The following is a 72,089-nucleotide window of genomic DNA, read 5'->3' on the forward strand; positions in this document are numbered from 1 at the left end:
CACATTCATGACCCATTTTTTTATATTCTTCTACAATCCAAGTGTTTCAACTTTTCAATACCTTAAACAACATGGAAACACCATAAAACTTACCTTAGATAGTGTAGAAGAAAGTGTTGGATGATAATCTTTCACTTGAAGAAAAACCCTAGCTTCAATCCAATGGGGTTTCTTGCCTTGGATGAACCCCAATGAGTTTCTTACACTTGATTTCCTTGGTTTGATGAGGTTGATCATGAATCTTTCTTCAGTTCTTGTGGATGAAAAGTAGAGAGGGTTTTCTAGAGTGTTCTTGAGGTGAGAGGTGAAAATGAAATGAGATAAATGAACTTGGGTCCTCCTTATATAAATCTTAAAATTTGTCCCGCCACGAACATACGGACCAACATACGGTCCGTATCTTTTATACGGGCCGTATGTCTGGCCGTATGTTTGGTCCAGTGAAGGTTTCCCATCCGGGATAAATATACGGCCTAACATACGGCCAGTATAATTTATACGGCCAGTATGTTGGGCCGTACAATGCCCAGCTATTCCGATTTCATTCTCGTCGGCTCGTTTGATCTCCAATCCTTATGGAACCTTCTTAACACTTGTTTATCACCTCATTAACAATCTAAGGGACATTATAACTCTTCTCCCAAGCATCATTAAATCTTCATTAACTCGTTACTCGTAAATCCTTTCCGATACATAATGTATGCCTTGCCTTCCTTAACAACTTCCGTCTCCTACTTCACATGTCTTTGAAATCTCATTTAGAATCATCAAATGTTATTTCTTACTTATCAAAACGTCATATACATCGTGCCCTTCGTCAGTCTATTCACTGTGCATGAACGAAAAATTTTCTGAGGTGTAACACATATACGGGTATGTTGGGGCCTTATCCTGACCTTTTTATGACATATGATCCAGTAGAGGCTTGTAGACAGTCATGGTATGGTCCGACATGGACTATATACTATTGTACAGTTTTGTTCCGTTTGGTTGTATAGTATATTTTTATAGGCTCATTCCTTATCAGCATATCTCCTATACGACTTAGCAGATTTCTATTTCATTTCTGATCATAGTAGGAAAGTATGTTAGCGGTGCTAGGCCGATAGGGCTCAGGTTCCCGTCATGACCCTCCAGTTTGGGTCGTGACAAATTTGGTATCAGAGGAGTTGCGTCCGAGGGTTGTCTACAAGTCGTGTCTAGCAGAGTCTTGTTTATGATGTGTAGTGCACCACACTTATAAAAAGGAGCCTGCAGGACATTTAGGAAAATCTCCTTTCTTTCTCATCCTAGATCGTATGATAGAGCCATGTTATGAGGATTTCCTTTTTCCTGACCATAAGTTATGATTTCAGTAATACCTGTGACGAGGAAAGCTTCCGAAGCCCAGAAGGGCAAGTTAGTGGTCAGCAGGAGAACTGGTCAGGTACCACCTATAGATGTTGAGGAGGGCTAGTCCCAGAATGAGGTTCCATCCCAGACATCTCCTCCGCCCACTTCAGAGGAGCGCAGAGGAGCCCCAACTCCAGCTCTAGCACCTCCAGTTCCTCCACCTAAAGCTTCAAGAAAAGAGATGCGAGAGGCCACTTAATTATTGACTCAGTTGCAGCTGCTCAGGCCTAGCGTCAGGGTACGGGTCATTGTGACAGGGCTGTTATTGCCAGAGCTCGAGATTTTATTAATTTAGACCCTCCGAAATTCTTTAGGTCGAAACCAAATGAGGACCCGCAAAACTTTATAGATGAGATATTAATGTTACATCTCAGAGATTTCAGATTTTGTTGCATTGTGAGTAGACCAACGCAAGTTATGTTGAGAAGGTTTCGTAACAATTGAGCTAATATTTTTTTGTAATGACTTGAGAAGGAGCTATAGGGCTCCTTAGATAGTTAATAAAGTGATATGCAAGTGTCAATAAGGTTCCATAAGGATTGGGAGTTGAACGAATCGACGTGAGAAAGTTTCGGAAAATGTTGGGTTGTACGACTAATTATACAGACCGTATAAGTTATACGGCCCATATAATAGTCCATATAACCATTCCAGAGACGGTAATTCCATGGTGGGATTATACGGTCCCTTTATACGGACCGTGTAAATTATACGGACCGTATAAATGGCTGTCTAATTGGTCAGGCTAGCTTTTTCTTTTTTGTATAAATAGACAACCCTTGTTCTATTTTCTCATTTCCCATATCTCCCCAGCTCCTAAAAGCTCTAGAACCTCCTCTCAAGCATATTCCATACAAATCCAAGAGGGATCATAGATTAAATAGCAAGAATCAAAGGATCCAAGTGTTGGAAGGCTCACTAGGGTTTGTAGAACTCAAGATTTTGTTTGGTATTGATGTTGGGGTTTCAATCAAATGAATGATTTGATTCAAAGCTTGCTCTTGTGTTATTAAGGTGATTTTTTATACTTGTTTCCATGTTATTAAGAATGTCTAGTTGTTGAATAACTTGATTGAGGGAAAGAAAGCAAAAGAGGAAGTTCAAAGGTGGGTTGATGATGTTATTGTCACGACCCGGCTAGGGGGCCGCGACGAGCACCCGGTGCTACCCCACCCGGGCACCCCCTTATCGTACATAACATAACATCTAGGTGAACCATAAGTCAATTCGTGCTCTTCTTATCGTTAATCATATTGATCCCATTAGACGACCATCATCATTTAACATATCATAGGCATTTATGCCACATCATAAGTACAAGGCCGACGAGGCCAACAAAAGATATACAAAACATGGGCCGACATGGCCGAACATCTCTACCCATATACACATGACTACGAGCCTCTAAGAGTATGACATATCACATTAGCGGGACAGGACCCCGCTATGCCCATATTTATATACACAAAACAATGAGTACCCAAAAGATATGGCTCCGAAGGAAATGGAGCACTCTATGTAATCTCCGAATAGGCAGCTATGGATCAAGTCTGTCTCCCTGTGCACCTACGGGCATGACGCAGCGTCCACAAACAAAAGGACGTCAGTACGAAGAATGTACTGAGTATGTAAAGCATGAGCAACATCGATAAATAAGCATCATGGACAACATATGAAATAGCATAGGAGGGGAGGCAATAATACCATCGTCATAGCGCTTACCTGCCTTTCGTAGGACTTTCCATTTTTCATACGTATTTGTACACCTACGTCATCATCCGTATTCCATAGTAGTACTCATACCATACTTGTGCTCATATTCGTATACATGTCCTTATTCGCATTCGTATACATAGTCTTTTCACATTCATATTCATATTATATACATAGCCATAAACTTATATACATACATAGCGTGCCCGACCATAAGGGTCGGTGTTTCATACGTACTTAGCCAACCAAGGCTCAATGTTATTTCTACCTGGCCCTACCAAGGCTTCAGGGTTATCCGTACCATCTGCAGACGTGCGCGCGCGTTTCGTAATCATATACATAATTCATACATATTCATATACATATATTCTACCCGGCGTTATAAGCTCGGGGTTCATTATAGCCCTTCATAGGCACATATAAGTATAATAGCCCGTAGGCACCTTTAGCATCATTATTGATATCATTATCATTACTATCATCATCATTATCGTTACTTCTATATCATAGACTTACTCGTCATATGAGGGGCGTAGTACAACCGTAGTACATGCTAAGGATCGTGAGCTTATGAGCTCGGAGTGTCAATCATTTGAATACAACATACTCATATATAGAGGAATTAGAAATTTGGCCAAGAACTATTCCTTATGAAAGAAGGGTTAGCCTTACATACCTTTTCGTCGGACTATTCTACATTTGCCATTTCCTTCCAATGCTAGCGTCTATACCTTCATTAATATCATAACAATGGCGATTAGTCATTCACATTACCTAGATTTCTCAATTTGCTCCTAATTCTCCCATATTTATGGTTATGACCTCCAACTTCGTCCATTCGTCTAAAGTGTCTAGTTCATGATCTTAGTACCATTTATAATACATTCATATCGTAACACAACAACATTCATAATTCAATTCAAACTATTCCTTAAAAGTCACTATTCACCATCCATGACCTAGTTGACCACATTTTCTACAATCCATGTATTTTAATTCTCCAATACCTTAAACATCTTGAAAAAATCATGAATCTTACCTTAGAAGTTGTAGGAACAAGCTTTGGTTGATAATACTCCTCTTTGAGCAAAACCCTAGTTTTTCTCCATTTGGATTTCTTGACTTGGATGATCCTTGATGATTCCCTTATCCTTGATTCACTTGTCTTAATGTTATTGATGGCTTATAATCTTTGAAAACTCATATAATAAATGTAGAGAGAAGTTTTAGAGAGAAGTGGTGTAATGTGGAAATGAAATAAGACAAGTCTTGATCCTCATATTTCATGAATTGAAAAATCTGTGCTGGGTGAACAGTGGTTGTCCATGGAGGTTTACGGTCCGTATTTTAGTTTACGGACCGTCCCTCGTGGTCGTTTTTTTGCTTAAGCAGGACCAGAAACTCAAGTCTGCATGCATGGTGATTTACGACCATAGTTTACGGGCCGTAAATCACTTTACGGTCCGTCCACCAGGTCGTATTTAACCATTTCCTCGGCTGGCAGAAAGTTGAAGCTTTTGCATGGCAGTTTACGACTGCCAGTTTACGGACCGTATAGCAATTTACGGTCCGTATTTTGCAATACGACCACTGGGCAGTTGCAATTCTGCAACTTCCCATATTTCTTAGACTTCTCATTTTAATCACCCCCGTCCATGCACATGCATTGCTCACCTGGTATCTCATCTTAACTTAGCCAACTTCCTCGTCTCACATCGGATACTTTCGAAATCTTGCCTAAGGTCATCAAACGTCGTTTCTCACTCATAGACATCATGCACTCATAGTCATCACTAGTTCATCCACTTGCGTACCAACGGAAAATTTTCCGAGGTGTAACATTCTCCCCCCCCCCCCCCTTAAGAACATTCGTCCTCGAATGCTAAAGTCTTCGGGGTATTCTAAAAAAAAATCGCCAGAGTTTCTCCTACATTATGGCACTGCCACCCTGCCACAACAGCCCATAATATCGATGCCACATAGGGCCACTACATAATAACTTGAAAATTGGCCATACACGACCCAAAAGCATAAAAGGAAAACATGCATACCTTATGATCTCGACGTCTCATTTGTACTTCTTCCAAGGGCTGAAATAGATGTGGGTATTTGGATCGCATACTCTCTTCTGCTTCCCACGTTATTTCCTCTTGATTGTTGTTCCTCCATAAGACCTTAACTGAGGCCACTTCTTTGTTTCTAAGTCTCCGTACTTGCCTGTCTAGTATGGCAATGGGTACCTCTTTATAAGTCAATTTCCCTGTCACTTGCACATCATTCTCTGGGACGATCCTAGTAGGATCTCCAACACATTTCCGAAGCATCGAAACATGAAATACTGGATGAACTGACTCCAAGTCTGGAGGTAGATTTAACTCGTAGGCCACTTTGCCTATCTTGCGTACAATTTCGTATGGCCCACTATACCGGGGACTGAGCTTCCCCTTTTTGCCAAATCTCATTACGCCCTTCATCGGCGGCACTTTCAAGAATACCCAATCTTTCACTTCGAACTCTAAGTCTCTTCGACGATTATCCACATAGGACTTCTGACGACTTTGAGCCGCTAGCAACCGATCTCGTATGAGCTTAACTTTCTCTATTGCTTGTTGGACCAAGTCTGGCCCTATCAACTTAGCTTCTCCGGTTTCAAACCACCCAATTGGGGATCTGCACTTTCGCCCATATAGAGCTCCATATGGTGCCATTTGAATGCTGGAATGGTAACTATTATTGTAAGCAAATTCAATGAGTGGCAAATGATCATCCCAATTTCCCCCAAAATCTAACATACATGCTCGTAACATATCCTCGAGAGTCTGAATAGTGCGTTCAGCTTGCCCATCGGTCTGTGGGTGAAATGCTGTGCTTAGGCGTACTTGGGTCCCTAGACCCTCTTGGAACGATCTCCAAAACTTAGCTGTAAACTGAGTCCCTCTGTCAGTGATAATAGATACCGGGACGCCATGGAGTTTTACTATCTCTTTAAGGTAAAGCCTTGCATAATCTTCTGCCACATAGGTCGTTCTGACCGATAAGAAATAAGCTGACTTTGTGAGTCTATCCACAATCACCCATATATATAATCATACTTACGTCGAGAACGAGGCAAACCTGAAATGAAGTCCATGTTAATCACTTCCCACTTCCAAGTTGGGATTTCTATATCTTGCATCAATCCAGCTGGCTTGTGGTGCTTGATTTTCACTTGTTGACAATTAGGACATTGAGCAACAAATTCCGCCATATCTTTCTTCATCCCATTCCACCAATATATAGACTAGATGTCGTGATACATCTTCGTCGCTCCGGGGTGGAAGGTGTGATGAGAGCAATGAGCTTCTCTCAAAATCTGGTGGCGTAGACTTGCCACATCAGGGACACATAATCTGCCTCGGCATCGGAGGACTCCGTCTCCTAAAATTTCAAATGCTGACTCCTCCTTCTGAGGGGGTGTACCTCTGAGCTGCATTAGTATGGGATCCTCATGCTGTCGCCCTTTCACTTCTGCTACCAGCGACGAGACTGCTGAATCATGAATACTAACTTCGCTGCTACCTGAGTCCATTACTTGGACCCCTAGGCTAGCTAACTGTTGAAGCTCATGGGCCATCTCTTTCTTTTCTGGTAGTACATCACTTAGACTTCCCATGGATCTGCGGCTAAGAGCGTCAGCCACAACGTTAGCCTTTTCGGGGTGATACAAGATATCAACATCGTAATCCTTTAGCAACTCCAACCATCGTCGTTATCGCAAATTCAACTCTTTCTGCTTGAAGATATACTGAAGGCTCTTATGATCTGTATAAACATCCACATGGACACCATATAAATAATGTCTCCATATCTTTAATGCATGGACCACTGCGGCTAATTCTAAATTGTGGGTTGGATAGTTCTGTTCATGTTTTCATAATTGTCTAGAAGCATACGCAATCACCTGGTTTCATTGGCGACGCATCAATACTTGCAAGTGGCATAATCATTCTTGTGTGATTCGTGTACATACGTTTCTATACATATACAGGTATCGACATCCGTATTCGTATTCGTAATCGTACTCATTTACCCGTCGTATCAATAGTCATATTCATATGCATGTCATGTACATATTCTTATTCGTAATCATATCATACACATATCCTTTACATACCCCTTGAGTTATTTACTCGTCAATGTCACATCGTTCAAGGTCTTCGTAAATGATTCCCCTTACAGTGTCAGATGCTTGCTCGATTCAAGTTCGTTTATTTACTCGTTGTTAGACTCATTTTTACATAACTCTCATTCTTTATTTTAGAGTCTATATTTGTCACACCTTGGAGTCCATCATTTCAATCCCTACACTTATATTCTCTTCACTCGCTTCCCCCTGGGTTTTACCTGTAACGTCGCCTTTGCTGTTCAGGACCCAAGCCTCATGCGCAACTAATATTCCTTATGCCTCATACTCTTTTACTCTTGTTTTGCACTCCACGTTGGTTTCAAAACCAATCGTAATCATATGGCGTTTGTCCTTGGCGATAGCTTTATTCTATCATTTTACTGCCGTACGGTAAGCATTCATAACTCATGATCATCTTTTCTTTTCAACTGTTACTGCATATACTCTACTCGTTCTAACTTGGTATAAGATATTCGGAGGAGATGCACCTTCCTTTAGCCATAACACAATTTCTTCTTAAGCATACGTATTTCACATATTTCCTTTTCTCTCTATTGTCATTCTTATTCCTCTACATACCTTCCTCCTCAATTAATCTTGTTTTCTCCCGTTTTATAATCAATCCTTGATTCTTCGCACGAGGGACCTTATTCTCAACTTAGCACCGCTTTGTCCTTTAGAGTATGCTGCCTTTGTACAATTCATTCTTCGACAGTCTTGGTCTTTTACATCCAGCTAAAGATATCACTTGTACTCTTGATTATACCAATCACCCACAACTACGACTTTGCCATATCACCTTTCTCTAATTTTAGCAAGGTCTTATAAGCTTTCTCATCTACTTCTCTAGGGCTCACTTGTTGGTTTCATACTTGCATTCACTCCTTATTCATATAGAACATGTCACATCTTTAGTCGTTTCCTTGCTATACTTTACTTACTCCGTATCCCAGTTCTCGCTATGTCTTCATTATATCCTGATAATAATCAACTCTACAAGTGACACTTCTGGTCTCATTCGCAAGCCGGTTCGCAGAATAATATAAACCTTACGAAGTAAGTATACTCAACTAGTTACTCCTTCTAATCGACCCTCTCACACTTTACCATGTAAGTCATTTCACCACTGTATTCACATTCACTATAACCCTTCATATTCGTATCTCTGTCTCCGGGCGCTGTTACTTTATTTTGCTAATAAACTTATCGTAATTTACTCGTGCTTATACATCCAATCGCTACTCCAGTATCGCACTTTATTAGAGTTACACTTTCTCCTCCATGTCATGTTTTAGTGCTTCCAACCCCCCTTTGTTTTACTCTAGCATTTCTCTTTACCGTATCAATATCGCTCTCATCACTGCCATTACTATCAATTCAATACTATCTAACTCGACTCCTGTAGTCATTAACGATACTCCTAACTTAGTCGCATTCTGCCATTACTCTTTTGCACATCATATTTTCCCGTTAGGGCATATTGCAAGCTTATATCCTATCTCCTTTAGATTCTGGGAAAATTTTGGCAGAGTTTCCTCTGTATTTCTTACTATCTCAAAACCAGCACGCAGCAAATACCAACAATGCCTCACCGGGCCAATATATATACATATATATATATATATATATATATATATATAAATATACGACATATCTCAGCCACACAGGGCTCCCACTTTCAAGTAAAAGCACAAGTACGTTAAAACTTACCTCATATATTGCACTTTGAGGTGTACCTGATCCTGGAGCGATCTGCCCTATTACCTCTCCTATTTCTCTTTCATCCTTCAGCTTTACCTTTCAATCATATCTCAACATTTTTACTTTATTCGACGCATATCTCTGTTCTGATTCATCCAATTTGCTTAGTTCTCAACTTATAGCTGAACTTATCATCAAAAGACACATTTAATCAATTCCTCTATCATATGAACACCGACTTACTTTCACAGCAATAAATTCATCATCATAGTATTACATATTACGGTAACGTAGCCTCAACAAAAGGGCTTACCCCTGTAGCTTTCATTGTCATCAATCACTTTCTTCTATCATTACCAACCTTCCGCTGCAATCAGGGGTTAGTATAGGGAATCTCATCTCCTATGGCTTAGCTCTATCGCACGATCTTAGAGATGAAAGAAGGTCATTCATTCCTAAAATGTCCGCAGCTTCCTGTTTATAAGTGTGGCGTGCAACACACCCATAACCAAGACTCTACCAGACACAGCTCGTAGACACATCCTAGGACTGAACTGCTCTGATACCACATTTATCACGCCCCGGCTAGGGGGCCGCGACGAGCACCCGGTGCTACCCCACCCGGGTACCCCCTTATCGTACATAACATAACATCTAGGTGAACCATAAGTCAATTCGTGCTCTTCTTATCGTTAATCATATTGATCCCATTAGACGATCATCATCATTTAACATATCATAGGCATCTATGCCACATCATAAGTACAAGGCCGACGAGGCCAACAAAAGATATACAAAACATGGGCCGACATGGCCGAACATCTCTACCCATATACACATGACTTCGAGCCTCTAAGAGTATGACATATCACATTAGTGGGACAGGACCCCGCTATGCCCATATTTATATACACAAAACAATGAGTACCCAAAAGATATGGCTCCGAAGGAAATGGAGCTCTCTATGTAATCTCCGAATAGGTAGCTATGGATCAAGTCTGTCTCCCTGTGCACCTGCAGGCATGACGCAGCGTCCACAAACAAAAGGACGTCAGTACGAAGAATGTACTGAGTATGTAAAGCATGAGCAACATCGATAAATAAGCATCATGGACAACATATGAAATAGCATAGGAGGGGAGGCAATAATACCATCGTCATAGCGCTTACCTGCCTTTCGTAGGACTTTCCATTTTTCATACGTATTTGTACACCTACGTCATCATCCGTATTCCATAATAGTACTCGTACCATACGTGTGCTCATATTCGTATACATGTCCTTATTCGCATTCGTATACATAGTCTTTTCACATTCATATTCATATTATATACATAGCCATACACTTATATACATTCATAGCATGCCCGACCATAAGGGTCGGTGTTTCATACGTACTTAGCCAACCAAGGCTCAATGTTATTTCTACCTGGCCCTACCAAGGCTTCAGGGTTATCCGTACCATCTGCAGACGTGCGCGCGCGTTTCGTAATCGTATACATAATTCATACATATTCATATACATATATTCTGCCCGGCGTTATAAGCTCGGGGTTCATTATAGCCCTTCATAGGCACATATAAGTATAATAGCCCGTAGGCACCTTTAGCATCATTATTGATATCATTATCATTACTATCATCATCATTATCGTTACTTCTATATCATATACTTACTCGTCATATGAGGGGCGTAGTACAACCGTAGTACATGTTAAGGATCGTGAGCTTATGAGCTCGGAGTGTCAATCATTCGAATACAACATACTCATATATAGAGGAATTAGAAATTTGGCCAAGAACCATTCCTTATGAAAGAAGGGTTAGCCTTACATACCTTTTCGTCGGACTATTCTACACTTGCACGTTTCCTTCCAATGCTAGCGTCTATACTTTCATTAATATCATAACAATGGCGATTAGTCATTCACATTACCTAGATTTCTCAATTTGCTCCTAATTCTCCCATATTTATGGTCATGACCTCCAACTTCGTCCATTCGTCTAAAGTGTCTAGTTCATGATCTTAGTACCATTTATAATACATTCATATCGTAACACAACAACATTCATAATTCAATTCAAACTATTCCTCAAAAGTCACTATTCACCATCCATGACCTAGTTGACCACATTTTCTACAATCCATGTATTTTAATTCTCCAATACCTTAAACATCTTGAAAAAATCATGAATCTTACCTTAGAAGTTGTAGGAACAAGCTTTGGTTGATAATAACCCTCTTTGAGCAAAACCCTAGTTTTTCTCCATTTGGATTTCTTGACTTGGATGATCCTTGATGATTCCCTTATCCTTGATTCACTTGTCTTAATGTTATTGATGGCTTATAATCCTTGAAAACTCATATAATAAATGTAGAGAGAAGTTTTAGAGAGAAGTGGTGTAATGTGGAAATGAAATAAGACAAGTCTTGATCCTCATATTTAATGAATTAAAAAATCTGTGTTGGGTGAACAGTGGTCGTCCATGGAGGTTTACGGTCCGTATTTCAGTTTACGGACCGTCCCTCGTGGTCATTTTTAAGCTTAAGCAGGACCAGAAACTCAAGTCTGCATGCATGGTGATTTACGACCATGGTTTACGGGCCGTAAATCACTTTACGGTCCGTCCACCAGGTCGTATTTAACCATTTCCGCGGCTGGCAGAAAGTTGAAGATTTTGCATGGCAGTTTACGACTGCCAGTTTACGGACCGTATAGCAATTTACGGTCCGTATTTTGCAATACGACCACTAGGCAGTTACAATTCTGCAACTTCCCATATTTCTTAGACTTCTCATTCGTTTTGTAATTCCCGAAACTAATTTTCGAAATTCCAAATTTACCCTCGGCCTTCCCCGATGTCTTAACATTAATGATTTCATAACCAACATAGTCATGTCAACTAGAATCAAAATATTTCCTCTTAACACACGAGTCTTAATTATTCCTTGATTTCCAATTATACGAAAACACGGGACATAACAGGCGACATGGCCCTGAATGTAATTTACCGTACTGACTACATCGCAACACTGGTGGTCTCCTCTGACTATGATCACCCCCAAACTGAGAACCTGAAGCTCTCGAACTCTGACCCTGTCCTGAAGAAATGGAGCGATCAAATCTCCTACCTGCAAATCTTGGAGGCACACTAGTCGCCGACTGGCCTGAATGTCTAGAATATACTTGCCTTGATTCCCCTCTATAATCACTTCCTGCCCCCATAGATCTGGCCCTCTTGCTTTGCCCTCTGTCAATATCACGATCACCCCATTTTGGATGTTGTTGTCCTTCTAAATTTTCAGCATGGGCTTGAATGCAGGAAATATCCATCCCATCTTGCAACGAAGCCGTCAAGCAGTCCTTGAACAAATGTGGCCCTAATCCACTCACGAATATATACACTCTATCCCCCATGTCGGCCACCATAGTCGGGGCATATCTAGCCAATGAATTAAACTGAAGGCTATACTCCCGGGCACTCATATTTCCTAGCTTTAGATTTAAGAACCTATCCGCTATAGCTCGGCGGACCTCGGGTAGCAAATAGTGGTGGATGAAGGCATCTACAAATTCTTGCCAAAAGGGAGGAGGCGTATTCTCTTTCCTTGATGATATCCAATTATTGTACCATAATACCACCACATCTCGGAGTCTATAAGATGCCAACTCCACAGATTCAGTTTCGGAGGCGTGAATAATCTTCAATGTCCTCAACATTTCATCAATAAAGCCTTGCCGATATTCATCCGGCTTTGACCCGAAAAACTCCGGAGGATTCAAACTCATGAAATCACGGGCTTTGGTACTAGCTGCCTGATCACTTGGACCCGCATTCTGCCGCTGTGCCTGGGCGGCAACTAACTGCGTCAATAGATGAATAGCCTCGGTCACTTGTTGACCCGAAGTAGCCAGTGGAGGAACTGGAGGCCTAGGAGCTGGAGCTGAAGCCCCTTTGTCACGACCCAGCTAGAGGCCGCGACGGGTACCCGGGGCTAGACACCGAGCACCACTCACTCTACCACTCATCTTACTCACTTAAGGCCCTTTTATCAACTTCATACACGAATTATAGGAAAAACATATTTTAGATAGAAGTATAAATGCTTTATATACATTTGCCTCTCGGCCATCAAAATAATATATACATATAATAACATCTTGTGAGACCATCTAACCCACACTGCGTATCTACGAGCCTCTACTGACAGACTGTATATATATATAGACGAAACAAGACTCCGTCGTGCCCAAAATATGCATATACTAAAAGGAGAATCACAAGCACCTCCGAACAATGGAGTGCTCTCAATCAACTGACAGCTACTATGGATCTGGATCAAGCTCACCTCCCTGTCTACCTGTGGATCTGAATGACAATCATAAGAGAAGTAATGCATGCTGTCTTACTCATACTCATCATCATATCATATATGCATAATATGTAAGCTGCCCGTCCATAATGTAACGGTGTGATAATGAATAACAATAGCCCGCATCCAGGCCTCCCGCGTCCGGGTTACCATCTCATGCCGCCCACTAGTGGTGTCTGCCCATGCCAAATGGTCATCGTGTATCCGTATAGCTGCCCGCCTTAGCGGTGACTGCCCGGCCAACTAGGTGCGGTGTAATATTATCATGACATGCTCATATTATTATAGTACATGCGTAAAGCTCAAGATCAACTATACTTTATCGGGGTGACGTAAGGTCGTGATCCCCCGATTTCATTATGGAGCAATTATTGACATTCTGCCTCACCTTGAAGGAATTAGCACATAAGGTGAGTGTGAGTAATCAATAACATCTTCATCATTATGGCATCTTAGTATTATATCTCTTATCTTATATAGACATTTATAGATATAGTCTTTTTAGCTTTCTTCGGAATACATGAACTCATGAAGAGGAAAGGAATTTATGCTATAGGATTCATGCCATTAGAAGGAAAGGACTAGCCTCACATACCTATGTCGTTTAGCTAGGCTATCGTCCACTTGATCTCCTTCGATATCACGTCGCTACCTTCACGAGAGAATTCGAATTAGTATTAGTTAATCGACTATAAAAACGAGTCGTTATTTCTAAGGACAATTGGGCAGAGTTTCCTTTGTTTCTACTACTTTTCTCATGTCTCGTTTCAACTCCCAAACACTTACAACAGCACTTACAATATCGTATCAACAATCGTCATATATATACCTTAAGCAAAATCCACCATTTTCTCCAATTTCTCCACCTTTAGTGGTTTTATCTCATCATCGTAATTTCGCATACTTCACACCTACTCCATGGTCTATACGTCATTTATAACGTATTCATAATCATAGCACACCAACATTCATGATCCAGCCTAGCTATTACCCAATTATGGCACTATTCACTCAGTAATGGTCCATTTTCTATGTCTTGCTACAATTCAAGTGTCTTAGCTTTCCAATACTTTAAAAAACATGATAAAGTCATGAAACTTACCTTAGATGATGGTGGAATAAGTCTAGAGTGGAATTCCTTCCTCTTTCACCAAACCCCATTTCACCTCCTTTGAGATTTCTTGGTTTGGATGAACTTCACTTGAGTTTCATACACTTGGCTTCATGGATTTAATGTTGTTGATCTTGATGTTCCTTTGATTCTCTTGGATGAAGTGTTTGGAGAATATTCTATAGTGTTCTTGAATTGTGGAGATGAGAAATGAAATAAAATGAGCTTAGGGTCCCTTTTTAATAACTCAAAATTTGATTTTTAATGAACAACAGACGGGGTGTACAGTGGTCGTAAACCACAATTTATGGACCGTATACTAGTTTACGGGCCGTATAACGTGGTCGTATTTAAGCATATCAAAAACAGAAAGGTTTGCTGAAGGTCATGATGGTTTACGGCCACAGTTTACGGGTCGTATTTCAGTTTACGGTTCGTAAACTGGGTCGTATTTTACCATTTAAGCTTTGGACAGAAAGTTGAAATTTTTGGAACGTTGGAGGAAGATGGCAGTATACGGTCCGTAAATCACTTTACGGGTCGTATTCTGTTTTACGACCACTGGCTGAATTGAAATTCTACAACTTTCTTATTTCAAAAAAACTTCATGAATCGTCATTCCCTACTTAGTAAAACGTCGCACACTCATGCCCTTCGTTGGTCTATTCATTGTACATGTACGGAGACTTTTTCGAGGTGTAACATTCTCCCTCCCTTTTTGGAACATTCGTCCTCGAATGTTAAGTCAGCGGGGATTCTAGGAAAATTTCGCCAGAGTTTCCTCTGTAATCTGGCACTACCAACCTGTCACAGCAGCCCACAATATCATCGCCTCACAGGGCTACATCACAATATCAACACATCTATGGCCACACACGACCAAGAACATAAAAAGTAAGCATACATACCTTATAATCTCGGCGTATCATCATGAACCTCTTCTGGAGATTGGAATAAATGCGGATATTTGGCTTTCATATTCTCCTCCGCTTCCCAAGTCATTTCTTCCCTGTTGTTGTTTCGCCATAGAACCTTGACTGAAACGACTTCTTTATTTCGAAGTATTCGCACCTGCCAATCTAAAATGGTAACAGGCATCAACCGGAACTATTCTTGTAGGGTCTCCAATACACTTGCGGAGCATCGATGCATGAAAAACTGGGTGCACTGACTCAAGCTCCGAAGGAAAGTCCAATTTGTAGGCTACATGACCCACCTTACGGATAATTTTATAAGGTCCAATATATCGTGGGCTCAACTTCCCCTTTTTGCCGAATCTCATTACCCCTTTCATTGGCGATACTTTCAAGAATACCCAATCCTTGACCTGAAATTCCAAGTCTCGTCGGCGTTTGTCCACATAGGACTTTTGACTACTCTGGGCTATTAACAGTCGGTCTCGAATGATTTTGACTTTTTCGACCGCTTGTTGAATCAAGTCGGGGCCTATTAATTGTGCCTCTCCCGTTTCAAACCATCCAATCGGGGATCTGCATTTCCTTCCATACAAAGCTTCATATGGAGCCATTTGAATACTGGAATGGTAGCTATTGTTGTAGGCAAATTCAATAAGAGGTAAATGCTCATCCCAACTACCGCCAAAATCCAACACACATGCTCGTAGCATATCCTCCAAAGTCTGAATAGTGCGTTCGGCTTGTCCATCGGTCTGTGGATGAAATGTCGTGCTAAGCTTAACTTGAGTACCTTGACCTTCTTGAAAAGACTTCCAAAACTTGGCTGTAAACTGTGCCCCTCTGTCTGTAATAATGGCTAGTGGAATTCCATGGAGTCGCACGATTTCTTTTAAATACAACCTGGCATAATCTTCTGCTGAATACGTGGTTCTAACTGGGAGGAAATGAGCTGCTTTTATGAGTCTGTCCACGATCACCCATGTAGAATCATATTTTCCCCCGTGAACGGGGTAATCCCACAATAAAATCCATATTAATGATTTCCCACTTCCACGTAGGAATTTTCATTGCTTGTAATAAGCCCCCTGGCTTCTGATGTTCTGTTTTCACTTGCTGGCAATTTAAGCATTGGGCTACAAATTCTGCTATGTCTCGTTTCATGCCATCCCACCAATATAGCAATTTGAGATCATGATACATCTTGGTTGCACCTGGATGAATAGAGTACCGAGAATAGTGTGCTTCCTCTAGAATCCGTAGGCGTAATTCTGCTACATCCGGCACACATAGCCTGCCTCGATATCTAAGGACTCCATCTACGGAGGCTTCGAATGGAGACTTCTCTTTTTCACGAGAGACATTGCTGTAATGACACATTTATGGATCTTTATATTGCCGTTCTTTCACCTCTATATTCAAAGATGAAACTGTGGGATCATTGATGCTAATTCCTGCATCACCCGAATCCATTACACGTACTCCAAGATTAGCTAGTTAGTGGAGCTCATGAACCATCTCTTTCTTTCCCGGAGGGATTTCACATAGACTGCCCATTGATCGGCGGCTGAGCGCGTCGGCTACTACATTTTCTTTTCCGGGATGGTACAAAATATTCACGTCATAGTCTTTCAACAATTCTAACCACCGCCTCTGCCGCAGGTTCAACTCCTTCTGTTTAAAAATATGTTGGAGGCTTTTGTGGTCCGCATAGATATCAACATTCACACCATACAAATAATGTCTCCATATCTTCAACGCATGAATAACCGCGGCCAATTCGAGATCATGAGTTGGATAATTCTGTTCATGTCTCCGCAACTGTCTCGAAGCATATGCAATAACCTTCCCGTGTTGCATTAATACACATCCTAGTCCCACACCGGAGGCATCACAATACACGACATAGCCATTCGGCCCTTCGGGAAGTGTTAACACTGGAGCTGAAGTCAATCTGTCTTTCAACTCTTGAAAACTACGCTCGCAAGCGTCATTCCACTGAAATTTCGCCGACTTCTGGGTTAGCTTCGTCAATGGAGCTGAAATAGATGAAAAGCCCTCTACGAATCTTCTATAATAGCCTGCTAAACCCAGAAAACTACGAACTTCCGTGGGCGTCGTAGGCCTTGGCCAAGTCTTCACAGCTTCAATTTTCTGAGTGTCGACTCGGATGCCATCACTTGAAATAACATGGCCTAGAAATGTCACAGAATTCAGCCAAAACTCGCACTTTGAAAATTTCACATATAATTCCCGAGCTCGAAGAATGCCAAGAACAATTCTCAAATGATCTACATGCTCCGATTCTGTGCAAGAATATACCAGAATATCATCAATAAACACTATCACAAACAAGTCTAAGAGTGGCCTGAACACATTGTTCATTAGATTCATGAACACTGCCGGAGCGTTAGTCAACCCAAACGACATCACTCGGAATTCATAGTGGTCATATCTCGTCCTGAAAGCTGTTTTGGGAATGTCCGCTTCTCTAACTCTCACCTGATGATAACCCGATCGCAAATCTATTTTAGAAAACCATTTGGAACCTTGCAATTGATCGAATAAGTCATCAATCTTTGGAAGAGGATATTTGTTCTTCACCGTCACCTTGTTCAACTGCCTGTAATCGATATACATTCGTAGAGAACCGTCTTTCTTCCTTACGAACAATACCGGTGCTCCCCACGGTGATGAACTAGGCCTAATGAAACCCTTCTCGAGTAAGTCTTTCAACTGCGTCTTTAGCTCTTTCAATTATGCCGGAGCCATTCAATAAGGAGGAACAGAAATAGGCTGGGTGTCCGGCAACACATCGATGGCAAAATCAATCTCTCTTTCTGGAGGAAGACCTGAAGTTCGTCTGGAAACACATCTGGGAATTCATTCACTACCGGAACTGATTGAAAAGTTGGTGGCTCTGCCTCGGTATCATGACCTCGAACTAGATGGTAAATGTATCCCTTGGCTATCATTGTCACGACCCAGCCCCGTGGGCCATGACTAGTGCCCGAGCTGGACACCCATACGTACCTGTCAATATTATCGAGCCGATACTATAGGCCCTCAACTAATTACATCACATCGTATTTACATACGCAAGCCTGCGAGGCTGCCACTGTACATGTTATTATTCTACGCAAGTCGACAAGGCTGCCACTACACATCAAAACATTACGCAAGCCGACAAGGCTGCGACAACGACAGAACATCCATAATAACCATACAGACACAACTGACCATATTTTAATACAACCCACATACACGTCCACAGACCTCTAAGAGTTTCAACAGTGAAATATGACGGGACAGGGCCCCGTCGTACCCCTAGACAACATATACATATATACATCAAAACAGGTCTACACCAGAATCTAGGCTCCGGAACAACGGAGCTCTCCAAGACAGCAGAAAGGGAATCCTAAGCTGGCGGATCACCAAAGCGAGTATCTGCACCTGCGGGCATGAAACGCAGCCCCCCCCCCCCCCCCCCCCGAGGAAAGAGGGTCAGTACGGAGTATGTACTGAGCATGTAAAGCATGAAATACAGTAAACAGGATCATATCTGAAATAAGGAGTACAGAAAACAAGTACAATGTCCAGAATACCCAAAACACTTGCCTTTTGAAACACAATCGCGCATGTCAGTAACATAAGTCATACTCAACCCGTTATGGGACTCAGTGACATAATTAGATAATCATCCTGTACATATGTATATATAACGTGTCCCGGCCCTCTAGTGAGGGACTCGGTGAATAAAATCATATCATCATCAAGTATATATAACGTATCCCGGCCCTCTAGTGAGGGACTCAGTGAATAAAGTCATCATATGCCATCCTGGCCACCATCATCGTTGTTATATCCTGCATTTTCGAACGTCGAATTAATTGTAAGCTGAGGTGGGGCCCACACGTCAAGATTTTTTTTGGGACATGTGACAAGTTATATGAGTCGCATATGTAAAGTTAAACACAACTCGTGAAGGGCCCTGGGGCCAAATCAAAAATGGAAGCCCTCCAAACGAATATTTTTAAGAAAACGTTTTCGGATGACCTGACTTGGAGGGGCAAAAACGGCATTATACGTTTGGAATTTGGGAAACTTCCCAGAAATAAAAGTTGTAGATAATTGAAATAGCTTTCCAACCATAGGTCGTGGGCTCCCAGGCTGCGTCGGTACAAGGAGATATGGACGTTTTAAGGTCGAAAGGTCAGTGGGCTAGGCCCAACTCGTGACCAACCGGGTTGGCCCAAAAAAAAAAAATTACAAATCAGAGGCCCAATTGGGGTGGCCGGCCAACTAAAGGCCCAAGCCCATAAATTGGTCATGTGATTTATCATGTGATCAAGAATTATAATAAGGGGCTAAGGTTCAAGAAAGTTCAAGAAACAAACAAAAAAAAAAAAAAAAAGAATTGAGAGCAAAAGGGCCAAGGGTTTCGGCCAAGAGAGAAAAAATTGTGTTCATCAATCTTTGGTCCAAAAATCTTGTTCTTCTTGTATTTATAGTAAGCTCAAGACGCTCTCCGACGTGATATAATTGGTTTAGCGAGAAAGCGGCATTTGCGGAAGATTGAAGTTGGAAGAAAGGTAAGAATTTTTCTCTTGTTATATTGGAAGAATTCTACATATATGTTGTAGCATGTGAAAATGAACAAAAGTATGAAATTTTGTGTGTTGGGGATATGTGTGTGTTGGCCGTATGCCTCTAGTTGGAGGGAGGAATATGAATTAAATTCTTTAGTATGTTAATCGAGTTGTTGAAGTCTTGTGATGAAAATGGAAGGTTAATGGTTCTTGTTGTTATGGAAAATATGTTGTAAGGTTGATGTAGGAAAATATGTAACCTTGTAGTAGGTTATGTAATTATAAGAATTGAAGTTGTAGGGTGCAAATAGTGATGGTTGTAAGTGAAATGATAACATAAAAATGTGTTGTGAACATTTATGTTGAAAGTTGGAGGTTTTGAGTGAATTATGATTTTGAAGGAAAACTTGTATATTTTGTGTATCTTGTGTATATTGTGTAAAATGATATGAAATGCCTCCAAATGGTATTGTAATGGTCGTGATTAGTAAGGGATGTGAAATTAATAAGATTAGTTTGGAGGTATGAAGTTTGGGTAGAAATTGTCGCTTTATGTAGAAAAGAATACTATTTATACTATGTTGTATTTTGTGGTGATTGTCATTTGTTGTTGGTATTGTTGTTGGGTTGGTTGTTGATGTTTGGAACCGAGTTAAATCTCGGGGATGTCGTATATATAGGGGAGATGCTGCCCAAATTTTTGTAGAAAAGTATGAGTTAAAGTTCAAGTTCTAAAGGCTTGAAGTTTCTAATTGGTAAACATGACCATTTGTAGATTTTGGGCGAAACGGGAATCGAGTTTGAGCGAGCGTAGGACGCAACCAAGGTATGTAAAGTCTTTCCCTTTTTTCTTAGGCATGTTCTAAATATAATAGGCTCAGATGCGAGCCTTAGAAACGACCCTGTTCCTCGGAATTCGAGATTGAAATTGGCTCCAAATCATTCAGTAAGATTGAACCAGTTTCTTCTAAATTAACCTATAAGTAGGCAACTTTTACAAATGGAGCCGGAATGCCTCAAGACTCTCATGAATGACTCCATATTACCTATGATCCATAATTTCATGTACGTCTACTCGGCTCGGCCCAAGGTGGGCCCACGTAATTCTGATATTTTCTGTAAGGCTCTAATTAACCCATTTCTGTCCAAACTCACAGGTAACTTTTGGTTATTATTCTGTCTGCTATATGACAAGTGTTATGACCATAGTTATGAGTCTCATAATATATTCTAACGTCTGGAGCGGTTCTAGACATTTTATTCTGACATAATCTGTCGTGCCATCCCAAATGACGTTTATGCGTATCTACTATGAATTTTGTCCGATTATTCGATTTGATCTATCATCTAGACTATTTCAGTTTCATTGAGTCTGTATGCATATGGTTTCTCATTAATCTGTTCGTGGATGCCTCAATGCTTCCTTCACTGCGCCCGGGCCAGGTTCTGTTACTCGTGCACATTCCACTGCATTGTTCACCGCGTCCCTCGGTGTCACACCCCGACCTTACTAGGGTGTGATGGGCACCCAACCCTTACTTAGGGCCGAGCGAACCCTCAGACTCTTGCTGCACATAAAGTTACGTCAAACTTTTAAATCAAATCAGATAAAATACATAGTAAATTTTTTTTTTTCTTACATTCTTTCTTTCAAAAATGTTCTTTCTCGAAGCTTCCAACCGAACAAATCTATAGTCATACAAAATTCAATACATAACACAGACCGACATATCGGCTGACGGAGCCGCTTACAGACTAACATACTATACCCACGACGCTGTCTGCAAAGTCTCTAACACCATACAGAAACCATAACACATATACCATACCCTGACTTGGCAGTCCTCCAGGAGCAATTGGAGTTCGGCACCACTGCTGGAATATCTTTTATAGTGTCCTTATCTCGTCTGGGAGTACCTGCGCGGCATGAAACGCAGCCCCCAAGGAACAGGGGTCAGTACGGAATATGTACTGAGTATGTAAGGCATAGAATACAGAAAGCAGAACCATAATCGAAATAAACACTACCAAGAGTAAGCATTTTATCCAGATTACCAAGTTACTTGCTTCTCAGACACAGATCATACAGACCAATACAGACCATACAGACCGACAAATCATACAGAGCGTAACAAAATCATACAGAATGCCGATATACTTACTTTCCAGACACAGATCGCTCATACCGATACCGGATGTCAGAAGGAGTGTGGCACGTACAGAACGCACAGATAAGGTCATACGTCAGACGGAGTACAGAACGTACTGAATACTCAGATGATGTCATATATCGGACGGTATACAGAACATACAGATGATGTCATATATCGGACAGAATGTCGAACATACAGAATACTCAGAATCGTATGTCACATATGCGTATAACAGAACCCGACCCTGTGATAAGGGATGCGGCAAACAGAATCATCGTATATCAAACTCATGTATCATATATGCATATATCAGAACCCGACCCTCCAGTGAGGGGTGCGGTAACAGAGCCCGGCCCTCTATAAGGGTCGGGTGCCCATCACACCCTAGTAAGGTCGGGGTGTGACAAAGGTCTTGATACAGAAACCTCTTCGAACATTTCAGAGCAATCCGAGATCATATACGGAAGTTAGGGACATTAAATCTTACAGAAGTTCTCGAACCAGCTTAAGCATATCAGAATGCTCTTATCAGGATACTGATTTCGGAATTCTCATATCAGGATACTTATATCGGAATACTTATATCAGCATACTTACATCAGAATACTTATATCAAAATACTCATATCGACACACTTATATCAGAAGACTGATATCAAAATGCTTATATCAAGACACTTATATAAAAATACTTATATCAGAATACTTATATCAAAATATGTATATCAGAATACTTGTACCAAAATACTTATATCAAAATACTTATATGAAATACTTATATCAGCATACTTACATCAGAATACTTATATCAAAGGATGAACTAGGATCACAAACTCAGGTCAAGAAGTGAATTAGAATCATAATCAGACTCAGCATCACAGAACAGAGTTACCCCAAGGCAGCATATCACATTATACCTTACTTGGCTCTAGGACATGCCAAAGAAAGAAAGGGTAAGCCTTACATACCTGCGCCGCGACCAACTAGTTACTCTTGTGCCTCCAACTTGTTAATCTACATTCAAGAGGATTCATCCATTCATTAGATTCGTTGGCACATACTTGCCCTAATCTTTCAAACACATTCACTTATATTCTGCCAGAATTTCGGCAGCATCTCCCCTGTAAATGTACCAACCCCGAGAATATGGCTCGGCCCAATTCAACAACAACAACAATCCGGGAATTTAACCCGGCCACAATATCAATAGCAACGACAACAAACATTCTAACATTAAGCTCTCCTACACAATTCAACAATATAACTCATATTCAATTCAACTACTTACATTCAAACCAACATTAATGTTCATACATTCAATCATCAATCCGAAACCATTCAAAACAATATTCAAAACCCTTTAAACAATCCACACAATATTTCAAACAACCCAACCAACACTCCAACTTACCCGAATTCATCCCCAAACCCGAGAACACCAAACACATCCTTTCCTTCCAAATTCATAAACTTCCTCAACAACACACACATTAGCAACATTATGACCATAATAAAGAAACGACACCAAGATCATATTAGCTTCCAAATCAGCCCGTAACCATTCTAACATCAATTTAAACCATCAAATTCTCATTTTCGTCGTAGAATACATATCGACAATAATCAAATTATCACATAGAAATTTATTCATTCCTCCTACACAACACACATGCCACACGGCCAAACTCCAACTTTTACATCTTCAACTAAAATCATCACACTTCCATTTCCAATATAAATTCCATAACAACAACAACTAGAATGCTACATAAAAATTAGTTAACCTTGCCTACACACCACATACATACACACGGCTACACCATGCAATCTTCCATAACTCCATGAATTCTATCCATTTCCACATACTACAACATAAACAAGCTTTCATAATATCATAAAAAGGGATTAAATCTTACCTCTTTTCTTCCACCTCTTCACTTAACCACAATGCGGCAATGATGAAACGAATGACCTATCTTCCGAAACAACTGTACCACGTTGTAGAGGACCCTTGAATTAGTGGGAATACATGAAGAAAATAATTTTTGGGAACAAAATTTCAAGGGACAAAAATTGGAGAGCATGGCCGAATGGCCATGCTTGTTGTTCTCCTTCTTTCTTTGTTTCCTTTCTCCAAATTTTTCTTGACTAAAATAAGGACTTCTCATTATATATATATATATATCTTATATCTTCCAAGTCATGTGAGGGGCACATGCCCCTTTTCTAGAGTTTTCTTGAACTTTTATGGAAAAGATGACTTATTTTTTGTCATCTTATTATTATTTAATTTTCCCTTCTTCTTCTTTTTGTCACATGGCCAATATGGCCTCTTTGGAATTTTCATGAAACTTGGGTGAAATTCCCATTTTGCCCCTCGACTTTTCTCAATATTATGATTTTGCCCCTAACCTTCCACATTATTTCCATTGGCCATTTTGCAAATTTCTCTTCTTACCCTTAGCCTCTTACCATATTTCCGTACTAATAATAGTCACAAATAATATTCATGACAACTTATGCATTAATATAACTCTTGAAAATGGTTTCGCCCTTAACTTTACACGACGACTTTAGAATTTCCAAACGTACAATATACGGGCTATAACATCCTCCCCCCTTTAGAACATTCGTCCTCGAATGTTCAACTGACCTCTTGGGGAATCGTAGCACTGCGGGGGGGGGGGTTTCTTTTATAGTTGCCCGTTTCTCCATGCCCATTTCATATGATCGAGTCTCTCCCTCCTTATATAGGTCCTTATTCCGTGCCATAAGTTTTCTAATACGCTGGGCCGACATATCTTCCTTGTCCTTCTTAGGTCATCTCTTTTCTGTTACTGTTTCGTTACCGTATCTTAACAAAGGTCACACTTTTAGATTCTTACTACAACTCTTCTTTACTCCCTTTTTGTATTTCTCGATACAGGCATACTTGTCTTTGACTTCATATGGGGGTGCCCATTTCGTTCATCGCTATTCCTTGTAAGCCTAATATGGCCTCCCCCCCTTTAAGGGGCTCCTCATATGCCAACGGTTCTCCTTTTCGACTACGTGCACAACATAGCAAAATTCCGTATCATGAGTTTTCCTTTCATCTTTCGTCGATACCCTCACATATAAGATATCATACATGTTCATATACATATACACATATAATTAGTATCAACTAACCCGCAAAATACTTTCAGACGCTATTCAAGCCTATCCAAATTCTAAAACTGCACTGCACTTTCTATTTTTTTTTTCTAGTCTAGCCTGTCGCGTGCCACATGGCTTTTTACATTCTCCAACCATTCCGTATACTCCAATTTCACTCAGGTTGTTCTAGTTTTCCATTTGTCTCTGATAGCTAAATCTTTGGAATTTCCTGCATACTTCCGAGGGGGTACATATTCTGTTACCGCACCCCTCACTGGAGGGTCGGGTTCTGATATATGCATATATGATACATGAGTTTGATATACGATGATTCTGTTTACCGCGTCCCTTATCACAGGGCCGGGTTCTGTTATACGCATATGTGACATACGATTCTGAGTATTCTGTATGTTTGGCATTCTGTCCGATATATGACATCATCTGTATGTTCTGTATACCGTCTGATATATGACATCATCTGAGTATTCAGTACGTTCTGTACTCCGTCTGACGTATGACCTTATCTGTACGTTCTGTACGTGCCACACTCCTTCTGACATCCGGTATCGGTATGAGCGATCTATGTCTGGAAAGTAAGTATGTCGGCATTCTGTATGATTTTGTTACACTCTGTATGATTTGTCGGTCTGTATGGTCTGTATTGGTCTGTATGATCTGTGTCTGAGAAGCAAGTAACTTGGTAATCTGGATAAAATGCTTACTCTTGGTAGTGTTTGTTTCGATTATGGTTCTGCTTTCTGTATTCTATGCCTTACATACTCAGTACATATTCCGTACTGGCCCCTGTTCCTTAGGGGCTGCGTTTCATGCCGCGCAGGTACTCCCAGACGAGATAAGGACACTATAAAAGATATTCCAGCAGTGGTGGCGAACTCCAATTGCTTCTGGAGGACTGCCAAGTCAGGGTATGGTATATGTGTTATGGTTTCTGTATGGTGTTAGAGACTTTGCAGACAGCGTCGTGGGTATAGTATGTCAGTCTGTAAGCGGCTCCGTCAGCCGATATGTCGGTCTGTGTTATGTATTGAATTTTGTATGACTATAGATTTGTTCGCTTGGAAGCTTCGAGAAAGAACATTTTTGATAGAAAGAATGTAAAAAAAAAAAAATTACTATGTATTTTATCTGATTTGATTTAAAAGTTTGACGTAACTTTATGTGCAGCAAGAGTCTGAGGGTTCGCTCGGCCCTAAGTAAGGGTCGGGTGCCCATCACACCCTAGTAAGGTCGGGGTGTGACAAAGGTCTTGATACAGAAACCTCTTCGAACATTTCAGAGCAATCCGAGATCATATACGGAAGTTAGGGACATTAAATCTTACAGAAGTTCTCGAACCAGCTTAAGCATATCAGAATGCTCTTATCAGGATACTGATTTCGGAATTCTCATATCAGGATACTTATATCGGAATACTTATATCAGCATACTTACATCAGAATACTTATATCAAAATACTCATATCGACACACTTATATCAGAAGACTGATATCAAAATTCTTATATCAAGACACTTATATCAAAATACTTATATCAGAATACTTATATCAAAATACGTATATCAGAATACTTGTACCAAAATACTTATATCAAAATACTTATATGAAATACTTATATCAGCATACTTACATCAGAATACTTATATCAAAGGATGAACTAGGATCACAAACTCAGGTCAAGAAGTGAATTAGAATCATAATCAGACTCAGCATCACAGAACAGAGTTACCCAAGGCAGCATATCACATTATACCTTACTTGGCTCTAGGACATGCCAAAGAAAGAAAGGGTAAGCCTTACATACCTGCGCCGCGACCAACTAGTTACGCTTGTGCCTCCAACTTGTTAATCTACATTCAAGAGGATTCATCCATTCATTCGATTCGTTGGCACATACTTGCCCTAATCTTTCAAACACATTCACTTATATTCTGCCAGAATTTCGGCAGCATCTCCCCTGTAAATGTACCAACCCCGAGAATATGGCTCGGCCCAATTCAACAACAACAACAATCCGGGAATTTAACTCGGCCACAATATCAATAGCAACGACAACAAACATTCTAACATTAAGCGCTCCTACACAATTCAACAATATAACTCATATTCAATTCAACTACTTACATTCAAACCAACATTAATGTTCATACATTCAATCATCAATCCAAAACCATTCAAAACAATATTCAAAACCCTTTAAACAATCCACACAATATTTCAAACAACCCAACCAACACTCCAACTTACCCGAATTCATCCCCAAACCCGAGAACAACACCAAACACATCTTTTCCTTCCAAATTCATAAACTTCCTCAACAACACACACATTAGCAACATTATGACCATAAATAAAGAAACGACACCAAGATCATATTAGCTTCCAAATCAGCCCGTAACCATTCTAACATCAATTTAAACCATCAAATTCTCATTTTCGTCGTAGAATACATATCGACAATAATCAAATTATCACATAGAAATTTATTCATTCCTCCTACACAACACACATGCCACACGGCCAAACTCCAAATTTTACATCTTCAACTAAAATCATCACACTTCCATTTCCAATATAAATTCCATAACAACAACAACTAGAATGCTACATAAAAATTAGTTAACCTTGCCTACACACCACATACATACACACGGCCACACCATGCAATCTTCCATAACTCCATGAATTCTATCCATTTCCACATACTACAACATAAACAAGCTTTCATAATATCATAAAAAGGGATTAAATCTTACCTCTTTTCTTCCACCTCTTCACTTAACCACAATGCGGCAATGATGAAACGAACGACCTATCTTCCGAAATAACTATACCACGTTGTAGAGGACCCTTGAATTAGTGGGAATACATGAAGAAAATAATTTTTGGGAACAATATTTCAAGGGACAAAAATTGGAGAGCATGGCCGAATGGCCATGCTTGTTGTTCTCCTTCTTTCTTTGTTTCCTTTCTCCAAATTTTTCTTGACTAAAATAAGTACTTCTCATATATATATATATATATATATATATATATATATATATATATATATATATATATCTTATATCTTCCAAGTCATGTGAGGGGCACATGCCCCTTTTCTAGAGTTTTCTTGAACTTTTATGGAAAAGATGACTTATTTTTTGTCATCTTATTATTATTTAATTTTCCCTTCTTCTTCTTTTTGTCACATGGCCAATATGGCCTCTTTGGAATTTTCATGAAACTTGGGTGAAATTCCCATTTTGCCCCTCGACTTTTCTCAATATTATGATTTTGCCCCTAACCTTCCACATTATTTCCATTGGCCATTTTGCAAATTTCTCTTCTTACCCTTAGCCTCTTACCATATTTCCGTACTAATAATAGTCACAAATAATATTCATGACAACTTATGCATTAATATAACTCTTGAAAATGGTTTCGCCCTTAACTTTCCACGATGACTTTAGAATTTCCAAACGTACAATATACGGGTTATAACACTCGGTGTGCGGGCCGGGTTCTGTTTACATCTGTATATATGATTTGATGATGTGTTTGTATGGGGATGGCGGCCAGGATGGCATATGATATGATCTGTCTGTCCACCGCGTCCCGTACTAAGAGGGCCGGGATCTGTTACCGCGTCCCTTACTAAAGGGTCGGGATCTGATATGTATGTATATGCTATCTGTATCTGTATATGCTTATGACTCTGCATGCATGATTTTGTCTATTACAGCTCTGTATGTCTGATCTGGAATATGATTCTGTCTGTCACACTTCTGGAAATCTGATCTGGATCATGACTCTGTCTGTTGCACTTCTGTACGTCTGATTTGAATTATGGGTCGGTCTGACATATTTTTGTACCTCTGACTCAGATTACGATTTTGTCAGCCACACTTTGTACCCCTGATCTAGATTATGATTATTGTTGTTACATTTCCGCTTTACATACTCGGTACATTTTCCGTACTGACCCCCTGTTCTTCGGGGGCTGCGCTACATGCCCGCAGGTACAGACGCACAGCGTGATACGCCACCAGTATAGGATCTCTGTTCTGCGATTTGGAGTGCTCCCTCTTGATCCGGAGCTTATACTTTTGGTATACACTTTTTGCTGTTGTATATTCTGTACATGTGCTTGTTTGGGGTACGACGGGGCCCTGTCCCGTCTTCTGATTCTGTTATGTCTGTTAGAGGCCTGTAGACATGTTTGTGGGTTGTGGGTTGTCACTGTTCTGACGGGTATGTGTGAGATTGCGACATAAGGGACCCTGCTTGCTGTGATAGCCTTAACGGCTTATGTCTAAGTCTATGTATATATATATTTTGTGCGATGTATTCTATATCCGTATGAATCTGTGTATGTCTAATTTGATTAGTTGGTTAGTACGCTAACTCCGTCCGGTAGGTACGTATGGGTGTCCAGTTAGGACACCAGTCGCGGCCCACGGGGTTGGGTCGTGACAATCGTATCATCATATCATCATGTCATCATATCATCATATACATATACATATACATATACATATAATGTGTTCTGGCCCTCTAGTGAGGGACTCGGTGAACAATGCAGTGAAGCTGTGCACGAAAATGTGTCCTGGCCCGGGACTCAGTGAAAGACATATTGAGACTTGCACGAGTGGAGTAGTGAGCAACCATATGCAAATTAAAACATTTTCAAAGACTCAATGGAATAATCAACACGAGCTATCATTTAAAAATCAAGACAATAGTCATATCAAATACCTTTCGAATGTCACTCGGAACATATCAAACAACCCTCGAATGTCATCATAAAGTATATCAAAAGAGTCTTAGGAATCATAGTCATGTGTCAATAAAGTATGAAACATCTTATAGAAGTCCGAGCATTAGTTATCATAGAGTTCCTGAGAATAGGAACGGATATATACCGGCTACTATCCAACGTACAGAACACTGCATAGGGAGGCTCAATCACATGAGAATTCTAACATCAAGAAGTGAATAAGAATCCTAAATCACACTTAAGCTTATGAATAGAATTACCCCAAAGTTCATATCATTCATCTCTTAGACCTAAGACATGCCAAGAGAAAGAAGGGACAGCTTTACATACCTGCTAGCAACTATTCGTAAATCTGTTCGCCTCGTCGTTCTTTTAGCCTATTTAATATAAGAGTAACGTTATCGTTAGTAGCTATATTTTCTAGTTCACAAATATATAGCCCATTGTTTATAGGACTTATCCTTTAGCTTACACAACCTCGTTTAGGGTTTCCTATTAGTTAAAGACTTAACGAAAATCGGGCAGCATTTCCTCTATATATTCGCTTAACCCAAATTTCCAATTACCCTCCTGTTAACACAGAAACACCAACAACAACCTATGGACATAATGATATCTTCAATTCTTTCAATTCCATAAAGATAACAACATGTTCATATCAACACAACTTTAACCTTATATCTAATTCTTTCATTCTTTCACCATATAATTTATGACAACAACAACCATATTGTCACTTAAAAATCAATTTACCATGTCCAATTAAAGCAGCCCCCCTACATGGCTCAATTTACATTTCAACATCAACATCTACAACTTCTTACATTCATCACACATTTACCAATTTATACAAGTTTAATCACCTCCAAAACGTGCTTAAAAAGATCAAATCTTACCTTAATAAACTCGGCTCCTTAACCTTGCTAATCACTTGAATAATTACAACACCTTGAGGTATTAATCACACTTGAAATCTAAAAAAAAAAATCTATCTTGCTCGGCTAAACAGCCGTGGCCGAGAGCTTCAAGCTCTCTTCTTTGTTTTTTTTTTTTTTTTGTTCTTGTTTTGTAAATGTTGAAAGCAATGACTTAGGTGTCATTTTGATGTTATACATATGCCTTTCCTAGGCCCTACACGTGCCTCCCTTATGTATCATCCATTAGTGATTTGTTTTTCTTTTTTTTTTCTTTTTTTTAATTAAAACTCGAGTGGGGCCCACCAAGGTAATTAACTTTAATTAATTTAATTAATTACTAATACCCACTTAATAATCTAATCACAACTAATTAATTCCTCATCTCCAATAATAATATATTTTTTTCTTTATACTAAATAAAATTTATAAACAATTAGTTCTAATTTAGAAATTGAAAATTAAGGGTTTCTATTCCGTGTCCGGGGATGATCCCGTCTTTTAACTTGAGTCGATTCTCTTGCGAATAACTCAACGTATAAAATACGGGATATAACAATCATCTTCCTTGCCTTAAGGTAGGAAATAAACCTACCTTTTGGAGAAGTTGTATTACCCTTCCACTCAAGCACGGGCTCTCCCGGGAATTGAAATCGAACCATCTTCGTCCGACAATCGACATTAGCATAGCACGAGGCCAACCAATCCATACCCATAATTAAGTCAAAATCAAGCATTTCCAGCTCAATCAAATCAGCTTTTGTTCGGCGATCACATATGACAACTACATAATTTTTGTACACTTTCCTCGCTATTACCGGATCACCAACCGGAGTGAATACCTCAAAAGGTCTAATTGGCTCGGGTTTCACCCCAATACAGTTAGCAACATACGGAGTAACATAAGATAAGGTAGAACCCGGATCGATCAAAGCATATACAGCACGGGAAAATATAGTTAATGTACCTGTGACGACATCTGGGAAGACTCAAGATCCTGTCGCCCGGCTAAAGCATATACGCGGGGCTGAACGGCACCTGAAGTAGATGCTCCCCCTCTGGCTCTACCTCTACCTGCTGAAGTCTGAGGAATCTGTGCTGTCGGGCGTACCGAAGAAGAACCTGCTGCTGAACCTGTGGACTGAGTCCCGGCTCTATCTCTTATCGAGGGACAATCTCTCATCATATGGCCAACTTGACCGCAGGCATAGAAGGTGTCCGAACCTCGATGACACTATCCGGAATGTAGGCTACCGCACTGGCTACACCGCGGTACTGGGGATCCCCTCTGACTAAAATCCCCTCTGGATTGAAAATTCGAGGCCCTCGAACTCTGGCCCTGTCCTGACCTGAAAGAATGGTCAAACCTCCTATCTGGAAATCTAGAAGGCGCACTAGTCGCTGACTGGCCTGAATGCCTAGAATACGTCTGTCTCGGTCCCCCTCTATACTCACTGCTGGCTCCCATAGATTTAGCCCTCTTGCCTTGTCTCCAGTCAGTATCACGATCACTTCTTTGCGGTGGTTGTCGTCCCTCTAAATTCTGAGCATGGGCTTGTATACGGAAAATGTCCATCCCGTCCTGCAATGAGGTTGTCAAGCAATCTTTGAAAAAATGTGGTCCCAGACCACTCACAAACTTGTGCACTCGATCCCCCATGTCGGCCACCATAGTCGGGGCATACCTGGCCAATGAATTAAATTGCAAGCTATATTCCCGAGCACTCATGCTTCGTTGCTTTAGATTCAAGAACCTGTCCGCTCTAGCATGGCAGACCTCGGGTGGCAAATAATGACGAATAAAAGCATCCACAAATTCTTGCCAAACCGGAGGAGGCGCGTTCTCTCCCCTTAATGCTACCCAGTTGTTGTACCATAATACCGCCACATCGCGGAGTCTATAAGAAGCCAACTCCACGGATTCGGTCTCGGAGGCATGAATAATCTTTAAGGTCCTCAGCATTTCATCAATGAAGTTTTGTGGATCTTCATCCAGTTTCGACCCAAAGAACTCCGGAGGATTTAAGGTCATAAAATCACTAGCTCTCGTGCTAGCTGAACGATCACTCAGGCCCGCATTCTGTCGTTGTGCCTGGGCGGTAACAAATTGGGTCAATAAATGTATGGCCTCAGTCACTTGTTGACCCGAAGCACCCACTGGACGAATCGGAGCCGAGGCTCCTCCTTGCTCTTCTACATTGGGCGGGGCCTCATTTTGTGATTCGCCCTCTTCTACATTCATCAGAGGCTCTCTTTCCGCCCGTCTTTTTGTTGTAGCTTTGCCCTTCTGAGCAGCTGTAGCTTTTCCCTTTGGCGACATTCTGAAATCACAGCACACTATTAGGGAGGATAAAATCTTACGCATGGCTCTATCGCACGATTTCATAAGAAGAAGGATGGTCATTTTCCTAAATGCCCTGTAGCCTCTTATTTATTAGCGTGGCGCGCAACACACCATAAACAAGACTCTACTAGACACGGCTCGTAGACACTTCCTAGGATGAACTGCTCTGATACCACTTTTGTCACGACCACGCTAGGGGCCGCGACGGGTACCCGGGGCTAGCCACCAAGCACCACTCACTCTACCACTCATCTTACTCACTTAAGGCCCTTTTATCAACTTCATACACGAATTATAGGAAAAACATATTTTAGATAGAAGTATAAATGCTTTATATACATTTGCCTCTCGGCCATCAAAATAATATATACATATAATAACATCTTGTGAGACCATCTGACCCACACTGCGTATCTACGAGCCTCTACTCACAGATTGTATATATATAGACGGAACAAGACTCCGTCGTGCCCAATATATGCATATATACCAAAAGGAGAATCACAAGCACCTCCGAACAATGGAGTGCTCTCAATCAGCTGACAGCTACTATGGATCTGGATCAAGCTCACCTCCTTGTCTACCTGTGGGCATGAACACAGCGTCCAAAGAAAACGGACGTCAGTACGAATATTGTACTGAGTATGAGAGGCATAAACAATGAAGAAAGACAACAATAATATAATGAGAACATCAATATGAAACATCTGGATCTGAATGACAATCATAGGAGAAGTAATGCATGTTGTCTTACTCATACTCATCATCATATCATATATGCATAATATGTAAGCTGCCCGTCCATAATGGAACAGTGTGATAATCAATAACAATAGCCCGCGTCTAGGCCTCCCGCATCCGGGGTACCATCTCATGCCACCCATTAGTGGTGTCTGCCCATGCCAAATGGTCATGGTGTATCCGCATAGCTGCCCGGCCAACTAGGCGCGGTGTAATATTATCATGACATGCTCATATTATTATAGTACATGCGTAAAGCACAAGATCAACTATACTTTATCGGGGTGACGTAAGGTCGTGATCCCCCGATTTCATTATGGAGCAATTGACATTCTGCCTCACCTTGAAGGAATTAGCACATAAGGTGAGTGTGAGTAATCAATAACATCTTCATCATTATGGCATCTTATTATTATATCTCTTATCTTATATAGACATTTATAGATATAGACATTTTAGCTTTCTTCGGAATACATGAACTCATGAAGAGGAAAGGAATTTATTCTATAGGATTCATGCCATTAGAAGGAAAGGACTAGCCTCACATACCTTTGTCGTTTAGCTAGGCTATCGTCCACTTGATCTCCTTCGATATCACGTCGCTACCTTCACGAGAGAATTCGAATTAGTATTAGTTAATCGACTATAAAAATGTGTCGTTATTTCTAAGGACAATTGGGCAGTGTTTCCTTTGTTTCTACTAATTTTCTCATGTCTCGTTTCAACCCAAACACTTACAACGGCACTTACAATATCGTATCAACAATCGTCATATATACCTTAAGCAAAATCCACCATTTTCTCCAATTTCTCCACCTTTAGTGGTTTTAGCTCATCATCGTAATTTCGCATACTTCACACCTACTCCATGGTCTATACGTCATTTATAACATATTCATAATCATAGCACACCAACATTCATGATCCAGCCTAGCTATTACCCAATTATGGCACTATTCACTCAGTAATGGTCCATTTTCTATGTCTTGCTACAATTCAAGTGTCTTAGCTTTTCAATACTTTAAACAACATGATAAAGTCATGAAACTTACCTTAGATGATGGTGTAATAAGTCTAGAGTGGAATTCCTTCCTCTTTCACCAAACCCTACTTCACCTCCTTTGAGATTTCTTGGTTTGGATGAACTTCACTTGAGGTTCACACACTTGGCTTCATGGATTTAATGTTGTTGATCTTGATGTTCTTTTGATTCTCTTGGATGAAGTGTTTGGAGAATATTCAGAGTGTTCTTGAATTGTGGAGATGAGAAATGAAATAAAATGAGCTTAGGGTCCCTTTTTAATAACTCAAAATCTGATTTTTAATGAACAACAGTCGGGGTGTACAGTGGTCGTAAACCACAGTTTACGGACCGTATACTAGTTTACGGGCCGTATAACGTGGTCGTATTTATGCATATCAAAAACAGAAAGGTTTGCTGAAGATCGTGATGGTTTACAGGCTGTATTTCAGTTTACGGTCCGTAAACTGGGTCGTATTTTACCATTTAAGCTTTGGACAGAAAGTTGAAATTTTTGGAACGTTGGAGGACGATGGCAGTATACGGTCCGTAAATCACTTTACGGGCCGTATTCTGTTTTACGACCACTGGCTGAATTAAAATTCTACAACTTTCTTATTTCAAAAAAAACTTCATGAATCGTCATTCCCTACTTAGTAAAATGTCTCACACTCATTCCCTTCGTTGGTCTATTCATTGTACATGTACGGGGACTTTTCCGAGGTGTAACACCCTTCTTGTTCTTCTATAATAGACGGAGTGGGAGAAGTATTAGATGGAGCCTCGTTCTGTGATTCGCCCTCTTCAACATTCATTGGCGGCTCTCTATCTACCCGCCTTTTCATCGTAGTCTTGCCTTTCTGGGCGGCTGTAGTTTTTCCCTTTGGCGGCATTTCTGAAATCATAGCACACTATTAAGGAGGAGAAAATCTTATAACACAGCTCTATCGCACGATATCTTAAGATGAAAGATGGTCATTTTTCCTAAATGCCCTGTAGCCTTCTGTTTATTAGTGTGGCGCGCAACACACCATAAACAAGACTCTACTAGACACGGCTCGTAGACACTTCCTAGGACTGAACTGCTCTGATATCACTTTTGTCATGACCCGACTAGGGGCCATGACGGGTACCCGGGGCTAACCACCGAGCACCGCTCATGCCCATTACCCATCGTACAAACCAAGCGTCCATTCATTAATCTTATACTCAAATCGTAGGAAAACCATTTTTCACTTTGAAACATAATTACTTTTATATACATAAGCCCTTCGGCTATCAAAATATATATATATATATATATATATATATATATATATATATATATATATATATATATATATATATATACACGTGGGGAAATATCGTGAGACCACACTACCCACACATGCGTATATACGAGCCTCTACTAGAGTGCTAGACATAGGGACGGGACAGGACCCCGCCATGCCCAAAATACATCTATATAGTCAACATAAACTTATCATTATCACACTTCTCATAGGCATATCATAACCTTATTGTAACTTAACATCATCATACATTCATCATTAATCCTACATTAAAACTTGAAGGTAACCATGGCTATGTCGGGGTGACATGAGGTCGTGAACCCCCGATTACATTATGGAGTGATCATAATCATCATATCTCACCTTGAAGGGACTAACATTTTAAGGTGAGTGTACACAATGAAAAACATCATATATTACTCTTGGATTCTTTATATTTAAACTCATCATCGTCATTATCTTGCTCGTCATCATATCTCTTTTCTTCATCATATATGTAGGTAGCTCTTTATAGTCATGGACTCATAATTTCCGTTATTTAGGAAATCGTGGAAAATTAGGAAGATTCATGTCATATGAATCCTGCCATAGAAGGAAAGGATTAGCCTTACATAGCACTTTCGTTTAACAATTCTATTGCTTGATTGTTCTTCTTCAACGCTCACGTTTCTACCTTCAAGAAAGTTCGTATTAACATTAGCTAATCAATTATAAGAACGTGCTTACTAAAGCTAGGGAAAATTGGGCAGCATTTCCTTTGTTTATACAACTTTCCTCATTTTACATATCAACTCCCAAACATCCATAACAACATTCACAATATTATAAACAACAATCATCATTCATTTACATTATCCACATTTCACAATTTCACTTCAATTCCTCCATAATCGTGGTCATAGTTCGCTATTGCATTTTCTCACATATAATACTTATCCCATGTTCTAAATGTCACTTATAGCATACTTATAATCAAAACATATCAATATTCATGATTCACTCCAGACTACTACTAAAAGATGACACTATTCCCACATTCATGACCCATTTTCTATATCCTTCTACAATCCAAGTGTTTCAAATTTTCAATGCCTTAGACAACATGGGAATACCATAAAACTTACCTTGATGGTGTAAGAATAAGCCTTGGGTGGAAATACTCTTCTTGTATGAAAACCCTAGTTCACTTCCATTGGAATTTCTTGGCTTAGATGAACTTTAATGTGTTTCATACACTTGATTTTGTTGGTTTGATGAAGTTGATCATAGATTTCTCTTGGGTTTTTGTGGATGAAGAGTGGAGAGTTCTCTAGAGTATTCTTGAAGTGTGGAGAGAAATAATGAAATAAATTAAATGATACAGGGTCCTTATATTAATTGTCACACCCTGATCCGGCCAGGATGTGATGGGCACCCGACCCTTACTTAGAGCCGAGCGAACCCTCTGACTCTCAATACACACATAATTTCTTTGATCAATTAAACATGAAATACATAGCAAGACTTTCAGAAATGTTCTTTTCTTTGTTTTCAAATCAAACAGAATCTGTAATTATATAGAACTTATATCATAACACCAATGACACATCGGCTGATGGAGCCGCTTACAGAACTGACAACCAATACCCACGACTCTGTCTGCAAAGTCTCTAACATTAATCAGACATCATAGCACGTATACTCTGACTCGGCAGCACTCCAGGGACAAGTGGAGCTTGCCAACTTTACTGGAACATCTTCTGTAATATCTTCCACTCATCTAGGTGTACCTGCGTGGCATGAAACGCAGCCCCCAAAGAAAGGGGGTCAGTACGGAAAATGTACTGAGCATGTAAGGCAAAAATCACAGTAAAGGAGAATCATAACTGAAACAGAGATTTACCAGAATCAAGTATGAACTTTTTAAACATCAAAGCACTTGGCTTTTTAAATTAAAAATCATGTATGTCATCATAAATCGTAAATGAAAATCATGTATGCCATCATCATGTGTCATATATCATATAACGTGCCCCGGCCCTCCAGTGAGGGACGCGGTGAGAAATTCATGCATGTCATTACCATATATCATATATAACGTGCCCTGGCCCTCCATTGAGGGACGCGGTAAATGAAATCATGTACGTCGTCATCATGTATCACATTTGCATATAACGTGCCCCGGCCCTCCATTGAGGGACGCGGTAACTGAAATCATCACATGTCAATATCATGTATCATATATGCATGTAACGTGCCCCGGCCCTCTTTTGAGGGACGCGGTAAGTAGAATCATATATGTCCACATCATGTATCATGTATGCAAGTAACATGCCCCGGCCCTATTTTGCGGGACGCGGTGAATAAATCATGTGCCATCCTGGCAACCACCCCGTCATCACATCATAATGTCCTCATATCATATACATAACATGCCCCGGCGCGCAAGTGAGAGGGACGCGGTGAACAATGCAGAGAAATACGCACGAGAACATACCCTGGCCCGGGACGCAGTGGAGGACATACTGAGACTTGTACGAACAGAGTAGTGCGAAACCATATGCACATAAATCAAGACTCGATATATACGTACACATACCGACCTTTGAATGATCATAAACATGTTTCAAGTCAATCGGAGTTAGTATGTGAAAGTTACGGACATTTTTACCACAGAACTTTTACGAACGTTTCAAAGCAAATCCAATATTTTTTACGAAAGTTGGGGACATTAGAACTTACAGAACTCTTTCAGAAACAAAACACTTTATACTCATCTCATTATTCAATCATGTAATAAGCTCGATCATATTAGACATACTTATATCAGAAGTGAATCAGAATCATAGGCAACCTCGGAAGCACATCAAACAGAGCTTTGGAATCATGGCTACATATAAAAACCATATGAAGTAGCTTATTCATTTATTAATCATACAATAGACTCAGCCATACGGGACATGCTCATGACAAAAGAGAATAAGCATCATAACCAAGCTCGGAATCAAAGAGTAGAGTTACCCCAAGGTGCGTGCCATGTCATACCTTACTTAGCTCTAGGACATGCCAAAAGAAAGAAAGGGTAAGCCTTACATACCTGTGCCACGCCATATTAGCTACGCTTATTTATCCACACTTGCTAGTCTACATTCAAGAAAGTTGACATAATCATTAGATTCATCGATATATACTCGTCTTGTTCTTTCAAATGAATTCATTTATATTCTATCGAAATTTCGGCAGCATTTCCCCTGTAAATACAACATCCCTGAGAATTTAATTCGGCCAATTTAACAACAACAAACCCGAGAATTCAACTCGGCCAAATTATCAACAATAATACCAACAATCATGATTCCATCTCTAACCATTAAGTCAAAACACATTCTCACATTAGTAGCTCCTTTCTACATAATTCAGCAACATTCCGATTTCATTCCATTCAACTACATACATTCAAACCAACATCAACACTCACATATTCAAGTACTAATCCGTAATCATTCAAACGAGATTCAAGAACATTTCAAATAATCCGCACAATATTCAAAACAACCCAACCAATATGCAACACCACCCGAAACCTCCTAATTTCAATAAGAACAACAACAACAACACATTTCTTTCTTCCAAATTCATTAACTACACCAACAATCCACACGTTAGCAACATCATTCTCATAAATACAAGAAACTAACTTAATATCACATTAACTTCTAAAATGGCCCATAACCAACCATAACTCCAACTTGTGTCATTAAATCTTCCTTTGGCATCATAGAATTCACAACAATAACAACCAAAACATTAAATAAAATCAATTCATCACATCCTACCAAAACAGCCCCTATTCGGCCAACATCAACATGCATGGTTTCATGAATTCCATCCATATCTACACACTACAACATGTACAAAACATTCACAACATATGAAAAAGAGGATTAAATCTTACCTTTTCTTCTTACTTCACAACTTAGCTCGGGTTTGCAAACGACAAAACGAATGGTTTGTTGATTCCAACAGTTATCTCATGTTGTAGAGGACCTTCCAATTGGTAGAAAAGCTAGAAGGAAACAATTTTTCTTGATCAATTTTCCATGGCTCAATTCTTGGAGCCATGGCCGAATACTACTATGTCTTCTCTTTTCTTGAAACTTCTTCAAGTTTCATGAAATAAGAAGAAGATGAATAATAATCCATGGGCCATATTTTATTTATACACACTTAGTATCCATATGGGCTTTGGCCCAATTAGTTTGGACGGCCACATGGCCTCTTAGTTCAAGCCCAACTCTTTCTTTCTTTTTTTTTTTTTTTTTTTTTTTTGCAATTCATGAAAATTTATTTTCCAAATTCCAAATTTGCCCTTAGCCTTCCTTCACACTTCTATGAGTCATCTTGCGAATTTTCCTTTTTACCCCTAGCCATTCTTATTATTTCCCACTTCAAAAATTTTCATAAACAACTTGTGTATAAAACAAGATCAAAACATAACCTTGCTCTTAACTTCCCGCAATTATCTTAAATTATCCGAATGTACAAAATGCGGGATATAACATTAATTCTTGAAGCTGTACCGACCAGATTCTACGGATCAACATACGGTCCGTATAAATTATACTGGTCGTATGTCTGGCCGTAGATTTGGTCCAGTGAAGGCTCCATTCTGGGCACAACATACGGCCTAACATACGGCCAGTATGTTTTATACGGCCAGTATGTTGGGCCGTATAATGGCCAGCTTTCCGAAGTTCGTTCTCGTCGACTCGTTTGACCTCCAATCCTTATGGAACCTTCTTAACACTTGTTTAACACCTCATTACCAATCTAAGGGACGTTATAACTCTTCTCCAAAACATCCTTTAGCCATTATTAACTCATTACTCGTAAATCGTCTTCCGATACATAGCATATACCTTGCCTTTCTTGATAACTTCCATCTCTTACCTCAAATGTCTTTGAAACCTCATTTAGAGTCATCAAATGTTATTTCTTACTTATCAAAACATCGTATACGTCGTGTCCTTCGTTAGTCTATTCACTGTACGTTAACAGGAAATTTTTGAAGTGTAACACATGTGCCTTTCTTCAGCATTATTTGCCGCCAAAGATTCGATGAGCCCGAGCTGATAAGTTCCTGAACCTTAGACAGAGCACCATAAGCGTTCAGGAGTATAGTATTCGATTTAATTCACCGTCTAGGCATGCTTCAGCTATGGTATCTGATATGGGAGATCGTGTGTACCGGTTTGTGAGCGGATTGGGGCCGCACTTGGTTGATGACTACATGACGGCTTTTGCTCAGACATGTATGGATATTTCTCTCATTGAGCGTAAGCAGTAGCGAAGGACTAAGTGTGAACAGGATAGGAACCCAGTAAGAGAGCTAGATCTTCGGGTTTCGTCAGTGAGTCCAGAGGTGGCCAGAGGCAACAGTTCTCTAGGCGTTCAGCCTATTCAGCAGCTAGTGCGCCCTCACAGTTCCCAGGACCCAGGTTTGATAGACCTACTCATTTTGAGCTAGCCCGGAGTTCCAGGGCTTCCAGTTCTAAATTTAGGGATGGTTCCAACCAGATGAGGCCATATTTACTGCGATCTACCCAGTAAGATAAGTTACATACAGGGCAGTGTCGTTGGGGTTCAGATGTTTTTTATGCCTGTGGTCGGCCAGACCATATTATATGAGATTGTCCCTTAAGAGGAGGAGGAGGTATAATTCAGCCGACAGGGCTTGCCATTAGTTCTTCCTCATTTTTACGCCCTTCTAGGTAGGGTTCTCAGACACCATCCAGTCGTGGTAGAGGTAGAGGTGGAGTGTCCAGTTCAAGCGGTTCTCAGAACCGCATTTATGCATTGGCTGGTCGACAGGATCTTGAATCTTCGCCTGATGTTGTTACAGGTATAATATCAGTCTCTTCCCATGATGTGTATGCATTGATAGATCTAGGTTCTACATTTTCATATGTTACACCTTTAATTTCCAATCAGTTCGGGGTGATACCCGAGTCGATTAAACCTTTTGAGGTGTCTACACCCGTTGGTGATCCAGTAATAGCTAGACGGGTATATAAAGATTGTGTGGTTATAGTTTGTGATCGACACACGGTAGCGGATTTGATTGAGTTAGATATGGTGGACTTTGATGTCATTATGGGTATGGATTGGTTGGCCTCTTGTTATGCTAATGTTGATTGTAGAACGAAGATGGCTTGATTTCAGTTCCCGAAAGAGCCAGTTCTAGAGTGGCAGGGTAATACAGCATCACTGAGAGGTAGTTTTATTTCTTATCTCAAGGCAAAGAAGATGATTGCCAAGGGTTGTATTTATCATCTAGTCCGGGTTCAGGATACCAAAGCAAAGCTATCAACTCTCTAGTCCGTTCCGGTGGTTAATGAGTGTCCAGACGTATTCCCAGACGAACTTGTAGGTCTTCCACCAGAGCGGAAAATTTACTTTGCTATCAATAATTTACCAGATACTAAGCCAGTATATATTCCTCCGTATAGAATGGCACTAGCTGATTTAAGGGAGCTGAAGGAGCAGTTGAAGAACTTGCTTGAGAAAGACTTTATAAGGCCTAGTACATCACCATGGGAGCACTGGTGTTATTTGTGAGGAAGAAAGACAGCTCCTCGCGGATATATATTGATTACGGGTAATTGAATAAGGTAACAACAAAAAATAAGTACCCGCTTTCGAGAATCGATGATTTATTTGATCAGTTGCAAAGTGCCAAATGTTTTTCAAAGATAGATCTAAGATCAGGGTACCATCAAGTTAGGGTCAAAGAGAAGGATATTCCTAAGACAGGTTTCAGGACCAGATATGGCCACTTTGAGTTTCGAGTGATGTCATTCGGCTTGACTAATGCCCCAGCAGTATTTATAGATCTGATGAATCGTGTATTTAGACCTTTCTTGGACCAGTTTGTGATTGTATTCATTAACGATATTCTATTCTACTCTAGGTCAAAGGCTGAGCATGCGGATCATTTACGTGCACTACTCAGAGTTCTTCAAGATTGGAAGTTATATGCGAAGTTCTCTAAATGTGAATTCTTGTTGAACTCTATGGATTTCTTGGGGCATATTATATCAGAAGACGGTATCGTAGTTGATACACAGAAGATTAAAGCTGTAAAGAATTGGCCGAGACCTACAACACCCATAGAGGTTTGTAGTTTTCTGGGCTTGGCATGCTATTATAGGAGATTCGTAGAGGGATTTTCTTCTATTTCTGAACCACTGACAAAGCTGACTCAGAAATCAGCTAAGTTCCAATGGACTGATGCTTGCGAGTACAGTTTTCAGGAGTTGAAGAATAGATTGACTTCGGCTTCGGTTCTGACACTTCCAGAAGAATCGAAAGGCTATGTTATCTATTTTCATACATCAGGTGTTGGGTAAGGTTGTGTGTTGATGCAGCATGGTAAGGTTATTTCTTATGTTTTGAGACAGTTGAGGAAGCACGAGAAGAATTATCTAACACATAACTTAGAGTTAGCTGCAGCAATTCATGAGCTGAAAATATGGAGGCATTACTTATATGGTGTACATGTTGACATATATACAGATCATAAGAGTCGTCAATACATCTTCAAGCAGAAGGAGTTGAATTTGCGTCAGAGGCGATGGTTAGAACTATTGAAAGACTATGATGTCGATATTCTGTACCATCCAGGGAAGGCAAATGTAGTGGTTGATGCCCTTAGTCGCAGATCCATATGTAACCTATCTTATTTGCGGCCAGATAAATGGGAATTATCATATGAGCTCCATCAGTTAACTAGTTTAGGAGTTCGATTATTAGACTCAGGCGATGCAGGGTTACTATTCAGGATTCGGCAGTCTCATCTTTAGTAGCTGAGGTGAAGAAGCGCTAGTGCGAGGATCCCATGTTAGTTCATTATGGAAACACAACCCCTTAGAAGAAGAAATCACCATTTGAGATTTCTGGAGATGGAGTTCTCAAATATCGAGGCAGACTATGTGTTCTGGATATTACAGGGTTACGTCGCCAGATTATGGGGGAGGCTCATTACTCCCCTTATTCTATTCATCTAGGAAAAATGAAGATGTATCATGACATCAGGGAAGTTTACTGGTGGGACGAAATGAAGAAAGATATAGCAGAGTTAGTAGCCCAGTGTCCTAACTGTCAACAGGTGAAAATTGAGCATCCAAAGCCCGGTGGATTACTACAAGCTATTGAGATCCCGACGTGGAAATGGGAAGCAATTAACTTGATTTCATTACAGGCTTGCCCCGTTCTCAGTGTAAGTTTGATTCGATATGGGTGATTGTTGATAGACTTACAAAATCAGCCCATTTTCTGCCTGTCAGGACTAAGTACTCAGCCGAGGATTATGCAAAGCTGTACATTAAGGAGATAGTCCGACTCCATGGTGTTTCGGCATCTATCATTTCCGACAAGGGTGCGCAGTTTACAACTAACTTTTGGAGGTCCTTTCAGAATGGATTAGGGACTCAAGTGAGTTTTAGTACTGCATTTCACTTTCAGATAGACGGACAGGCTGAGCGTACCATTCAGACCCTCGAGGATATGCTACGGGCATGTGTGATAGACTTCAGAGGTAGCTGGGACGATCATTTTCCGCTTATTGAGTTTGCGTATAATAATAGTTATCATTACAGTATCCAGATGGCCCCTTATGAAGCTTTATATGGATGAAAATGTAGGTCACCTATTAGATGGTTTGAAATGGGGGAATCGAAGTTAGTAGGGCCAGATTTGATTCAGCAAGCAGAGGAGAAGGTCAAGTTTATTCAGGATCCATTGTTGGCTGCCTAGAGTCGTCAAAAGTCTTATGCAGATAATCGCCGACGAGATTTAGAATTCCAGGTTAATGACTGGGTATTCTTGAAGGTATCGTCTATGAAAGGTGTTATGAGATTTGGTAAGAGGGCTAAGCTTAGTCCTAGGTGCATTAGACCTTACAGGATTTTACATAGAATAGGCCAGGTGGCCTATGAATTGGATCTACCTCAGAATTAGAGTCAGTTCATCCAGTCTTCCATGTACCGATGATTCGTAAGTGTGTTGGAGATCTTTCCAAAGTCATACCCATTGATGACGTTCACATTACAGAGCAACTATCGTATGAAGAGGTTCCCATTGTTATATTAGATAGACAGGTTCGGAAATTGAGAACTAAAGATGTAGCTTCAGTGAAATTCCTTTGGAGGAATCAGAATATCGAGGAAATTACTTGGAAAGCTAAGGAAGATATGAGATCCACATATCTGCACTTGTTTTCACTCCCAGACGAGGTCCAGAAAGAGACACCATTGCCTTCAGGTGCGTATTGTTTCATTGTTTTTATGAGTACCGGTCGTGTGAGGCCATTATTGTTATTGTTTGTTGTAGCCTTCTATGGCGTTGTATATTTTGGGTTGCTGGGTCAGGTTGGTAGTGGTACAGTTATAGGAGAAACTCAGTCAAAATTTTTATAAGACCCCTAGGAGTTTAACATTCGAGGACGAATGTTCTTAAGGGGGAAGAATGTTACACCTCATTTTTCGCAAACGTTAAGGTTTTGTTTTAAGACGGCTATCGTAGGTTCATATTAGAAATAAGCTAGGAAGTTATGTATGAGGACTATGGGTGTATCTCAGAGTTATATAAGTTTTTAATCAAGTTTGGAAAAGAGTATGAAGGTTGGATGTCAAACGAATCGAGAAGAATACATTTCGCCGGAAAAATTTGACCAAGACATTTTCACGGCCACTTCCACGGACCGTGAATAATTTCACGGGCCATGAAAGTGGTGGTTGTCCATCGTGAAATGGTGGCAGTGGGTGGAAGCCACTGGAGTGATTTCACGTCCACTTTCACGGCCAGTGAAATAATTCACAGTCCGTGAAAGTGACCGTGAAATTGAGCGGTGGAATTTTTCCCTTTTGTTATAAATTAAAGGGGCACAATTTGGAACTCATTTTTCACCAAAAACAGATCCCTAGTGCCTCTCCAAGCTCTCTTAACCATTTCTAATCATCCATAAACATCCTAAGCTATTTTAAGAGAAGATCAAGCTTTAAAACCCTAAGCTAATTCATGGAAGATGATTGTTCTTGCTTCTATTTGATGTTGTCGTGAATTTGGTCTTGAAGCAAGTGGTGTGGGTGAAGTTCGTCAAGCTATATGGTATGTTCTTCATCTTATTTCTTATGTTGAGTTGATTTGGAGTCTTATCAAGTCTTAAAGGTGAAGAGAATCGTGGTAGAAAGGTCATAAAGTGTTGTGTTGTAGTTGTTGGTTATGGGTTGAATTTGAAAGGAAGGTTTAGATTGATTTGAGTCTAATTAGAATGTAATCTTTTGACTATGGTATTGGCAACGTTGTTATTGGTGTTTGGGAGTTGTTTTAAAGTTTGATGGAAGTAGGTAATATAAGGGAAATGCTGCTCAATTTTCGTTAGCTCATCAATTAATTTAGTTTGACCTTATTAGAGTTTCAATGACTTAACCTTAGAATGAATCATCTTGAATGTAGATTTGCAAGATGATTCCCATAATCTTGAATGATGATTCATTCTAAGGTTAAGTCATCTTCCTTCAGATTTAGTATGATCTTTACAGTTACTTGTACTTTTATCATGTTTTGCATTGCATTTCATTTATATATGCATATTCAGACCTGTGACCCCTTATGCGTTATATACGCGTATACTATGTATTATATATATATATATGTATGGGGTATGGGGAAGGTGACGGCGTTATATACGCACTACCACCTGATCAGCTGGTCATATGATGATACGATGATGATGATGATGATGATGATGATGATGCCCACAGAGGCTGATACAATACGATGGGATGCCCACAGAGGCATGACAGGTGTAATATACGCATATGTATATATGTATGACCTCATGCATTCATGCACAGTACTTATGCATATCATTGACCCTCAGAGGCAGTTCAGACGTACAAGTTGCACACATTTACCTTATGTTTTATTATTTCCCTTTTATGTTACTATCATGCCTTACATACTCAGTATTTGGTCCGTACTGATGTCCTCTTGTTTGTGGATGTTGCGTTCATGCCTGCAGGCAGACAGGAGACGGTTCAGACCCTTAGGCTGTCTTCGCAGCTCTTGTAAAGGAGCACTCCACTTGTTCCGGAGTTACAGTTCAGCTTGGTATGATTCTTTTGTGTACATATGGGCATGGCGGGGTCCTGTCCCGTCCTTATTATTCAATGCACTCCAGTAGAGGCTTGTAGACAGACATGCACAGTTAGATGTTCTATGGCTATCTTGGTTCTCCTTTGTTGTATCATTACCTTTGGTAGCCTTGTCGGCTTGTACATTTGGGTTCAGTTTGATTACGTGTATATATATCTTTTGAGCTTGTGTCCCTTACAGCTTATGATATCTATTAGTCAGTACCATGGCCCACACTAAGGTACGGTTATGCAATACATGTATGTCTTGTGGTGCTCGGTATCCGGGTGTCACGACCCAAGTAGCCGTGAGTGGCACCCACACAAATCCCCTAGTGGGTGAACCATCTACTTAACCAACCATCCAATCGATTACCAATTACATAACCACTTTTAGACAAATCAAGGATATAACAAAATAATAACTACCCAAAATGTCTAGTCATGCCATAAATAAATAACGAATGCAGAAGTCTAACTATTACAACCCCAAAATTCGAAAGTCAATCATGTAAGGGCTCTAAGTCATAAACTGTCTAAGGAAATAACAACTGTCTGAAATAACAAAGTAATGTCTAAAATGGAAATAGACATTAATAAGAGGAGATCTTCAGGCAGCCTGACATGTATAGGAGCTCACCCTCAAATCTGTCAGAAACTCACCTCACGCAAAATATGAGGTCTGGTAGATGTCTCTGGATCACAATCAGCACTCAAAAGAATGCAGCAAGGTAGTATCAGTACAAACACTATGTACCAGTAGATATCATAGGCCGACTAAGACTAGTATCATGCATACAATCAAAAAATCAATAAAATAGAGAGATAGGCACAACAACACATATCCACAAGAAACTATCAATGAGAATCATTTCACACCGAAATAAGATAAGCCCACACAACAACAATCAACAAAAGTAACTCAACCCATGTCATTACCAACACAACCGTAACTCACGAATTATCTCAACTCCGTCATATATCCATACACACATGCTAAATAGTATTGTTTGCCCAAATAGCCATGACCTGTAGGGGACCCATGGTGTCCATGTACCACTCGCTCCGGAGCTGACCTCGGATCACGAGCACATAACTAGGCCACATCCTCACCTCCTGTCAAATGTGCCTTTTCATATTTATATGTTCTTTCTCATTTCAATGTATTTCCATTCCAACAATCAATAAGGAATTGTGAACAATCAATAAATCAATATCAATGGAACATAAGTCACCATGTCACAAGTTATATCAAGACTCAAGAATAAATTCATCAACAAGCCTAAATGCGGGATTACTCCAAGTCAACAAGAAAAGTATTCATTAACTCCTTCTTTATCATATCATAATAGTCCATCACATAATCAATCAATCAATATCAAAATCAGGAATTTCGAACCATACTTTATGTTCGAAGCTCTATTCATGCTTCTCCTATCAATTTCATAACATATACAATCGACTAATCAAAGTATAACTCAAGTAGGCTGTAACCTACCTCAAAGCTGAACTGGAACAATGCAATCACTCCGCAATAGCTTTTCCCTTTCGCAAAGCTTCAAAACGTTCAAAGTCTATCAATCATAACGCTAAGTGAGTAATGGATCATGTTCTCAAACCCAACTACTTCTACCCTTTTCAAATGGGTAAACTATCACTAAGTGTGAATTCATCATAAAACCAACCCCAACCATCATACTGTTCCCAATCATATTTTCTAATCAATTCAACCCTTTTACAAGCAGTTTTTATGCTAAAGTTATCATCTTTATGAAACCCTAATTCTCAATACATCATTTTCATCCATTAGAACTTGAATTCCCACCCTAGGAAATGATAATCTATAACTTTAGATGAATAAAAAACTATAAAATCACTAACCCATTCATTATCAAGGTTTTCTTAAGTTCTAGGGCTTTAGTCCTTTCATTCAATATTAGAGGACCTTTAACTAATCATGAAACTTAATTTAATGACGGAATGAACAAAGTAGAGGGTTGAGACTAACCTTTCAAGAGTATTTTAGCCCTAGCTTTAGAAAATCGCCACAATAGTTCGTGGGAACTGTTTTGGAGTTAAGTGGGGAATGGGTTCAGAAATAAGAATAATAAACGCTGATTCTGCCTCCCATTGACCGCTGCAGCGGTTGATGTCTCGTTGCAGTGGTCTCGCTATAGTGGAAAATATCCCTCTAGGGCAGACCTCATTTATTCCACGACTCTCCACAGCGGCGAGCCTCGCGCCGCTACGACAGACTAGCTACAACGGTTCCACAACCGCTGCAGCGATCTATTTTGACCAGTAGCTCGGGTTTTTCCACCATTTTTTCACCCAAAAATCCCAACACCAATCCGAGTCCCTACAAACGCAACCCAAACTTGCACATATACATAGAAACACGCTACAGACTCACCCCGACCTCGGAATTCCCAACGGAGGTCTAGTTTACTAAGTCACCCCCCTTAACGACCTAGCGGGTCGTTACACCAGGTGCCCGTCATGGCCCTCTGGTTGGGTCATGACAAATTGTCGTCCTTCTGACAACATCAAAAAACCTGCATCCAAAGAAAAGCATGACTTTATGATGTTAATCCGTGTCGTTCAACTCTTATTGTGTTGTTCCTTCATCTTGTCGGGTACGATGCCCGCTCTATTCTTCGAATCGCGGTAGTATAGAAGACAAGTTTTGAAAATAAGAACTTTATAATGTTAGTTGACATAAAAAGAAGAGTTTGAAAACTTTGCTCATTATTGTGATGACATGTGTAACTCAAAAAAAATTATTTGTAGCATAATATATGCTTGTGTCATGCCATTCTTCATCTAGAAGTAATCTTAAGTAGGTAGCTTACAAGTAGCTCAAGCAGGCAGCTTGCAAGCAGCTTCTGAAAAGCCTTGCAGCAGCTTGCAATCAAACAAGCAACTTACGAGTAGCTCAAGCAGGTAGCTTATAAGTAGCTCAAGCAGGAAGCTTGCCATCAGCTTTTGAAAGGTCTTACATAAGGTTCTTGAAAAGCCTTGTAGCAGCTTCTTTTCTTCTATAAATATAAGCTCCTTTACAAGATTCAAATCCCTAAAAATTAGTTTCAACTTCCAATTTCTCGTCCAACAGCGTAAATTATTCACGATAGTTGAACATTAAAAGTTCGGCATCGAACCTTTGAGCTTGGATTTGAGGTATGTAAGGCTAAATATTTCAATTTTTGGAATTGCTATTTGGTTCCTTCGGTGTTATGTTTTCCAACTCGATGTGCTTCCAATATGAATTGATTTGTGTCTCCTAATATGAAATGCTAGATATCCATAGAGTTGTGTACGCAGTACCCCAAAATGTTTCTACATTATCTTTTTGTATTAGAACTAGTAAACTTCCTATATTAAGAATGCTATAAAGACTTCCAGTTTGATGTATTTAAGGGATGATGTAGTTCTTTCTTTAGGCTTGATAAGTACACTATACGTTCTCCTAGATCATGTCTTATTTTTTGAAAATTACTTCATGTCTTCAAGTTCTTAGATGAGAAATATCCATAAGTGTTGTATGTACTCTCTAAATCATATGAGCCTGTTACATTAAAGGTCTAATAGTTTCAGAAATTTTTCTACGATTTCACTTACTTTTTACATTTGTAAAGCCTGTGTTTTAGTCAAATTATTTACATGATGCTTTTAAAGGTTATTTACCTATGTTATGATTCTGACAAATATATTAAAGGTATATAAAGGGCTAATGAGCCTATTATTATCATTTTATGAAAAGGGATAATGAGTCGACTATTGTAATTTTACGAGAAGAGGCCAAGCCGTATACAATAATTTCAAGTTTTACAAAAAGTGTCATAGGTGCTAAGTTTTACAGAAAGGGTCATACGTGCAAAGTTTTATAATAAATATTTTGGGAGCACTCTTGGAAACTAAGAATGTTTGGGCAAGTAAGTCTCATTCCTGAAGCTACACATTGCCGGTGTAGGGCTATGGTCGCCACAGAGGTCGGGTGACTAGATAGTCTCGCGTGATTGGGATGAGATATTCTCCCTTGGATGGGATTGATAAAGATATTGTTATATACAGACCACCTTCCAAGCACCAATCATGGTGAAATCGTCCAGTCAATCAGATGATCTGACGGCATGCTTTACACATGGTGAGTTATTATGTAGTAATTAGGTCAATGACTAGGATCTCCCACAAAAAAGTTATATGTACATTCAAAGATTATAAGTATTAATGTTTACCCAGATTTTTTATGCTCATTAAGATTATAGTAAATTATTTTTCTAAAAGACTATTTGATATCACAGTGATTGTATACCTCGAACCATTGTTCGCACTCATTTATCTTTTGTATGATATCTTTTGTGGGTTTGGTATTGGCTTAGTTTACCTATTTCTTTTCATGATGATTTTATCAAGCTATGATTTACAGTTAAGTCAAGATATCTGTCATATAGTGTTATACCTCGGAAAATTTTTCGTTCATGCACAGTGAATAGACTGACGAAGGGCACGCGTATACGATGTTTTGATGAGTAAGAAATAACATTTGATGATTCTAAATGAGATGTCAAAGACATGTGAAGAAGGAGACGGAAGTTGTTAAGGAAAGCAAGGTATAGGTGGTGTGTCGGGCAAGATTTACGAGTATTGAATTAATGATGGCTTAATGATGTTTTGGAGAAGAGTTATAATGTCCCCTAGATTGTTAACGAGGTGTTAAACAAGTGTCAAGAAGGTTCCGTAAGGATTGGAGATCAAACGAAGTGACGAGAACAAAATCGGAGAGAGATAGATTATACGACCAATTATACGGTCCGTATAATATTATACGGCCCGTATAATATTATACGGCCCGTATAATGGTCTGCAAAATCGTCACAGTGAAGTCCCTCACTGGTGGGATTATACGGACCGTATAAGATTATACGGGCCGTATAATGTGCTGTAAAATGGTCACAGAAGCGAGATGTTGAAGGGGAAATTTCACGGTCACTTATACGGACCGTATAAGTGTCCGTATAAGTTTATACGGACCGTATAAGTGTCCGTATAATTTCGCGATGGGTCAGATTTTCCAAATATAAATATAAGACCCCATGTTATTATTTTCATTTCCCTCACTTCTCCACTTCTCTCTAACCCTCTAGAATATTCCACACACTTCTTTTACAAGAATCTAAGACTAAACAAGAATGCACTTCATCAAACCAAGGAAATCAAGTATAAGGAAGCTATTAAGGGTTGCTTGAAGTCAAGAAATCTCTTGGATTGAAGCGAGGGTTTTTCTTCAAGTGGAGTATTGCTATCCAAAACTCATTCCTACACTATCAAAGGTAAGTTTTATGATCATTCTATGTTGTTTAAGGTATTGAGAGGTTGAAACACTTGGATTGTAGAGGGATATAGAAAATGGGTCACAAAGATGAGAATAGTGAGATTTTGAGTAGTAGTTTGGAATGAGTCATGAATATTGATATGTTGTGATTGTAAGTATGTTACAAATGACATTTAGGACATGGGATAGGTATTATATGCAAGAAAATGCAGTAGTGTACTATGACCATGATAATGGGAGAATTGAAGTGAAGTTGAGAATTGTGGATAATGTAGATGAATGAAGATCGTTGGTTATAATGTTGAGAATGTTATTATAGATGTTTGGGAATTGATATATGATATGAGGAAAGTTGTATAAACAAAGGAAATGCTGCCCAATTTTCTCTGGCATTAGTAAGCACGTTCATATAATCAATTAGCTAATGTTAATGCGAATTCTTTTGAAGGTAGAAACGTGAGCATTAAAGGAGAACAATCAAGCGATGGAATTGTTAAACGAAAGAGGTATGTAAGGCTAGTCCCTTCTTTCTAAGGCATGACTACTATGGCATGAATCCTCCTATCTTTCCATGATTTTCCTACATATCGGAAATTATGAGTCTACGATTATAAAGAGTTTCATACAGGATAATGAAAAGAGATACGTTACGAGCATGACAATACTGATGATGAATCTAAGTCTAGAAGTCCTCAAGCTCATGATATGACATTCCTACGAAGCTAATGATCCTTATATGATTCCTATGATATTATTTTCCCTACTTCTCCATGAATTTCTTACATTCCAGAAAACTAAGAGTCTATGTTCATGAATAGCCATATGAGTAAAGATAAGAGATATTATGAACATGATGATGATGAGCTTACGTCCAAAGATTCTAGAGTTCATGAATATGATGTTTCTACAAAGCTAATGATGTTAACTACGATCCATTGATGTTGTTCATTGTATACACTCACCTTATATGCTAATTCCTTCAAGGTGAGGCAGAATGCTTATGAATGTTTCATAATGGAATCGGGGGTTCACGACCTTATGTCACCCCGATAAAGTATAGTTGTCTTTGAGTTCTATGCATGCATTATGATGAGTATATAATGATGATATTACACCGCGCCTATATGGCCGGGCAGACACCGCTAAGACGGGCAGCGTACACACCATGTCTAGATGGCATGGGTAGACACCACTAGTGGGTGGCATGAGATGGTACCCCGGACGCGGGAGGCCTGGATGCGGGCTAATGATTATTACACCGTACCTATATGGTCGGGCAGCTTATACATATATGCATACATGATAACGACGACGATGCTAATAGTGATAATGATAATGATGACGACGATAATAGTGATAACGATAATGATGATGACGTAAATAGTGATAATGATAATGATGACGATGATAATAGTGATGACGATAAAGATGATGGTGATTCAATAATAGAAATCGGGAGTTTATAGACTTTTTGTCACCCCGGTAGTGTCAAAATGTTTCTCTCAGATACATATGTATGTTATAAAAGTATGAATGTTATGTTGTGACACCGAGACTAAATGGCCGGGTATGATTGTTATGTCCCGTATTTTTATACATTGGGACAACCCGGATTAACTATGATAAGTTAGGGCCAAGACCATTCCGGGACTTGAAGTCGGGATTCTTGACCTTCGATTCTATTTGGAGACATAAGATGTACATGAAATTGTTGGCATGGAACAATTAGGAAAAGTTGGGACCAAAAGTTACAAATTTGGAAGTTGAAATCTTGCTAAATAAAGCCCTTTGGTCGTGTGGTTGGAGTGAGTCCCACACATTGTTGTGGCCAATTTTAAATGGTCCAACACTTGTGTGGGCCATGGACACTTGGAGAGTTAGTATGGGAACTTAAAAGATGACTTCTAAGTCATCTTCTCTCATTCCATACTTAGCAAGAAAATCAAGAAGTTGAAGAACTTCAACACCAAACTCTCGGCCAAGAACCATAGAAAACCAAGTCCAATTCTAGCCACCCCAAAATTATTTCCTTGGTGCAAATCCGCTAATTGGAGGTCCCTAAGTAGCGTGGAAGCGTTGTTGGAGCGATCAAGCCCTCCGTTTAGTAGATCGCAAACCCTAGCCTATTTGTGGAATTGGAGAAGAAAGGTAAGATTTGGTCTTGTTTATGTGTTGTGAATGTTGTATGCATGTTGTAGTATGCTAAAATGAATGAAAATCATGAGATAGGGTATGTTGGAAGTGGGTTGTGTGCTTGGTGTGTTAGCCGTATGAGGTGATGAATTAATTCTATGTAGCATGTTTGATTGTTGTAGGGTGAAGAAATAAATGAGAACCATTTAAATGTGTATGTGGGTATGTGGCCGTGTGTAGCCTCCCATGTGTGGCAAAGGATGAATTAATATCGCTTAGTGTTTTAGTTGTTGTCGTTATGAATTCTAGTTTGGAAATGAGTGATTAATGACTCAAGATTGATGTTGAAATTGTATGGGCTGGTTTGAGGGTTATTGTGCGTTTGATGTAAGTTGTACATTTATGAGAATGCTATCGTTATAGTGTGGATTGTTGATACAAATCATGATTTGAAAATGGGGAGTGTGTTATAGTGAGGTTCTCGGGTTTGGGGACTGTTTTCGGGTAAATTGGAACAATTGTTGGGTTGTTGGAAATATTATGTAAATTGTTTAACATGTCCTTGAATATCGTTGGTAAGGGTTCGGGTTGGAAACTGAATGGATGAGCGATAATATGGCTTGAATGTAAGCCGTCGAATTGAATATTATGAATGTTATCGAATGATGTGAAAGAGAGTTGTTAATGTTATATTATCTTTCGGATTGGTCATTGGGGTTGCTAGGTTGGTTATTGTTGTTGTTGTTGTTGTTGTTGTTGTTGATTCTGGCCGAGTTAAATTCTCGGGGTTGGCCTATTTACAGGGGAAATGCTGCCCAAATTACTGTAGAATTAAGTGTTAGTTTGGAATAAATTGCCTAGTGCCGATGGGTAATGTGTAATACTCGTTGACGTATTTGTAGACCTTGGGGAGCCCGAGGCGTAGGTTGGACTAGCTTGAGTTGAGTTAGCTTGGAGTGCGTACGAGGTATGTAAAGCTCAACCTTCTTTCTTTTGGCATGTCTTAGTTATAAATAGGCTATGTCACGAGCCTCGAGGAAATTCTAAATCCGCAATCCGAGTATGTTATGATCTCTATATATATTCCTTGGCATTCGTATGTTTGATGTGATGAAATATGAACCCTTATGTCTTCGAAATAATTGATTTCCAATGTTGCACTAAAAGTTTTGTTTTAAAGAATTCTGTAACTATGAACGCTGTAACTTTCACAGAAAGGCTCGGATTGCTTCGATATCTTCGTAGGAGTTTGCATGGCGTATGATAAGTATGTTTTCCATAGGCGGGCCCGGCTCGGGTCAATACCCGTCCGTGGGTCCCGCGACTTTCCTTTATGTAGTTCGGAAGACTTTTGAAAGAATTTGGTATGACTATTATTTCGATTTTCAAGTATGGTCATTTTACTTATATTTGAGTCCACGATAATGATTTTATGCATATGGTTACTCACGACTCTGCTCGTGCGTTCTGTTATATCTTTCGCCGGATCCCGGGCCGGTTCTGTTGTCGTGCGCACTTTGATATATTCCGGTGTTATGCTGTGTTGATGGTTCATCGAGCCACTCGCTAGAGGGCCGGGTTCCACTTATATTTGGCGTTATGTTGTGTATGGCGTTATGCTGTGTTATGATGTGTGACGGGGATACGGAGATTTGAACCTTCTGGTGTTATGCTGTGTTATGGCGCCATCGACGGGCGGGCGACCATATTCTCTGTGCCCTATGCATGACTTATATTTTGAGAGTAAACATTTTGATATTTTGGGTTTGCACTTATGTTATGTACTTCTAATTCGTTTATGCCTCAGATTTGTTTTCTGTATCTTCTGCTTTGCATACTCAGTACATTTTTCGTACTGACCCCCTTTCTTCGGGGGGCTGCGTTTCATGCCCGCAGGTGCAGACGCACAGTTTGGTGATCCAGCCGTTTAGGATACCCTCTTCTGCTGTTTGGAGTGCTCCTCTTATTCCGGAGCCTACATTTTGGTATATATCTTCGTTCGTTGCATATGTATGTATTTTTTCAGGGGTACGGCGGGGCCCTGTCCCGCCATATGATTCGGTCTGTCTGTTTAGAGGTCTGTAGTCGTATATGTGGGTTTTGTGCCTACTTCTGTACGGGTGTGTTTGTACGATCCCACTTGCCATGGCAGCCTTGTCGGCGAGCATTTGTATATGTTTTGGGCCGTTGCGCCATTTGATAGCCTTGTCGGCTTCTAATATATATGTACATATATGGTTGTGTTTGAAATGTGTTTGAGATAGTTTGATATAATTTGAGGCAGCGTGTGATATTTGTGCCCGTATACGCTATCTGTATGTGATTCGGATTTGATGAGTGTGTTCGGGTGCCCAGTTCGGGCACTAGTCACGGCCTACGGGGTTGGGTCGTGACAATGATATCTATTTCACGCGCACCACTGCAGTTGGGTACGGATACCACTGAGCCTTGGTAGGGCCAGGTACGGATAACACTGACCCTTGGTAGGGCCAGGTACGGACAACACTGAGCCTTGGTAGGGCCAGGTACGCATAACACCAAGCTTTATTATAGCTAGGTACGTAAGACACCGAACCTATATGGTCGGGTATGATACTACAATGTATTCAAATGTATGAAAAGCCCGGAGGACATGTACGTGATAATGTCGAGCCACTACGTGGCCGAATACGGATAATGTTTAAATGTGTATGAGCAGATACGGTACTATGATATATATGATACGATGATGTATGCGCTATGATGATACATGTACTATGATTATATATGATATAGGCATGATATGTATCCACCCTTAAAAGTTACGCAGGTTATATCTTCATCTTATGTCTTATGATCTCTCTATTATGTTCATTTCATTTATGCCTAACATACTCAGTACAATGTTCGTACTGTCATCCGTTTTCTTTGGACGCTGTGTTCATGCCCACAGGTAGACAGGGAGGTTACCCAGATTTATAGAAGCCGATAAGCAGCCTTTTGAGAGCACTCCATTATTCCGGAGGTGCCATTGATTTACTATTTGTGGACATATATGTTTTGGGCATGACGGGGTCCTGTCCCGTCCATATGTGTAGTACTCTAGTAGAGGCTCGTAGATACGTATGTGTGGGTAGTATGGGCTCACGATGTCCTTATTGTATGTATATTATTTTGATAACCGAAGGGCTTATGTATATAAAGGTAGTTGTGTTCAAAGTGAAAAAATGGCTTTCCTATGATTTGAGTATAAGATTAATGAATGAATACTTGATGTGTACGATGGGTAATGATACGAGCGGTGCTTGGTGGTTTGCCCCGGGTACCCGTCATGGCCCCTAGTCGGGTCGTGACATATAGATTCCTCAGATATTAGTGTCGGTGTGCTATCAGGTTAATTGGTTTCTTCCTTGAGCTTATTCCCTATTAGGTATTCTTTTATTGTGTTATTTATGTCTTACATACGAGTATTATTCTACAGTACTTATGTCCCTTTATTTGTTGGGGGCGCTGCATTTCACGATGAAGGTAGAAATTCAGGGCAACAGATTTCCTCAGTAAGCATTACATTCAGGCTATCAGCTACAATAGGTGAGCCCCACTACCATTCAAGGCCTTATCATATTGTATGTATGTATATAGGAGTTTTGGGTACGGTAGGCCTTGTCACGACATTTCTTTCCAGTTCAGATCATTTAGTAGAGGCTTCATAGACTAGTGTCGCTCATGTTAGGTATTTTTTTTTTTTTAAAGTTCACTAGGCTTTTGACCTAGGGCTAATTTTATTTATTTTCTAGAAAGCAAAAAAATACCCCAAAGGGAGAGTACAAGTAAGGGGGACTAGGCCTTACCTTACTAATCCTATTTAGGTATATAGTAATGTCATGGGCTCATTTTTGTTTGGGTCTTATTAAACTCATGTTTTGAAATGAAAATATTTCGCAGTTTTATACAAGAAAAGGTTTTACAAAAAATTCTTGTTATATAATTTCTTTTCAAATGTTTTCAAGCTTATCAGGTTCACTAGTTTCTCGGCACGTGCGTTGCACGTGTATGCCGAGTCAAGTAGTACACAATTTTGTAGAATAATTTCATTATTATTAAAACAACAAAGCTTTAAGTAAATAAAACTATAAGTACAAATTTGTAAATGAACAATGATTGTTCAACTCATCTAAATTAGTAGTAAAAGTATTAAATTAGGAAATCTATCAAAATAATTTTAACATTGAGTATTCTTGTGCTGGCAGTAGTTATTAGAGTTTTGATTTGTATTTTTAAATAATTTTGATTAGTAAAAACCAAAGGCGTCCCCAATCGTGTAAGCAATTAATCCGACTACCCTGTTGGAAGAGAAGACAACAAACTTATATTGAATGCAATGTCAAAGTTATAACAATTTTAGAATGAAAGTTCATTTCGAACAAATACCTTAATATTCCTTCAAAATACATATCAAATTTCGCGAACAAAACATTAACTTAAGTCAAATAGTGATTTCATTGTGGAGTAAATATACGCACGTGATGTTAGTATTTACCCAATTTTTTGAATGCTTAAATTTTTATTGCAATGATCATGATCATGATCATAATAATAATACAATCATAACAAAAAAATAATTCTAAAAACTAAAGTCAAAATCATACCTCTACTCTGTAACTTGTAGATTTTGCATGTTCGACAACCAAACGAAAATTCAATCGACTGGCAGTATAAGTTTGTAAGAGACCAAAGTGCAGTGCAATCATAAAATGTAACTTGTATATCTCTTTTTCACAATTGCCTTGCTGATCCTCTTCACGTCCTATTATTGCCATCTCCTTCAAAATCACCTTACAATTCCTTTTCTTTATCAAAATTATATTACAATAATTCTTCCTAAAAATGAGATAAAATAATGTGAAAACTAATACTTCCTCCGATCCATAATAACTGATGTTTTAGGTTTGGGCACATAAATTAAAAAATTTACTTATTTCTAAAAATTAAGAGGAGTTTTGTCTAAAATACCTTAAATGATTATTTTTAGGTTTACGATACACTCAAATCACACCTAATAAATGGTGTAAAGCGGACGTTGTCGAATGTAGTAACCCAACTAGGTTGGGGTCGAATCCCATAGGGAATAGAGTGTGAAAAGGTTACTATTGTGGTGTGGTACTTAACTTTCGGTCCAGTTTCGTATTTCAATAAGTGTGTAAAAGAGTTTTGTTTCTACTAGCTATTTTGATATGATTGTAATTAACTAGATTAAGAAACCAAGGTATTGTCCCCTTTAGATGAGATGTAATGCTATAGGTGTTACCAGGATATACTTTTAATGGATTATTGTAAGGTATGCACTTAATCTCTCTCTGACTTCCCAATTTTCCGAATAGTTAGAAAGTATTTCTCTTTATGGTTTTCCCAAATATAAAAGAGTTGAAATTAAGAACGATTAATTTGTGCCAAATAAACTCTTCTTCTTCCTAAGTGAGTTTATTAAACACGGATTAACCTCAAGTTCTTGTTACTCATTCCTACCTGTAATGACCCGTTTAGTCGTTATAGTGTTTTGACCCATTTAACCTTGTCAACCCTTTCCCCAATTCCCGTTAGTATGATATATGACTTAATGAAGTCATTGGGTTGGTTTCCGCAAGGTTCGAGTGTAATTGAGTCATTGATGGAAAAACTAGTTAAGTTGACGAGTTAGAATTGACCATGGTCAACGTCGGGTTAGGATGACCCCGTGTCTATGTTTTGGAAGTTCCAATATATTATTATGATGATTTTGAAATTGTCCACAAGTTTTAGTGAGGTTCCAAAGAGTTTTAGATGGGTTTGGGGTTTTGTCGCGCTCGTATTCGGTGTTTTCACCGGAGGTTTATGGAACTAAATGGCTCCATATTGAGAATACGACATTTGTTTTGAGTGAATTTTGCACCATTAGATCCGTATCGAAATTACGAAGCTATAGGAAAAATAATCGACGCATTTGGCCTCCGGATGACGGAGTTATGACCGTTTTAGTGCGGACCTGTCCAACAGAACCGCTATAGCAACCAAGAGGCCGCTGCAGCGGTCTGGAGACCGCCACAGCGGCCAGATGGGCCAGAAACCTTTATTTTAATTCCCCAACCTCGAACCCTTAACCCCCAAGACCCCAAAGTCAGTTTTCAAGAGAGAAGGTGGCAAAATTCATCCCATTCATTGATGAAAGCATCTTGGAGGGTAAGTTCCCATCTTTATTTGTTCCTTTTCTCTTCTTCTTTGTTACACCTTGGAAAATTTCCCGTTGGAACGCAAGTAAACGAACTAGTGATGTGTGCAAGGAGTGCGAGTGTATAATGTTTCATGAGCAATGTGCGTAAATGGACGAGAATGATTAGAATGAAAAGTCGAGAAATGTGAAAAGTTGAAAGTTGGCAAAACTGCCCAGTGGTCGTAAAGTGCAAAATACGGACCGTAAAATGGAATACGGTCCGTAAACTGGCAGTCGTAAATTGGCATGCAAAAACTTCAACTTTCTGCCAGTCGAGTAAATGGTTAAAAACGACCTGGTGGACGGACCGTAAAGTGATTTATGGCCCGTAAACCATGGTCGTAAATCACCATGCATGCAGCTAAAGTTTCTGGTTCTGCTTAGGGTTAAAGACGACCATGACGGACGGTCCGTAAACTGGAATACGGACCGTAAACCTCCATGGACGACCACTGTTCACCTCAGCACAGATTTTCAATTCATTAAATATGAGGACCAAGACTTGTTTTATTTCATTTCTACATTACACCACTTCTCTCTAGAATCATCTCTCTACATTTATTTCATAAGTTTTCAAGGATTATAAGTCACCAACAACATAAACAAGTGAATCAAGTGTAAGCAAGCCATTAAATACCATTCAAGTCAAGAAATGCAAATGGAGAAAAACTAGGGCTTTGCTCAAAGTGAAGTATTATCAACCAAAGCTTGTCCCTACATCATCTAAGGTAAGATTCATGATATTTATATGTTGGTTAACATATTGAGGAGTTGAAATACTTGGATGGTAGAAGTATATACTAAAATGGTCAATGGAGGGTAAAATGAGGAATGTGGATAATGTGAATGACTAATGGCTATTGTTATTATATTAATGAAGGTAGAAACTTGAGCATCGAAGGAGTACGCGCAAGTGTAGAATAGTTCGACGAAGAGGTATGTGAGGCTAACCCTTCTTTCATAAGGCATGGTTCTTGGCCAAATTTCTAATTCCTCTATATAAGCATGTTGTCTCCAAATGATTGATGTTCCGAGCTCCTAAGCTCACGATCCTTGATGAGTACCATGATTATACAACGTTCCTCGTATGACGAGTAGGCCTGTAATGTAGGTGTAACGATAATGCTGAAGATAGTAATGATGATGAGAGTAAAATGAGATTAGAGATGCTTACGAGCTATTATATATGTATATGTGTGCCTATGAAGGGATATGATAAAACCCCCGAGCTTATGATGCCGGGTAAGGAGTATACGATTACGTAACGCGCGCACACCTCTGCAGATGGTACGGATAACCCTGACGCCTTGGTAGGGCCAGGTATGTATGATCTTGAGCCTTGGTTGTCCAAGTATGTATGAAACACCGATCCTATGAGGTCGGGTATGCTATGTAAATGTTATGTATATGAAATGACTATGTATATAATATGAATATGAATGTGATAAGACAATGTATAAGAATACGAATAAGGGCATTTATACGAATATGAGCACAAGTATGGTACGAGTACTATTATGGAATACGGATGATGACGTAGGTGTACTAATACGTATGAAAAGTGGAAAGTCCTACGAAAGGCAGGTAAGTACTATGACGATGATACTGTTGTCTCCCCTCCTATGCTATTTCATATGTTGTTCACGATGCTTATTCATTGATGTTGCTCATGCTTTACATACTCAGTACATTCTTCGTACTGACGTCCTTTTGTTTGTGGACGCTGCGTCATGCCCGCAGGTGCAGGGAGACAGACTTGATCCATAGCTGCTTATTCAGAGATTGCATAGCAGAGCTCCATTTCTTTCGGAGCCGTAGCTTTTGGGTACTTATTCTTTTGTGTACATAGTTATGGGCATAGCGGGGTCCTGTCCCGCTCATGTGATATGTTATACTCATCTTATAGGCTCGTAGTCACGTGTATATGGTTAGACATGTCCGGCCTTTTCGGCCTATGTTTTGTATATCATTTTGTCGGCCACGTTGGCCCATGTACATTGATGTGGCATAGATGCCTATGATGATATAAATGTGTTGTTGTCCAAATGGGACTAGTTGACGAATGAATGGAAATGCATGTATAATTATGTGGCTCATCTAGATGTAAGTATAAGAGTAAGCTAAGAGGGTGCCCGGGTGGGCTAGCACCGGGTGCTCGTCGCGGCCCCGAGTCGGGTCGTGACATTCTTCAATCTCCATGATTATTCTAAGAGGTCCATCAATGGTGGGTGAAAATTATAGAATGAGTAAACCCTTAAATAATTGGTGGGTTGTTTATTTTATTGTTGATTAATCATATAAGAGTATATATTATCACTTTCTAGGAAAGGAATTTGATTTCTTATGGTTGAAATTGCATATTGAGACTAGGGTTCTAATAAAAATGGAAGCTTTGTTCTAAAATCTATTAGAAAGGGTAAAATTGATTAGAAACCCACGAATTGAAGGGTAATGATTGTAGAGATATAGGTTATGATTAATTCATCATTGAAGGATGGTTTCATCCAATTGAAAAGGGTAGAAGTAAGTGGGTCTTCTTCCCCAAATTGTTGTTCTTGTTTAAATACATTGTTTGTTGCTTACTTAGCATCATATTATTAGACTTTGGCCGTTATGAGGCATTTCGGAAATAGAAGGATCATGTGGAGTACTTCATGGCTCATGTTCTGCATTCCAGGTAGGTTATAGCTTACTTTAGTTAGACTTTGATTAGCGAAACGTATGTATTGTATAGAATTGACGGGAGAAAGCATGATTAGGTCTTCGGACATGGTGTTTTGGTTGGGTATTAGCTAGGTTGGTATGACTTCTGATTTTGTGGGCTCATCGTCGTTACTTTATATACTGAAACATGAGGTGTAGTTGTATTCATACTGTGGCGATTCGGGATGGATTTCTATTCAGTTGACTGTTGTTGATGGTGGCTTGTTACCCTATTATTGTGATTAGACTTATTGCCTAAATTGTCGTGTTGTACCCAATTCTCTCTTATTGTGACATATATTATCAGAGAAAGGAAGGATAATGAGTTTAGGCTTGAATTGTGATATAAACTTATGACATTACGTAGATGAAAACTTGATGTATGATTGTTGTTGATGATAATATATAGAAAAGTGGAGCTTCTTGGTGATACAAGACAGTTGCAAGGCGTACTTGCTACATGTGGAAGTAAAGAGGGACATAGACTATTATGTTGGTTGAGATGATTATATGATTCATTTCATGGCTGAGTTGATTCCAAGTCTTGATATGCCTAGTGGCTTTGTGACGTGTACCTTCTCTGTTGCTTTATTGGTTTGTATTGATTTACCACGTTTACTCTTATTTATGCATTCATACACTCATGCATGATGAAAATGGTTTGAAAGACTTGTGGACTGATGCCTTGTGTTTGACATTGATATTGCTGATTGTTCATAGTCCATACATACTAATGAACTGAAATACATTGAGACATACATTGTGATGTGAAATTGTGAAAAAGTTAATATAATCTTCTTGATGAACTTGTGATACAAATTGATGACAATTGTGGTGAGAAGCTAATATGATCTTCTCGATGAAAATAATATAATGCTTGATAATTGCTCATTAAAAGGGATGTAACAGAGTTTCTTGTATAATCGAGGGGCTCCGGGTCCGAGGCTCTTTCCAGAACGGAGGGTGTATAAGCTCGAGTCCGAGGTAAATTTTGGGCGGAGGTCAATAAGTGAATCGGGTCTGAGGAGTGCTCCGGAATGAGTGATACATGATGTGGATCCGTGACCGAGGTTCTTTCCGGGGTAGAGGATTTATGGCTCGGGTCCGAGGAGTGTTCCGGAAAGAGTGGTACATGGACACCATGGGTCCCCTGCAGGTCATGACTACTGAGATATGACATCAGTAACAAGTGTGTACAGTGTATATTTGGCCAGTGCATTGCATAGCACATCATCATATTTTGCATTGCACGTCATTACTTTTTATTCTGCATTATTATATGGCTCATTTAGTTCTGATTTTTGTGTGTTTGCTGAAACGGCTGCTGTGGTATTGATATGATCATTGATTGAGTTAAATTGTGAATTATGACTCTACCTAGGGAAGGAACTTGGATGAGGTTATTGAAACTTGACAGACTTGTGGTTTAAAAGCTTCATCTTAGGTTGTGACTTCGTTATGGGATATTTTGTGACTTAGATTTGAGTTTTAAGTGCCTATCTGTTTATCTTGTTGATTTTACACTTATATGTGTGAACTAATCTTAGTCGGCCTATGATACTTACCAGTACATAGTGTTTGTATTGATACTACCTTGCTGCACCCTTTTTTAGTGCAGATTGTGTTCCAGAGATTTCATCCAGATTACATCTCTAGCTTGAAGCTAGTTTGCTCGATTAGATCCGAGGGTGAGCTTTTATCCATCCATGCCACCTGAAGATCTCTCTTTCCAGATGTCTACTTTCATTCCAGACATTATTTGTTATATTTGAGATATACTTCATTCTTTAGACATTATTCGTTAGAGTCCTTGTACGATGACTTTCAAATTTTGGGGGTGTAATAGTTAGACTTCCGCACTTATATTATCTTAATTATGAATTATTTTATTTATTCATTCGTTCAATTATCTATTGGTTAGTAATTGATTAAAGAAGTTGAAATTGGCTAATGATTAATGGATTAATGGGTAAGGGTTCGCCTACTAGTGATAATAAGGTAGGTGCCTGCACGATCAGTAATTAGGGTCGTGACACTACCAAACCCTAACTCACTTTCCCAAACAAAGCAAAGGTTTATGTCTTAAGTCAATGGTTCCAACCATCAACCAACATGAAAGAATAAGAAATAAGTAAAACCAACAACCCATTATACGTATATTCAATAGCAAACATTAATTCGCATAACACCCATCATTGGGTCCACAACCTTTGTAGGAGAATTAGCTACTCATATTATTTAATGAAAAACAAAGCATTGAAAGAGTCATTGTGCTTAAAATATGAATAAAGAAGATGAAAAAAAGGAAACTTGTCCTCAAAAGCTTCAACAATAATGAGTATTCAATGTTATCGAGTAAAAGTCTCAAAATTGATGATACATAACCCAAAAAATCCTAACAAACTATTTATAAAGGTCCCAAAATGCGGAAATATATATGACAAAATTGCCTCAGCGGAACCAAGTACGGCCCGGACAAATAAGTACGGTCCGTATCCTTTTATATGGTCGCTCAATTGCAAATCTAGGTCAGATTGTATGCCAAATTTTACGGCCCGTACTTAGGAAGTATGGTCCATACTTTCCCTCTTTCAAGCGTCTGCAATTATCTTATACGGTCCGTAAAAAGTCACTGTATCAAGTATCTTCAAAAGTTGAGCATTCTATTTCTTGCCATCCAGGTCCGGTTGAAATGTACGACCCCTACAAATATGTACAGTCCGTACTTCTCTAATTTTGTAGACTTGAAATTTCCTTGTTTTTGCCTTTTGGTCATCAATTACCTGAAACACAACAAAAACACATCAAAACAACACAAACTTGCTCAAAAACAAGTAAAACTTGTGGTCAAAAGGGATCAAATGTGTCGTAATTCTACGGCACATCAACACCCCCAACTTAAAGTCTTTGCTTGTCCTTAAGAAAGTTGAACAACACACAATACTAACACAAACACTCAGATATCACAAAGTAAGAATGTCTACAATGGTTTTGGCTCAGAACTACCGGCATTCACATTTCTCAAGAATGACCCCTTCACTTTCATAATCACAGACACGATACATAACTCAAAGTTGCTACAATTCACAATGAAGCTTCAGTCTACGACATCACATTATCAGAAATATCAATACGCTTCGGGTTGTTACTCACTTTCACAAGTTTCTTCAACCGTTATGCCCTCACAAAGACCAAATAATGTCCCACACACACATGTATAAGGATAACCGGGATAGGGACAAAGGAGAAGAGAAATCACTCACACTCATAAAGAAATTCATACACTACAAATGCAAATGCCATATGCTTGCCCTTATTTGCCATGCTGTCAACTTCGGATGATTTGGTTGTGATCACACTAGGACTTTTTCTCAGCTTGTAATGTAGGCTTAGGGACGGGTAGGATAAACATTTGGGTAATAGTGACTCACCCTCCTTGAACACTACAATTCCTTGACCTTTATTTCTCTTCCTTTCCCTTCTTTTCAATCCTTTAACCTCGCTGTGGTCTAATAACTACAACTACTACTTTTTTTTAATATGCTCTTTTATTTTTTTCATAATATTTTTGACACAAGTATTTACATCAACCACATCGACTCTTCTAACTAAGCAATTTACTCCTACCCCAAACTTAGTCTTTATGCCTCAATTCCCAACATAATGTGTGTAACCCCCAACTTAGGATTTTAGCCTCTCATTCATCATCTTAAAGTGTCAAGGAGGGAACGGGTACAAAAATGGGGAAAATTCAAACCAAGGGTAGAGGTTAGTTAGCGGCTAGTCAAGAAAAAGGTCAAAAGGCTCAAAATGGGAGACTATGGATCATATATGTTAATGGGTTAGGCTTAAAAGGCACAAGGCTTCAAAATCATACAAAGAAAGCCTAAGATCATTTCAGCAACCAAACTATCCTTATCAATCAAGCATGACTAACTAGGCAAGTTCTAGATTGCAAATGTAGTACATGAACAAATACTAATAGCTCACACACACAATGGCATAAGGATATCTATGTTAATTTGAGTACAACATCCCAAGCGAGCATTCATCACACAAAATACCCCAATACTTATAATGTCATAAAAAGAATCATGCATGTTAACACTAACATTTTCTGAGTATGCATCAAAATTTGGAGGGGTCATTTCAATTTCAACAATACATAACATACATGTCCTAAGTTCAAAACCACGACCATATAAGTCATGATTACTCTATTTTACCTAAACATGCCAGGTTCAACAGAAATACATCCCCTCAGGAAAAGAAACATGGCAAAGAAAAGTTGAGGCGGGCCTAAACACATATATACATATATTACAAAAAAATCAAGTAGCCCACCCCCAAAATAAAAATCATGCATTGTCCCCAATGCAGCAAAATAAGCCCAAAAATGGGGGTAAGGACTACCTGGAGTGCACTAGGCGTTCTGATCATCCTGAGGCATCCCCGCCTCAACAGTCTGAACTGTCGCTGCTGCTACTGGGTCAGTGATGGCAGGAGCCACTGTTTGGCTGAGCATGGGCACCACTGCTTGGGTGCCGCTGGAAGGTGCACCTACAAAACTACTGGCTAGTGCTATAGAATGACTATCAATCAGGGAAATATGAAAGGCATCCGCATCTGCACCTCCTCCTCCTGATTCGACCGGGCCTTGACTGTCTCTATCTGTTCCCTAGAAGGACCCTCATCCTGCAATAATTGTTTCCCTATGTCATCCTGTGGTAATTCATCATCCTCCACTAAATTAACCACCTTCACCAGTGAAAATATATCTGTTACACCCCGGAAATTTTCCCGTTAAGCGTACAGTGAATAGGCTAACAAGGATATAGTGTATACGATGTTGTGGAGACGAGTGGTAACATTCATTTGATTGGTATCGAGGTGTTGAACAATTGTTAAGAAGGTCCCGTAAGGATCGGAGATTAAACGAAGTGACAAAATAAGACTCAGTGAACTGGCGAATTATACAGTAGGTTATACGGACCGTATAATGGTTTTACGACCGTATAATGAACCGTTAAAGTGTCACAGAAAGAAGTTGAGGAAAAGTGGGTTTTACGGTAGATTATACGGACCGTATAAAATTATACGGCCCGTCAAATGAACCGTCAAGTTGACACAGAAAGGGGTGATCACTGAGTCAGTTTTACGGTCAATTATACGGACCGTATAAAATTATACGGACCGTATAATGGCATCGGGACTGGTTTGTATTTATAAAAATATGATCCAAGTTCATTTTTATTATTTCCCCTTCTCACTACACGACCCAATCTCTCTCTAGAAACTTCCAAACACTTCCAAACCAAGAATTCAAGTGAAAATCAAGATCAATAACACCCAAATTCATGAAATCAAGAGTGTGAAACTCCTCATAGTTCATCTAAGTCAAGGAATTCCAAAGAAGGTGGAACTAGGGTTTTGTCTAAGTGAAGTATTTCAGCTCACGACTTGTTCAACCATCATCCAAGGTAAGTTTCATGATCATTTCATGTTGTTTAAGGTATTGGAAGGCTTAGATACTTGAAATGTAGAAGAACATAGAAAGTGGGTCATTACTGAGTGAATAGTGACATAATTGAATGATAGTGGAATTGAATCATGAAAGTTGAAGAGTTGTGATTATGAATACGTTATAATGATGTTTATATCATGAAACAAGTATTAAATGCGTGAAAACACAAAGATGAGTTATAAGGAGAAATATGGGAAAATTGGAGGAAAATGGTGGATTTTGCTAAATATACATAAATGATGATTGTTGATTGTGATATTGTGAGTAGTATTGTGAATGTTGGGAGTTGATATAGAACATGGGAAAAGTAGTATAAACAAAGGAAGTGCTGCCCAATTTTTTCTAGGATTAACGATGCATTCATGTAGTCAATTAACTAATGTTAATTCGAATTCTCTCATGAAGGTAACGACGTGATATCGAAGGAGAACAAGTGAGCGATAGCTTAGTTAAACGACCAAGGTATGTGAGGCTAGTCTTTTCCTTCTAATGGCATGAATCCTATAGTGTAAACTCTTTATCCTCTTCATGAGTTCCCATTTTCCGGAAAGTTAAAAGCCTATATTCATAAATGTCTATATAAGATAAGAGATACGGTATGATGATGCTATATTGATAATGATGTCATTTATTACCTACACTCACCTTATGTGCTAGTTCCTTCAAGGTGAGGCAGAATGTCAGTAATTGCTCCATAATGGGATCGAGGAATCACGACCTTACGTCACCCCGATAGAGTAAAGCTGATCTTGAGCCTTATACACGTACTATGATAAGATAAGCATATGATGATAAGAATATTACTATAAGTATTTTATGATGAGCATGACATGAGCATTTCACACCGTGCCTAGTTGGCCGGGCAGTCACCGCCAAGGCGTGCAGCTATACGGATACACCATGACCTTTTGGCATGGGCAGACACCACTAGTGGGCGGCATGAGATGGTACCCCGGACGCGGGAGGCCTGGACGCGGGCTAATGTTATTGATTATCACACCGTTCCGACATGGACGGGCAGCTTGCATAATATGCATATATGACATGATGATGAGTATGAGTAAGACAGCATGCATTACTTCCCTTATGATTGTCATTCAGATCCAGATGTTTCATATTGATGTTCTCATTATATTATTGATGTCTTTCTTCATTGTTTATGCCTCTCATTCTCAGTACAATATTCGTACTGACGTCCGTTTTCTTTGGACGTTATGTTCAAGCCCACAGGTAGACAGGGAGGTGAGCTTGGCCCAGATCCTCAGTAGCTGTCAGCTGATAGAGAGCACTCCATTGTTCGGAGGTGCTTATGGTTATTCTTTTGGTACATATGCATATTTTGGGCATGACGGAGTCTTGTTCCGTCTATATATACAGTATGTCAGTAGAGGCTCATAGATACGCAGTGTGGGTTAGATGGTCTCATAAGATGTTATTACATATATATATTATTTTGATGGCCGAGAGGCAAATGAATATAAAGCATTTATGTTTCTATACAAAATATGTTTTCTTATACTTACATGTATAAAATTTGCAAAAGAGCATTTAATGAGTAAGATGAGTAGTAGAGCGAGCGGTGCTCGGTAACTAGCTCCGGGTACCCGTCGCGGCCCCTAGTTGGGTCATGACAATATCCACCTGGCTCGGGAGAATGGGATCCTAAAAAATAACCCGATCTCGAGTCTGTAGCGCCTACATATCATCCTTTAGATGATCTATCTCAACCCAAAATTCCTGTATGTCGCCACCTGACCCCGCTCTCTTAAGAGTAGCCAATCTCGATTCAAACCCGTCAAGCCTGTCATGGAGCAGCTGATGAGACTGCTCGGTGATTCCTTAACAGGTTCCAAGGATTCTTTAATCTCTTTGCCCATGAACCTCTAAAGTTGCCTTGCTCTGAGAGTTGCCTGCTGATCAGCCCCTTCTGCTTTGATGGCAAAAATTCTTGAAAATCTCTCTGTTGAAAGAAAATAGGTCACATATGGGTTGTGGTATGGATGAGGGAGGAACGTCCGAGAAGCTTTGTTCTGCCGAAGAAGTAGGTACAATTGTTGTGGGTGGAACAACAGTGGTGAATGGTACAACATCATCAACCAGGGCCGCAAAAGTGGGACGTACCTCAGTGGTGGCATCACCTGTGGCCCCAAAAATTGACTCGACCTGAGTCTTATCATGCTCTTCAGGAAACTATATGAATACAACATCTATACCCTGGATTTCCTTGCGGGTCCCATCTTTGCTCTTTCTCGGATCATATACATGTGAATCCGGAATACAGTTATCGCGATGAGGAATACACTAAACACTACACTCCGACATAGTGTAGTAACGAGGCAAGGAAATATCAAGGATATGGCATCCTGTGGTGCTCTTTCCCGGATCTCAATAATGATCAATCTCTAATTATTCAGCGGATATCGGGACATAAGTGTTGCGACTGCCGCAGCTCGATTCGGTGTGAGCGAATTATCATTCTGTGGGGCAAGCAGTCGGTACATTACAACAATCCACCAGAATTTTGCTTCAAGGGTGAGAGTCCTTGAAGTTCTTTGTCTTTTTGTTCTTTAGCCGGGGCGGATCAGCCCGAGCTATCACCGTGGCCACCCACTGGAGCACAACATCTGATGTTTTCTGAGCCACTTTGTACTCAAAT

Source organism: Lycium barbarum, chromosome 11 (assembly GCF_019175385.1).
Source record: "Lycium barbarum isolate Lr01 chromosome 11, ASM1917538v2, whole genome shotgun sequence".
NCBI classification, from domain to species: Eukaryota; Viridiplantae; Streptophyta; class Magnoliopsida; order Solanales; family Solanaceae; genus Lycium; species Lycium barbarum.